Consider the following 72,089-nt stretch of genomic DNA (forward strand, 5'->3'; position numbering starts at 1 on the left):
AATATGACAGTTGCAAAGTTAGACACATTAAATATGCACAAAAATCAAACATAATCAGCAGACTCCATAATCAATTAAAAACATTTTCCCCTCAATCGTATGTGTAGTCGTGTCCAAAAATTACCTACAAAGGATAAACAGTCGCACATCTAGTGTGCTCCACAATTCTGATTGGCATATTAAAATGCAACTTAGAATTGTTCTAATAACGCTCTGTATACGTTGTCCAATTCAAGACGAGATTAAGGACGTCAGAAATTTCCTTCCTGAGTTGAAAACAGAAAAACTGTCACAAGATTCTGAGTAAGGAAGTTTGAGTTTTATTCTGAATCCAGGACCGACGTAAGTAAAGTGTGGTACTGTCTTCAGTTGCATGTAATTAGCGCATGGATATTCAATGGCGTATTTACCAATTCAATCCGGTGATCACTGTTTTTCTCCAACCTGCAAACTATCCGATTATATTGCAGTTGGACCTCAGGACATCCATCATGTTCTGGTAATACTCGTGGATATCAGAATCGAGATAGAATACACATATACATAAGGTATATTATAAGTGTGTGTATATATATACATGCGTGTATGAGGGGGTGCTATGGTGAATTATGTATAATGTAGACCCTTACGGTAAAATGTTGGGTTTTTTAAAGGCAATAACTTGATACGCACCCACTTGTTGTATCATTTTAAGTGTTTGATATGTTTAATATGTTAATTGTCTATTATGACGTAATTTGTTTTGTTCAATTGGGTAGTATGTTATCGTTATGGACTAACCTTAAAACATTTGATTGTGGGGTTGTGAGGTGAGAGATATTATGAATGTTGGTGGATAATGGAAGTGATTTTTGGAAATGTGAATGTGTTAATTTGTGTAGTCAAGAAGTATTATGATCTTAATACAATTTTGTTTGTAATAAGAAGTTTAATTGTGAGTGCAAGTGTTATATATTAACATTAACTGACATCTAAATATATTGTTGGTGTGCGAGAGTTAGCAAGGTTTACGTTAACATATTCTTATTTGATTTCCCACTACCTGAGGGCTTCAAAGTAGGCTGATAAGTCTCAGGCTCGCCGTTGAGGAACAAACGTAAGTTGATCCATTGAGAATAATCCGGGGAACGTGACAAACTGATGATAACTATAATTTGAAAATGGTCCTAGCATATTTAGGGGCAGGGTTTGTAAAGGTACAGGAATTTTAAATATACTCAATTCCGGTCCAAGAGAAAAACTCAGGAAGTGCCCGCCCGTGGGTTCTGGACCGTAAAAAACCTTCTTATGTGTAAAGTATTTCAAATCGGTTCAGGAACCTTTATTTTTCGTATCAATTTAAATACTTTCCAGGAATCTTTTTTTTTTTTTTGGAGGAATTTAAATACTGTCCAGGAAACCATTTTTCGGATCAGTTTAAATATTTTCCAAATTCCGTATTGAAATGAAACAAAACGTAACTTAGACCGAATTTAAATTCTGCGAGAAAAAAGGGTTTTGATCCTGTTACGGAACCGAATAGAAACCATTAGAATGTATGGGTTCTTGGACCTTCAACAACCCAATAGGGGGCTCAAGCCAATTACGTTCCAAAATGTCTCACTGTGGAAATTAATCGACAAATCTGGCGAGGAAAACGAGAATTTAATTTATATTACAACTTGTGCCTTCAGTCCAATAGCGACCACGATGATGAACGATGTTTGGGTGGCATTCATGAAAGGACACTCGGCTCAGGCCGAGATCAGACCTACGTGACTGAACACAGCACTATTCGGCAACAGGGGTCCGGGTTCGGATCCCGACCTGTGCATGCGTGTTCTTCGTGAATGTCCCTTCATCAATTTCATCATATCATCAGTCATCCTCATCTTCGCGATTAACCAAAAGTGGCGGAAAAGCGATGTAAAGTAAACTAAATCAATCTATCAATGCCCAGGGCGAGATTTAAAACCGGAAGTAGTAGCAGATATCTTGAGTCGGCTAACTCAAAGCTCTTGCAACAAAGGTCGGTGAATGTAGAGCAAGGATTTAAGGTTAAATTGTGTGAATATGTTACCTCTCGCACTTAATAAAAATGAGTAATTTTATGTTCTGAAAAAACTTTTGGTTTACATATTTACAAGAAGCAAAATACGCACAGTCATATAAGTAGTTTATTTCCTCCGATTTGTTAGTGTGTACACCTGATCACCTTAACTAATTTACTTTGGTAATCCTCAGTTGATAACAGAGACGCGTCAGCCCAACTAGGAATATTTTTTTGTGTAGATGGCAACACTACATATTATAACTCATTGTTCTAGCAATTCTCTCATTTCAAGATTGTTTCAATATGTGATGTGACTTATTACTATTTCTTTGCATGTATGTACGTGTTTTGGTGGGAAAAGAATTAGTTTGGTCATAAATATTTTTGTACGATAATATATAATATAATATAATATAAATAATACTACATGTAACGTAATACTTTTCTCCTTTTTCTACTATACCTGCCGGAAAATTAGTTTGGTATTGACGCTTGGGAAGCACGTGGAGAAAGCGGGTCTACTTTACTGCGGCAGGGTGGGTTGCTGGCATGCGAGCCAATCAAAATCGTCCCAGTGCTTCACCCAAGCTCTGGTTACCTACCAACAGAAAACGTTTATCACGGTGTTGCCGCTTATCGGGCGATTCTTCCTGCGATCAGTTTTCATGTTGTTGGGATAGGACGTGTTGTTTGTTGCGTTGCTGTGATATTTTAACCGGTCCGTTTGTTTATTGTTTACTGAATTTAGAGTATTCTTTGTTGTATATAGCGTGTTGTTTTAGTGTGTTATTTTTTGTGCATAATTTTCTGCTTGAGTATGTCGTGTGCTTGTGTGAATAATGTCAAGCACAGGAGGCAATACTCGAGGAATTCCTCTCAAAGGCCAAACGCGGGAGATGGTTTGTTCTGTGCGCAAATATTTTGAGCAAGAGAGAAACAATGGGGGGTCCAATCATTTCTGTAAATAAAGTTCTGGACAGGACTGTTGCTGCTGTCGGCGTGTCTAAGAACACTATTGTTACCATAGGGAAAGAAGAATATAATGTGGTAGAAATAAATCAATGCGAGGCTTCAAAACTGGAAACCCCAGGAAAGAAGAGGAATATCAGTAAATGCGTAACAAATATAGATACCTTTCAGCAAGACGCTATTCGTCGCCATATTTACTCTTATTATAGGAGGAAAGTTCATCCCACTGTTGGGAAACTGCGCGTTTCGTTGAAAGATTCGTGACTTTTTCAAGGTGGGAAAACATCTCTAAGAACAGTCATAAAATCTCTGGAATTCTCATACAAAAACAAATAATGGACGCAAAATAAAGTAAAGTATGGAGGCATATGGGGATGTGGAGGTAGGGCTCGACCTCGACCATATTATGGAGGTGATGTGGCTCACCAACCGCCTTTACCCCAGGTTTGCCCCAGGTAGTCATTTGGGCTGAGTCGACTCCGGAGCCGCTAGGGATATTTGATTGATTGATTGATTCATTCATTTGTTGTTTTAAGTCCACTTTATGCACGGGAAGGCTAATCGGGACTGGACCTACAGTTTAAAGTGGGATCCGAACCACTGTGCCATGTGCCTCCACCGGGTATCGAACCCCTTGATTACAAGGCGACGACGTTACCACTACGCCATCGGGGAGGCCTGCTAAGGATATTTGATAGAGTTCCCGAAACCACCGCGGGTCTCAGACGCCTCACCAACTGGACTTTGTGCATTTCAGTTGCGGTATAATTGAAAGATGGGCAGACTTTAACGGCAACTTCGGAAAGAAATGATTATTGAAAGTGTATATATTCAATATTTTCAGAATGGATTGAAAAGGTAACCTGTAAACAATGCTCGTTTCGTTAATTCGTTCATGTTGTAAGGGAGATGGAAATGAAGAGAGAAAACAATAACACATTCATCATTGTTGTCATCATTGTTATTCCGTTTTCCTCGAAAAACAATAACACATTTCATCATTGTTGTTCTTTTTCATAACACGTTTTCCTCGATACAGCGTCAGAAGGCTGCACTGCGTACCGTACCGCATGATATGGCAACACCGTGACGCTTGTTCCTTCAGCTCTCAATACCAAACTAATTTTGCGGCAGGTATAGGCCTATATATTTCTCAAATTTGAAAAATAATTTTGTTTCATCATAGTCATATTTGCTTTTAGATAATTACTTATGTAACGTTAAATTTGAATCTGTATGTTATTAAATTTATTGTACGAGTATACAGTTAGTAGACATTTTACTGATAGGAACTGATAACAATGGAATTACTTTTAACTTGAAAAGAACTATTGATGTTGCCAATAACCCCGTGTTACTTTTGAAGAGTGACTCGTAGATTGTATTATAAAAAAACTGGTAAATGTTCACTTTCCGAAATAATTTATTTCATCGTGTACAATTCACTTTTGCTTCTGCTGGATTCAATTATATTCTGCACCTTCAATTTGAATCCGATGATATACAGGGTGGAACCGAACTCTACCGACAAACTTTAACAGGTTGTTCAGGGATGTTGGCTGAATGTTTTGATGTGAGGAACGCATGGTCGCCGGTACAGTGGGATCCATGAGTATTATCGTGCAAATTGTTTATGACTAATTTCATTAATTTTTCTCTTACATCCTATGTGCTTTTAAGCGATGGATTTTTATATATGCTGGTGCAGAAGTTGTCAACAGCTTGTATTGAGTTTGCTTTTAATTCTTGAAGCTCTTATTGGGTCAAATAAAGTGCACGAATTTTCATGGATCCCACTGTACCTTATTACAGAGTAATGTGATGTTGATGTGTTATATTTGTACTATGTCCTTTGGACCGTGATAGATGGGTTCTGATAAATTACGAGTAAATTTTGATAGAAAAATTAATCAACTACTCATCACCTCCTATAATATTAATAGCAATGCAAAATATACAAAAAATTACAAGGGTAGAGAAACAAACCAAGGACAAAGCTCGTATTTGTTTGTAAAATAACTGTAATGTACGTAGAGTACATTGTGTACTCTTCAATACGTACTGTTTCTTTAAAGCAGTGATTTAAAATGTCGACCACCATAATGATGACAAACTATACAGCAACGCTGAATGGACTGTTGCACACATTCTAACATCCCCGGATATTGACCCACATCTTCAACGGCTGCGAAAATCCTAACAACCAGGTCCATGGGAGTGTCGACTGAAGTCTCGTACACTAAGCTTTTCACATGAAGAAGAAGTTCATTGTCGTCATATCTGGTGATCGAGCTGTCCATAAACAGGACCACCGAGACCAATCCATCTTTGACCAAACTTTGTGTCAAGGTGTTCTCTAACAGGTACTGCAAGGTGTGCCGGCGCCTCGTCATGTTGAAGTCTCATGCACCTGCGAATTGCCAGCGGCACGTCGTCCAGCAACAGTGGGAGGACACATTCGACTGTAAACGTACACAAAAGTAGTAGAGATTGAACAAACGAAAGAAATACAATTACTCTGAAATAAGGTATAATGGGTTCCTCACATTAGAACACTCACCCAACAGCCATGAACAACCTGTGAAAGTTCGTCGGTATAGTTCGGTTCCACCCTGTATATCATCGGATTTAAATTGAAGGTGCAACATTCTACTCTTTGTTATGTGGTCACTCTTTTAAGGTCTAAACGGCTGCTCAATTGGTCATCCACTAACAATAAACAACACAATATCTAGGAAGCAAGAATGTGGAAGCGTTGTCCTGCGCGTTGTTGAACGTGGCAGCGGCGGACGGTCGAGTGGTCGTCACAACAACAGGCCATGGATCTCCAGTTGCACTCCGACTATTTTCACGAAAGACTGGGCGAGCTCTAAAGGACCTTTGACCGAGTGTCCGAGGGAAATTGCCTCTCACCTCTGGGACCGCACCGAGTCTTTATCTGTGACGCTGCAAAGCTTTGGCTGGACCTCTGCCAGCCGCTTTCTCGTTATGACGAAACAATTGGTCCTTTCTACATTGTTAAGGGTTGGAGAATCAATTATAATTATCGGGCTGTGTAAGGAAATATTCCGATAGGGACAGTGGTAACGTCTAATATAAAACTTCCATTTATCAAGCCAAGGAGGAAAAAGCTTCCAAACGATGTAGTCATGTTTTAATTTTTATTTACATGAATCAAATGAAAACCTTAAAATTCCCACAAAAATTACTGGACAGACTGTATACAGCTCAGATTTACATGAGGTATCAACAGTAGCGTAACTAACACGGTATGCGCCCCCCACTCAACTTTCAGTTGTGCGCCCTACTCGTTAAAAAATAATATTTATCTTCACAAATATTAATTCACGCCTACATTTAGGCTATATTAGGTATACAAATATGAAAATACATACATGAATTTGAATCAATGTAAAAACTGGTACGAAAAGTTATGGCAACAGACAAACTAAAAAATTAGATATTGTAATCACTAGGCCTCGGAAGTTGAGGAAAAATCCTTTTTTTAACTAGTGTCCAAAGACGAGGCCCAACATAATACTATATGCTCATTTTGGGTCATTATAGGCCAGAAAAAGGTGGGTTTTTGTTTGTCCTTTTTCGCTTTTTTCGGCGTTTTCTAGCTTATTGGTCCTTATTTAGCCTATTTTTAGGTCTTAACGGCTTTTTTTGCAACTTCACCTTCTTTCGACTAGGTTTTTACTGACCACTGTCAATTCGAATCATCATCAGTTCATCACCTCTTCAACATCCTTTCTGTAGTAAAGAATATATATATTTGAAGCATGACTGAAACGAGAGAAAAATATTTTTGGACGACTGAAGCAGGTACGGTACAAGGTCCTTTAACTGTAACTTGTCCGGAAGGTGTAAGTGGTAACTTTATCTTGTTTTGAAGCTTTCAGCACGGTGTATACGACCAGACAGCACGCTCCTGAAAAGATCTCAAGTCAGATAAGGAGGTGTCGAGTATATTCATTAAATATGTAATTAAAACTGAAGTTATTAATTAATTTGGATCATATTTATACCTCCCGTTTTCCGTTTTTAGGTCTTTTTTCTATATTTTTAGGTATTTTTATAAGTCTTTTTTGGCAACTTATAGGTCTTCAACTTCCGAGCCATAGTAATCACATATTACAGTACACTGTTCCTACAAAAATTAAATGTTACTGTTAAATGGCCATTACTAGTTTTCTGTGTTTTTTATGGAAGCAAGTTCTTGTGCTAGTTTGGTCGAGACCAATTTTCGAGCTAGCTCGTTTTCCATTCTTAAGAACGCCAGTCCACTCAATCTTACTCTTGTCATTCTGCTTCTCAAGTAATGTTTGATCAATTTTAGCTTGGAAAATGACTTCTCAGCTGATGAAGATCTCACATGTAGGGTGAAATACAGCATATATACGTTAGGCATGCTACTTGCCAGCCAGCGTTTTGTTTTCTATCAAGAGGAATTCTGTAACTTCGCTCATGTTCGACATGTTTTTTCTTTTGGTTACATTCTGAAAATAAACAATTTCTGTAGCTGTAGTGCAAGACACATCTTCATGGGGCTTAAAAACTAAAAAGGCGAGGCTTTCTTTGATTTGCTTCATGTTCTGAAATCTATTGTTTATTTGATTGACATGAATATCTGAAGCACTGTAGAAAATCTTTACTTCAAAACAATCCAATGGGTTGAGAAAGTTACTGATTTGATGTAGATAACATGGTAGAAATTGTAAGTAGGGGTGGGGAGCGGTGAAAGTCAGCGTTGCCAATGCATTGTTTTCCTTGTCGTCTACCCTTCGGCGACGTAAACTATTCAGTTATTATTTCTAATCAGGTAATCCACTTTCTACTTTTCTAGTGATAAATTTTCTGTTTTGTAGTTGTAGGGGCATACAAAGTTAGTCTTTTTTTAATTTATCATTCTTATTGCGCCCCCGGAGCTTTTATTTATGAGACCATATGGCTGCAATACTGATCAAGTGAGCTTCAAAACGCCATTTTTGTTATTTTAAAGATGGCGCCTTCTATACACAATTGAACCAGTGAAGAGGAAGTTTATGGTTTCTTGCCCTCTGTCAGCCTAAAACTTACAGAAATTCCTCGGCAAATGAAAATTCTGTATCTCTGTTCACGCTTATCACACCAGGAAGTTTACTAATGGAAGGAAATGTTTGATATTGGCTCGTTCTCAAGTGACATTTGTCACTTCAGTCTGAAATCTTCCTTATGCTAATTGTGCCTTGTTCTATTGTGATTATGGTTTTTCAAAAAATAAAGATTTTAACTTTTGTTTGTTTACTTTGATGGCTATAGAATACAAGAATTTACTAGTAATGCCATTCATACCAACACGCTCTTCTCCAGAAATGAGTCATCCAATTTATATATTTACGTATAACTGGTTACGCATATAGTAGTAGGTATGCACGAGTACGCATAGTATTATTTATATTCCTTGTTTTTCTTTTATGACTTTGTGCATTACAATACATTGCATTTGCTGTACAAAAGCTGTTTATCTGTTTTTATCACAGTACACTCAACTGTGGCCAGGATAGTCATAATCTCATCTAAAAGTTTTGTAAATGAACCTCAATTTACTTCAGTTCAAAATAGAACTGAAAGTTAACACATAAACTAATTTTAACTTTACCAGTAACCGCAACCTGATAAGAGATGTATTTCTATATTATGCTTGAAGCTGATTTCAGCATGGTCAAAGCTTTGACAACTGTATCACAAATTGAATAAAAACAAAGTGAACATTCACAATTGAGTATCGAATCGTAGCTTTACGTACATCATGCATCAGAGACACATTGGAAAAAGTTTATTTGATAGACGGAAATCAATAAAACAAGAAAGGTAGCAACTAGAGGCTTACATTTTCCATTCTCAAATTCAGTTACTGAAGTAGACATGTAAACGTGAAGGGAGGAAATCATATTTGCTCATTGATAATATCAACAGAAGTAAACAAATAAAGGCTTACGTAATCAAATTGCTGCTGGCACTTTATCTCCATTGATTCATTGTTTTCATGTTGTTTCTCTCTCTCTCTCTCTCTCTGTATACCTCTCGTTTCTTTTCATTAAACTTTTCATTAATCCCTCAGGGAATTTATTTCAAAGTTTTCCTCTCCTCCATCTTCCTTGTTTCTCTTCTCTTCATTCAACTCCTCTCTTTCAAACTTTCTTCGTGTGTCTTGTTTAACAAAGATGCGTTGGTGTGCAGAAAATTTTTGCAAGATGGGGGGAATACCAGTGTTTCGAACTTCCTTGGGAAAAACATACTGATTGTTTACTGCTGATGACAATGTCATATGTGACAAGGATGTTTGTAACTGTCTATTCATACACTTTATCGCAATCGTCAATTTTTCAGCTGTAGTTAATCAATTAGAAAACATTAAGAAAGCCTGCCTATACTATTTTTAAAGTTTTCTAACACACTGCAAAATTGATTGATTGATTGATTTAATTTATTTTACTTCGCGTTTTGTGCCTCTTGGCTAATTTGCGAAGATGGGGATGAGTGATGAAATGATGAAATTGATGAATGGACATTCACAAACAACCAAGCCCGACCGGGATTCGAACCCGGGACCCTTGGCGTCGCAGCGCGATGTGCTAACCACTTTTTTTTTAAAAAAGGAAATACCCCCAATACAGAGGTATCCCCCACCATTCACTCTTTTTCTCACTTTTACACTTTTAAATTCTTACATTTTCTATATTTCTTATCAACTGGACGAACACAAATACCCATGCCTTACCCGGGACTCGAACCCAGAACCCCTGGCGTTGTAGCGCGCTCTGCTAACCACCTACCACTCGGCCACAGGGTCGGGCACACTGCAAAATGAATAGGATCCTGTTTATATTAGCGAGTACACAGAAATAACAAAATATACATTCAGGTGGCATAACATTTATTTAACCAGTTCACAGAAAATTATTACTTACTGCATCATTCATTCTACTAGTATATTTGACCAAATTGGAGTTTATTTGAAGATTCAATTCTTGGCACGCCGGAGGCGTGACTCGAACCCAGGACACCGGGCATCATAAATCGATAAGCTAATCACTTCATAAAGGGGTCCCGCTGAAGCGCTGGAAAAGAGCTTCTTAAAAGCACATGACGCCAGCGACCTTCAGTGGAGTTTTAAAACTCCGCTGACACGGCACTCGGCCGGAAGAATATGAAATAGAGTAAATCAGCTTTGTTCACAAAAAACACCGTTGGCAACTGACGCGGTCTCGTCAACGGTTTTAACTATCAGGAGTTCGAATTCCAGTTAAATAGTTCGCGTGAGAATATCTAGCTCTCAGTTGCTTTCAGTTTTACCTTAGATGTAGTAATTGCGAGTGAGCTCCGCAGTTGTTGTTACAAAAGGGAGTAGATGAAGTGGGCCGGTTGAAGAACATCATGTGGGGTTCACCGAAACCTCAAAAACTCACTTTCTCTCCACGTTCCGCGCCTCATTTATTGCGCTAACGATGTTTCACAGCGAAGAAAACAGCACCAAAACATCAAAAATTCACTCTACTCATTTGGGGTTCTGGAACCTCAAAAAACTCATTCTTATTAATTGAGGTTCACCAAAAATCTCAAAAAAAAAAAACTCGTTTTCTCTCCACGTTCCGCGCATTTATTTGTTGCGCTGACACAGCGTAAATAATGCACTCTCTCTTATTTTTGAAGGATGAATGCATTTTATCGTAATTTTCCAACTCCGGGACCAAATGTTTGTATATCGTGACCTTTGCAAACCTCATTCGGGAACGATGTGCCACACACACACACAAGCGCGCGCGCTTGTATTGTGACCACTTTCTCTCCACGTTCCGCGCTTTTATTCGTTGCGTTGACACAGCGTGATGAGCAAATAATGCACTTTCTCATTCTTGAAGGATGAATGCACCTTATCGTAATTTTCCAACTCCGGGACCAAATGTTTGTATATCGTGACCTTTGTAAACCTCATTTAAAATTCAAAAATACCTCAAAAACTCCACGTTCCGCGCTTTTATTCGTTGCGCTGACACAGCGTGATGAGTAAATAATGTACTCTCTTATTCTTGAAGGATGAATGCACCTTATCGTAATTTTCCAACTCCGGGACCAAATGTTTGTATATCGTGACCTTTGTAAACCTCATTTAAAATTCAAAAATACCTCAAAAACTCCACGTTCCGCGCTTTTATTTGTTGCGCTGACACAGCGTGAGGAGTAAATAATGTACTCTCTCTTATTCTTGAAGGATGAATGCACCTTATCGTAATTTTCCAAGTCCGGGACCAAATGTTTGTATATCGTGATTTTTGTAAACCTCATTTGGGGAACGATGTGCCGCACACACACACGCGCGCGCGCGCTTGTATTGTGACGCAAGCAAACAAAAAAAAAAAACTTTGACCGCATTCTTAAATAACTAACAAGGACAATGAATCTTTTTGGCTTCCGCAAACAGATCAACATGGAGACTGCACCGCCAAATTTCAATAACTTCTTACCTTCCGTGTTATCTAAACTCAATGGTTTACTGATCGTTCACCTTAACAGCATATGGACGAAACTGAATGACGATGTGGGCAAGATGTTTTATGTTTTTAATAACAATTTACATTTCTACGAAATTCCGATCGACGGGAAACTTCAAATCACCGTGAATCCGGAAAACGCAGGCGAAATCAAAATTTCTACCGGCAAGAATATTTTTCGAATCAAGCACGACAAGATGCTTTCTAACATTACGTACGATGTTTCTGCAGGAGATTATCTTTACATGGAACTCCTCGGAGATTACGACAAACTCATTCCTGTCTTCGTAGAATTACGAATCGTCTATCCTATTATAAATAACCGTTAACCAAAAATGCCTAACGACATTTTCGGCAACACCAAGCGTGTAGACCACGCAGAAGAGATTCTCATGTTGGACATTCGAGTTAAGAAGTTGAGGACCGATTTGATTGCTTTGCAGGAGACCTTAAACAAAAGTTAAGAGTCGGAAATCGCTACGCTCCAAACGCAATGTCTCGACCCCATTCTGAAAATCGATTCCGAACTGAAGACGCTGATAAAAAATTATGTCGACGTACCTTCTTACGACAGCGTTCAAAATATACAGTTGAGCGTGGATTCGCTTCAAAATGATTTGGCCAAATTACAGCAATTTCAATCGAAAAATGAAGATTTGGAAAAATTGAAACTCGAAATCGAAGAACGAACTTCCGCAATAGAAAAGAATTTCTCTGAACTTCAAACCGTCGTGAACGATATAGACGCAGAACGCTTACATGTCGTCGTTTCCAAATTACAAGAAGAATTCACCAGCACGTTGGAAGAAATTAAATCCAAGTTGCAGACTTTGGAAGATAAAATGACGAACCTACCATCGTCGGACGAACTGCAGGTCATCGGTAAAAGCGTCGCGAACATAAAAATTCAATTGGAGGCGTATCGAGATTTCGAACACATTCAAACCACCATCGCTACGCTTCAGGCGTCCTTGGAATTGATCAACGAAGAAATTAAAAATATTCACGCTGAAGCGAGCGCGTTGACGAGCATTCAAGACACGTTGAGCACGGTTCAGCAGAAGATCGAATATTTAGAAAATTTGAACGTCGAAACGAATCTCGCTCATTTTCATCACGTACTCGACAACATACAGGGTGACTTGGAATCGTTACGGACGAGCGTGCCTTCGAGCGAAGATTTGGAAAAATTGAAAACGGCGGTGACGGCACTATCCGATTCGAGCGACATCAAAAGCTCATTGAGCGATCTCGAGAGTAGGGTGGCCAATCTCCCCACCTCCAAAGAATTGCACGCTTTGAAAAGAAACATATCTCGAATGCTGAAACGACTGGAAACGGAAACGGCGAACGTGGAACAGATTCGAGACGAAATTAGTTCGCTGGTGTCGACGCTGCCCACTTCGCAGAGCGTCGCCGACCTTCACACGCAGTTTACAGAGATGCGAAGCATCGTGAACGATCTTACCGAGAAGAGCTCGAAATTGAATCAAGTCGAGAACCTTCAGAATATTGTCGTCAACATCAGAGATCAAGTTGGAGTGCTGGAATCCACGCAGGAATCGACGCTGGCCTCTTTCGGTGCCAAGTTGCAAGAACTCAACGAAAACTACAAGCAGTTGAACGTGGAAGTGAAAATCAAACCGTCGTTTTCTGCCGTAACGGATACCATAATCGAGCATTTGCTGCCCATCGAAAATAAACTCGGACAAGTTCACAGTAATCTGCTCGGCGTCGACACTAAATTCGCCAAATTGTTCACCTTGCAAGCCATCGAAATCAACAGCGTTCCCAATCAACAGAGAATCTCCACGTTCGTCGAAGGTAACAAACTGTACATGTTGCATCCTTATCATCCGTACTACAAGTTTCTCCTCGATGGCACAATTCAGATAAACGAATTTTCGTACTGGTCTCACGGCAGAAAAGCTAGCGTTCCCACCATGACCTTAATATCGAATCGTGGTGTCCAGAAAGCAGGAAACATTCCTCTGGCACGTTGGAACGAAACGCGCAACATATATGAAATACACGAAGACGAAGATCTTACCGTTTTCGACGTGAGTGCCGGCGACAAGCTGATCATTCAAAACACGAGCGAAGTGCCACCCTCTTTGAATCCCATCACGCTTGTGCTTCTCTTGAAACGTAATCTCTAAAAAAAATGTCTAGGCAAGCCATCGTCGAAGAATTGCATAAACCTGCACGCCGCAACTACGAACGTTTGGCTGTGGTAACCAAGGGCATCGACGACCTCTGGCAAAGTGACCTCGTGGAGATGAGTAGCGGCAATTTGAAAAACGTGCATAAATTGAACAAGGGCAACAAGTACCTTCTCACCGTCATAGACACGTTTTCGAAATTCGCATGGGCTCTACCTTTGAAGGCGAAAACGGGGACATGCGTCACGGAAGCATTCAAGACAATTTTTCGCGAAAGCGGTGGCAGACGACCACGGTTTCTGCAAACGGACAACGGTAAAGAATTTTACAACGCCGTATTCCAAAAGTTTATTCAAAAACATGACATTCGACATTATTCGACCTTCAGTCACATCAAAGCCAGCATCGTGGAAAGATTCAATCGAACCTTGAAAACTCACATGTGGAAACGATTCACGCTTCGGGGAAATTACAAATGGGTCGACATCCTGCCGGAACTCGTCGACACCTATAATGATACGGTACACAGAACGATAGGCATGAAGCCAGCCGACGTTACCAAGTCCGACGAGCAGCGTTTAATTTCTACAGTTTACTGTCCAAAGTACACACCCACGACAAAAAAAGCTAAATACAAAATTGGAGACCAGGTGAGGATCAGCAAATTCAAACGCACCTTCGAGAAGGGATTCACAAAAAATTGGAGCACAGAACTTTTTACCGTGGTTCGAGTTTTACCAGGAAACCGACACACGTATATAATAAAAGATAGTAGCGGTGAGATTTTGAAAGGAAGATTTTACGAAGAGGAACTCTCTAAAACAAAACACCCCGACACGTACCTCATCGAGAAAGTATTGCGTAGGAAAGGTGACAAACTGTTTGTCAAATGGCTGGGACTTCCGGAAAAGAGTTGGATCGACGCGAACGAAGTGATTCTATGAGTACGTGGAACGTGGTGAAGCGTCTACCGGATCCGGAAAGTCAAACGAAGAAAAAAAACGGCGAGTTGCTTCCCGACAGCATCCGCTGTCTGATCGTAGGTCCTTCGGGGTGTGGGAAAACGACACTGCTCGTGGACAATTTTCTCCTCGCACCGAATTGGTTAGATTGGAAGAACAGGCACCTGTACGTGTTCTCGAAAAGTTTGGAGCAATCCAAATACCAGCAACTGATGAAACTGTACGATGGTCTGGACATTGCAACGTTCGCCTCGGAAATAAAACCACTCGACGATTGTCGTGAAAATTCAGTTGTTGTGTTCGACGACGCCATCCTGGCAAATTAAAATGAAATTCGCAACTTTTTCACGCAAGGTCGTCACAAAGGAATGGATTGCTTCTACCTAGCTCAAACGTTTTCCAAAATTCCAAAACAGTTAGTACGCGACAACGCTAATTTCATATGTTTGTTTCGTCAAGATCACACCAACCTCAAGCACGCGTACGATGACTACGTAGGCGGAGACATGAACTACAATCAATTTTCGGAACGCTGCTGCTCTACTTGCTGGAACGGTGACGATTTCGGATTCGCGACGATCGACATGACGAGGAAACCCAACGACGGAAAATACAGAAACAAAATCAACGACTTTCTAAACGTTGCAACGTTGTGAGAAACGACGTGTATAAATAACGTCATGACGAAACGAAAAATCGAAGACGAAAATCTCAAGCTTCGCGATTACCTCGCGAAACGCTTCAAAGGTTGGAAATCCGAGAATCGCGGATTCTACGAAGAGATGAAACGTCAGGATCAACCCGTGATCGATGCCATCAGCGGTCTAGGTAAAGAAATTAAAAGTGTCACGGAACAAAATAAAAATTTGATCAACGAACTCGTACCGCTCGCAGCTGAAAGTTACGCCGTACCCACGCCTATTTCGAGCATTCCTTCGACGCCGTTCGAACTGAAGGATGCACCGGCACGACGTCGAGCCATAGGCAGCACGTCTTCGGATAAAATCGAGTTGGGACCTTTGGCACGAGACTACCTGAGCACGGGGAAATTCGACAAGGATGAAGTGTTCGGATTGTATCCCAGCATGGAAACCAGCGAAGGCGGTGGTGTGGTGTGGAAGATTGGGAAATCGAAGGTGACCTTCGAAGGCAACGACATTAAAGTCAATTTAGGCGACAAGGATAGTTGGAACAGGTATCCGGGTACGGTGGGACTGTGGGAACTCGTCGCCAAAAAGCAGCCGAAAGATTACACCGACGAAGATTACCAAAGTTACAAGGAAATTCTGATCATGACGGATGCCTTGTACCAGAACAACGACGCCTCGCAGAATAGGGTGAAATCGAGCAGCGGCGAGAAGTACAGGAATCTCATCAAACCGATTTGGAACCAGGTCAAAACAGGCAGCGGCGTCAAACGCTACAACACGTTACCCAAAGAATTCGTTTGGGTGGACGACGTTAGGAAACTCGTGGACCGATTGTTGGTGATAGCCGGCGAAGAGAATGCAGGCAACCGTAATTTCTACAACGAGAAGGTTGGCATCGTGGACATGATCAGCACGAAACTTTCCAACTTCATCGTGAACGACGACAAGGGCATAGGTTACCTGATCAAAATCATCAACACGCTGCCTCCGAAATTTTGGAACGTGGCCGAAGGAAAGGGACTCGTGAACGACATCATCAACAAGTTACCTTTCGAGATGCATCTACCTGGCTACCAGTACTGCGGACCGGGTACCAAACTCGAGAAAAGATTGGAGAGAGGAGACAAGGGTGTGAATCCGTTGGACGCGGCATGCAAAGATCACGACATCGCCTACAACACCACGCAGACGGATCTGGACGCACGTCACGAAGCAGACAAAAAATTGGAACATGCAGCTTTCGAAAGGTTCGTGAGCAGAGACGCATCGTTGGGTGAACGGGTCGCCGCACTGGGTACCACCATCGCCATGAAAACGAAACAAAAATTGGGGTGGGGTATATAAATAACATAGAGTAAAAAATAATAATAATAACAACATGTCTCACATAACCAATTTGCCACCCGAGCTACTATCTAAAATATTCAAAAAAGTAGTAAACAGAGATGTTAATAAACTTGTAATCATAGCAAGAACGAGGCCGGAATTTCGCATCCCTTGTGAAATGGTTCTCAAGAACCTTCTTCGGGAGATCAGCGGCCTGAGGTGCGGTGATCTCAATATTCTGCTTTCGGCTGCAGGGGAAAAATTAAACGATAGGTTAGATGAATTGCACGAGGCAAGGCAGGGAAGAAGACAGTACACAGTAGATTGGCGCAAGTCTAAGCAGGAGACGGAAGATATCATTACGCACATCATCGCGTTTTCCGAAGCACGGACTTTCTTCCTCTGTTAAAAAAATAATAATATATATACGTGTCAAAAAAAAAACTTGATATATAAATAACACACATAGTGAAAAAAAATAATCTTCGGTATATATAAATAACACACATCGTGAAAAAAAACAATTAAATTTCTCTCTAACACACTGAAATTTTTTTTTGATATGACAACTGAAAAAATGAGTGATCTCCAAGCATTAAAACAAATGCTAAATTTGTCAGTCGAGTATGTAAAAATTCAGGAATTGGAAGTCGACAAACCTTACACGATAACTTCCGGTTCAATCGTTTCTACCCAGTATGGTCCCAAGGTACGCCTGTTGTTCAACGCACAATACAGTCTATTTTTACCAGATCGATACGCTAACATGTTATCCGACGAGAAGCTATCTATTTTAATCGAGAACAAAACTCGAATCGTGTACAAGGGGACAAAGGAACTTCTTGGCAAGAAAACGAAGCACGTAATAGAATTTGTGTAACGACTGCGAGGCCTTGAAAATATATAAATAACATACCGTAAAAAAACTACACAAAAAAATCTCAGAATATATATATAAATAACATACCGTGAAAATAACACATAGAGCATCAACATGAAGCCCAAGGGTGTCGTGTACCAGATACCATACTCCAATCTTAAAAATCTAGATACCCTCGATGGGTTACTCACCAAGAAACAACGCGAGAAGAAACGTTCTTGCTTGTCGAAAGGACACGGAATGAAATTGCTGCTCAGCACACCTCAATTGAAAAGATTGCAGCGTTCGCGGAAACAGCAAAAAATCGGAGGTTTCATATTCAGCATCCCGGCCATCCTGGCAGCATTGGGGGCCGTTGGAAGTTTGGCCGGCGGAAGTGCCGCCATCGCGAAAACCGTCATCGACTCGAAGAAGAACAAGGCCGAGTTGGAAGAACAGAAACGTCACAACCTGGCCATGGAGAAGAAAGGGGGGAAGGGCGTGATGAAGAAGTTTAAAAAAAACAAACAGAAGCACTCACCAACCGAGACATTGAATCTCTGATCGAACCGTTACAAATCAAACACTTCAGAGGAGTTTTCATGTCCGACTCGTTACCTTCAAGCGTCAAAAGAAGGGAATGCGGAGTAGTCAACTTGGACGGTCAAGAAAATCCAGGCACGCATTGGATACGTTACCACAAAAACGACAATGATAAAGCATTCGTTTTCGATTCTTTCGGAGGTGTTCCACCTACAAATTTAATTCATTATCTGAAAACGAACAAAACCTCTATATATTACAACGACGAACGCATTCAAAATTTCGGAGACGTGAACTGCGGTCATCTCTGCCTCTCCGTGCTCGCGTTTCTCTCTAAAATAAATAACCCTACGATCGAGGATTTCCAGAAAGCATTGTGGAACCTCAAACAGCATCACTAGGATGGGCGTGTTCCATCTCACGAGCGAATCTTCAATCTTAAAACTCACGCTGCACGACGACATCGTCTATCCTAAATCCGTGGCTCTGCGTGCATTCTACAGCATGTACCTCATACCTAACGTCACGCAGCACAACAACAAAATTAGCGTCGGAAGCGAACACATCGTCGTCACGCCAGGACAATACAATCTTTCCACTTTGCAAGCTCAATTACCCAAAGGCACATACCTTTCTCAAAATTCGGTCACGCACAGAGTGGAAATCCTATCCGCGACGGAGACCGTGGACCTGGGCACCATGGGAGAACTTTTAGGTTTCGAGAACGACACCAAACTCGAAGCTGGCATCAAGCACGTAGCAACCAACATTCCTAAATTCTTGGCCATAGAGACTCTGAACGTACACTGTAACGTGGCCGAAGGTATGATCACGAAATCTTCGGACGGATTGTTAGGAAGTCACAAGCAGACGGGAATCATAGCCACTTTCAAACCAAGTTCCGAGTTCATGGAACCGATCATCTACACGCCCTCTTCGCCGATCTATTTTCCAGTATGTCGCAACCGCATAGACGACATAGAGTTGGTGGTGACGAACGAGAAAGGAGACGTGGTGGATTTCGCAGGTGCCACTACGACGGCCATCGTGGAGATCAACATATAATAAATAACCATACATGTAAAATGGAGCAAATCGAAAGTTACGAATTGCAATCTTTCCCTCCCAACCGTCGCACGTTCGCCAATCTGAACGAAGCGAACAGGGAGATCGAATACGACGTGGACGTAGGCGACGGGTTCATTCATCCTCACAGAGCGGACCTCTACCTTCAATTCGACGTGGTGAAGAAGGAAAGCGGAGATGCGTTTCCCGCAGCAGCAAACTTGATACTCGTGGACAACTTCGTGCCTCACCTGTTCTCGCAGGTGGAGGTGAGGAAACACAACACCGTCATCGACAGAATAGATTATCCAGGCATCACGTCGACGGCAGTGGGAACGCTGAAATTATCCAAAACGGACGCAGCGTACTACCAGGCCGGGGGATTCGAAGCCGGGACCAAAATATCGACGAGAAGTCACACGGTGCTCTTTCCCATGCGTCTGCTGCCTGGTTTCTTCTCGGACTACAAGGAGATCATGTGGAAGGGAGGACTGAGGATCACGTTTCGAAGAGCGGCCAACGACAACGACGCACTGATGCGATACGCTACTTTGGGTCCGGACGGCATCACGCCGATAGCCAACACTTTACCCGAAGCGGCGAAATGCGTCATCCGGAGCATGGAATTGAGAATGACGGTGGTGGAATACGAAACGAACTACGCCCTCAAGTACAAAGCGGAGATCTTGAAAAGTCCGCAGGAGCCGATTCACTTTCACGGTTACCAGTGCGTGCAGAAGATGGCGTCGGGAAGTCACATGGAATTCGACGTGACGACGCAGTTCAACAACATACAGTTCGACATGCCAGATTTCGTCGTTGTGCTCTTTCAGACCGGACGCAATAACAATCAGGAAAAAGATTCCAGCAAGTTCGACGACTGCAAGATCAAGAACGTTTATCTGAAGAACGGTAGGAACGAAGTGTTCCCGCGCGAGAATTACAACCTCGACATGACCAAAGACGATTACCTCAAACTTTACGAAGCTTACACGGCTTACAAACGCGTGACCGAGGGAAGCGTGGACGTGTACTACGCGCCCAGCGAATTCAAAACACGCAGGCCGATGTTCGTCATCAACACCACGAAAAGAAAGCAAGTGGTGGTCAACGATCGCACCAACATCAAGGTCGTGTGCGAGTTCCACGATGCCTTGCCCGAGGATACTCTATGCAGCGTCATCCTGATTGCAGAGAAGTCTTTTGTGTATGATGTCAAGAATGAAAGAGTGCGGTCAAGTACAAGAAAAAAAAATCACATAATTCTCAAAAAATTATACTGATCGTAGGTTCAAACATTAGATTAACCTGCAACGCAATGTTTAGGATGTACTGCGAGGAACATCTTCTTACATTTGTGAGAATAATCTGGAATAAAAAAAATAATAAAAAAAAATAATTTTGATGCATTTTAGAAATAAATCACACTTGAACGCACAAAGGAACTTCCCCTTTGGCCCTGCGTGTGCCCCATATTCACCCCGTAGGGCGCGGCAGGGAGTTAGTCCCGCTAAAAATCCCAAACCTCCACCTGTTTTTTTTTTTGTATTTGAAGATAAACACTATTGTTCTAGTATTTTGGCTATATTAAATTAGAACATCTGTTACATGAATTGTTTTTTTTTGTTTTTTTTTTCATACATACTATTTACTACATTTGAGGCACATCTTACTAGTTTCTAGACGATGGTGGCCCCATGGGAGCGTGTGAATCCCACATTTCAGAACGCACCTCTTGTCGTCGCGTGCGTCCAGGGCAACCTTTCTCACCTGGATGGTGGTCAACACATGGTCGACGCTCTGGATGCGCTGCTCCACTCCTGGAATTGACGTCCTAGTTTGAAGAGTTTTGACGTAATCCTCGAACTTGAGGTACTCTTGGACGACCTGCCTGCCCACACCCTTAGCCTTTTTCGTGATGGATCCTTCTGCCCGAATAGCATAGGCTTTGGCGCGAAGAGCGGCAAACTCGAGAATTACATCACCATCCTTCTCGTCTTTGAGTTTGCCAGGCACCTTCTTGTTGCGGGCCAGGATTCCGTACTGGTTCGGCTGGGGATAGCCCGAGGTGTCGAAGAGGTTAACCAAAGATGGAACTGTGGCTATATCCCCGTATGCATCGGGTGAGCGGACGTGGTACACCAAGCTGTCCGTGTCCGTGTAGAGAAGCGAGATGTTGTCGTTATAGTGCTGGCGTAGTATCCCATAATATGTTTGAAACATGTTCAGCTTGCTCAGGTCTAATACTGAGGCACCAACATAAATGGGCTTGTTGAGCCTCACCTCGTTCTTCCTCATATGCACCAGAGCAAGCTGCTTATTGTAAATGGTCCTCGATTTGAATAACGGGTTTGCTACGAGCCTGCGACATTGTGCTTTGTTTGATATTAGCCTCACATCTACACGATTTCGCACATTCTCCATGGTTTTCCCGAACACCGCATTGTTCATTAACTTGAAGAAATCGCGATCGAAATCAGAAGTGGCGACTGTGCGATGTTTGGTGTTGAGCTCGATGTATGGCCTCAACCATGGAGAATGCTCGAACATCAAAACTCGATGTACTGTGCGGACGGTAACCCCTTGCTTCATCAACCACCGGAGGTTTTGGTAGTGCAGGACATAACGCTCTTTGGGCTCGAAGTCCATGACGAGCTTTGCTTGGTTTGAGCCAGGCGGGCATTTGAATTCCGGGACTGGCGGAAGATCGCAGAACAAATCCTGCAGCTTCTCGGAGAACTCAATGTCCACCTCGGCGAAGAACCCATGTTCCGAATCGTCGAAGCTTTCGATGTCGAAGTTGGAAGGGTCAGCCCACTCGAACCCTCTAAAAGGGAGTGGCTGCATCATGGAGTGCCCGTAGAGGTTATTGACGTCCGTGTACATGATGTAGCTGGACGGTTGTGAGGGATCGTAACCGGTGGCCATGTGGTGATTGTTGGCGTGCGAGTGTCGCTGCGACACCTGGACCATTCCACCCCGCACGGCACGTTCTACAAACAGCATCATGTCCACGTCCGAAAGAAGCTCCAGCTCAATCTTCGTCACCAGAAGCATGGCCGACCATGCCAGTCCGGGAAGACTGTAGAAGTATGCAGGGTCCAGCTTATAGATGGTCTTCGCAGTTGCACGAAACGCCTGGATCACGTCGGCGAGGAGCGTCACATCAAGTTTGAGGTAGGCGTCGTGGTAGTCCCCGAGAGTTCGACAACCCAGCTCGCGCCACATGGACTGGGCATGGTCATATTCTTCGTCGGTGATGTTCGAGCCTCGTAGCTGACTGTAGAAGTTTGCTCGAGGAGGTAGCGACGTCTCCGCGAACTTGGTAGGGTCTGTGACGTATTCGTAGGGGTAGACCCCCTTACGCTTGAAGAGACCGGCGTCCAAGTTCGGAAAATTCGCAGAGGTGATGAGTATTTGCTCGTCGCTAAGCTTCCCCGCGAGAGCATCGAGGCTGGCCGGGAGGAACCTCAGGGAGTCGAGGAAGCGAAGCTCGACGGTAGAGCGTGATCCCGGGATTCGCACCCACTTGCTCAAGCTAATGTAACGCTCCTCGTTCTGCGCCAGGACGTTGATTCGCATGTCGTCGTACCCAAAGTGAGGCACCAGATGGTGGAAGTCGTATCCCGAGCCATTGTGAAAAAACACAGGGATGAAACGCGGGTCCCGGGCCATGAGGTTGCATCCGTTGCACCAAGGACCAACGTACCTACCGTCAAAGTGATCGTGGTGTTGGACTTTACGGTTGTTGGCGGTGTACTCCTCGACGCAAACGGGGCAAGCGATGGCCTCGTCGTGTCTACGTTGATCGTCGGGGGACGGTGGGAGCATAGGCTTGGGGGCCAACAGTACCTTCCCTATCTCGCTGGCTTCCACAACCATCCTCTCGAGGAAGTGTTTGGCTGCGTCGGGACCGCGATACACGTAGGGCTCGGGGGCGATGTGCTGGTCTCGTCGCACCACAACGTATGCGAAGCTGGATGCCTCGTGGAGTTGGTAAGGGGTGGTAGAGGAAACTTCGGGACCGGGATCGCAAGTGGACAGGGGTTTGAGGAAGGCCTCGAAATCCGCGATGATGATAGCGGGATGCTCCACCATGGCACCGTGCATGTGGAAACGCTCCACGGTGCCAGGTTTGGGCAAGACTGCCACACCCGGCTCGTTGGCATTGCAATAAAGTTTGTGGCGAGCGAGCTTCTCTGCAGCGATGTTGGGACCTCCGATGCGCTGGTAATCCTGCTGTTCTCGATCATCAAAAGTTGACAAGCACCTGCGACAAACTTCTATGTGGTGTTCGTGTTTGCTTGTTTGGCTCGAAACAAGCCGAGAGAGCGAGCGAATGAGGGTGTAATGGTGATGGGTCTCGTCCTTGATGAGCAGAAGATGAATTTCTCGAGCATCATCGTCGTCTACGTCGCTCACCCGGATGGGGTACACCACATTTTTGTCAGTGAGGCCGTAAACGTTGATGGCCAACCGAGGGTTGTGTGTACGGGCCTCGAACTTGCGAATGTCCGGGACCTCCACCGGGTAGTCGATCCCAGCCATAGCATCTTCCAGTTCCGACTCGTAGGGTAGGTAGTGGGTAACCCGGCGTGGTTGGTTTTTTGGCTCAACTGGGTGCATCGCTGCAAGCACACACCATACGAAGCACTTGGCGTCACTGTTCTGAATGTTCAGGACGGCCTTCTTTGCCGCAATGGTAGGTGGTAAGGGGGCGTAGCTGGAGGCAGAGAGAGGTACAAACTTGCAAAGTTTGATGCACAGTTCGTGAGGCTCCCCACACAGCGAACCCCCCGAGCCCTTAGCTTGATGTTCTTCTTGTTTCGCCTCCAGCTCCTCGGCAAACTTGTTGTAGATGACCTCGAGGTTGTCAACATCCGCCAGATGCAGCGTCTTCGCCTTGCTGTTGTGGCAGAAGCTGTAAATTTCATCAGACGACTTCTTGTACTGGCAACGTAGCGATGCGTAGAATTTAGTGGAGGAGTGCGTAGCCAGTGCATTACAAAAAATAGAAACTATTTCTGCTCGCTTCTCCTCTAAAAAACTACGAACGTCGCATGAGCCCTCTGAAGTGATTACAAAATCCTCCAACGAACGCTCGAAAGCAGAGTGGTTCGCTTTCGCCACAAGCTTGACACGTTTGGTGGATGGTGACGAGTCGGCTTCCACTTTTCTCTTGGTCGAGCTGGTCGACGGTTGTGGAACAGGTGCTCCGACGACGACTTTGCATGATGTTATATGCCTTTTTAAATTATTAATGGTAATATGTTTGTCGCACCTGGGACATGGTTTTGTAGCGGTCACACGCTTACCAGGTGCGCAGGTACGACAGTGCCTTTGGAAATGTTTAGTTGAAACACCAGTTTCACAAGTGGGACAAATTTTTACCGATTGCATCTTGTTGAAAAAAATAATATTTGTGGGGTATGTTATTTATATATATAGTAGAGTGCCACAAAATAAATGCTGTGCAATAAAAAAATCTTCGATGGCTAATTCGCTATAATGAAAATATTTGTGGGGGTATGTTATTTTATATATATAGTAGAGTGCCACAAAATAAATGTTGTGCAATAATTCGCGATGGTGCTGGGTTTGGTGTGAGTGTGCTATTTATGTATATGCTACTTCTTGCTTCTTAATCAATCCTGTAAATAATTGAAAAAAAAATAATTAAGTTTGCGTATAGAAAACACAAAAATATTATGTGTACATAATTCTACCAAACAAACTTTTTTTCTAACCCTCAGCCCTCTTGGCGTATGAAGTATAAATCATAATTTCAGAAAACAGAGTTATTTTAAGGTCGTCATTTTTTAAAATTAAACCATAAGCTTTGTTTATGTTTATAGTATTCGTCAAGCAATAGCAGATAGAGCAAAAATCGTTTTCCTACAACCCATAGTTTATGAATTACAAAACATCTTAGAAATTACATCTTGAAATTTTAATCCAAAATAACTCGAAAACAGCAGGCACTAGTCATCATCCCTCCAATAGGTTGTAGAGTACTTCTAATTTTGTATCGAATGCTGTTAAAATTTTCGAATTAGAGTAAAAACTAAGCCGGCAAATCAAGTTTCTCAAAAAAATAAAAAATTGTCTGTATTTCCGAAACTTGAGGGGGTGGAATCGATTTTATTTGCTAGTCGAATAGTTCTCGTCGAATCCTATCCAACAAACCTAAAATCATCATCCTAGCTCAATTAGGAGCCGAGAAAATCAATATCTTGGAAAACGTCATAAGATTTTTGTCTTAAGAAAATTTTCTTGACAGACCGGAAGTAACATCTTGAGATACCGGAAGTCGACTTTCTTAAAGATTAAGATATTTGTCTTAAGACGTTTTCCAAGACATTGATTTTCTCGGCTCCTATGGGACCTAGAACCATGTAACTTTGATCTATGTATATGCCAGTACTTGCCCGACCCTGTGGCCGAGTGGTTAGCACATCGCGCTGCGACGCCAAAGGTCCCGGGTTCGAATCCCGGTCGGGTATGGTTGTTTGTGAATATCCATTTTCATCCATTTCATCACTCATCCCCAATCTTCGCAAATTAGCCAAGAGGTACAAAACGCGAAGTAAAATAAACTAAATCAATCATTAAGTTCCGTGTTGCAATCATAAAATTAAATTTTAATTAACTTTTTTTTCCTATCCATCTCTCAAATCTATATAGCCTGTTCATATTTGGCATGTCGGCCATTTTGTTTACGTAGCAAAAAATCTCAAGCCATATTTTTTTGCGAATGCTCGTTGTAGCCATATGTATAATTGGATATAATTGCCGGATTTTATTTAATTTTAGGTTTAAAATCAATAAGCGTGCATAAAAAAAAAACTAAATATTTTAAATAAATAAGATTCGAATAACTATGTACTTCCACTAGCCTTTGCGATGGCGCAGCGGTAGGCTTGTATTCAAGGGTTCGATACCCGCACAAGTGGTTCTTGAAACTGTAGGTCCAGTCCCGATTAGCCTTACTGTGCATAAAATAGACTTAAAACATCAAATCAATCAGTACTTCCACTAGCCTCTGCGTTAGCACAGCGATAGCCTTGTAATCAAGGGTTCGATACCCGCATAAGTGGTTCTTGAAACTGTAGGTCCAGTCCCGATTAGCCTTACTGTGCATAAAGTGGACTTAAAACATCAAATCAATCAGTACTTCCACTAGCTTCTGCGTTAGCGCAGCGATAGCCTTGTAATCAAGAGTTCGATACCCGCATAAGTGGTTCTTGAAACTGTAGGTCCAGTCCCGATTAGCCTTACTGTGCATAAAAAAAACTTAAAACATCAAATCAATCAGTACTTCCACTAGATATCAAAAACACGCAACTCTCCTCCATTTTTTCTTGCCTTCCTCTAACTATTTAACACATTTATTTTTTTGAAATATGCCCCGCACACATATTTCCTACCTACCAACAACGGCGCACAGAAAAAAAGATATTCCAGCTACCAAAATGCATGCTTCAAATATATAGAAGCAGAGAGACATGAAACACCTTCTATATTCTCTCTCTTTTTGCATGTTTTGTGAGTATATTTTCTTCCACAAAAGCAATGCCATCCATACTTATAAATCAAAGCCAACTCATGCAAGCTAAGTAACAAAATTACTTACTTTTGGAAAATCCTGCGGAAATGCTCTTTCACTGACGTTCAAAATAAAATAGAACTTTCCACACTAGCGCTTTAAGCTTTTTTACGGTTTTCTAATGACGTCAAAAGTGAAATGTTAGCCAACGCAACGTGGACCAATAGAAATCCGAGACAATCTTCTCTAGAACATTCTTCCCCCACATTTCAGCCACATCATTTTGCGAGTTCGAAAATTCACAAGTTAATGCATCGCATCGTATCACTGCTACCAATGCTGTTAACTGACGTCACTATATCTCAACAGTTGCCAGACCTGATGTTAACAACTGTTGTAACCTAAGCATCATGTGTATGTAGGGAATTCCATCGTTCGGCTATTGAAAAAAACAAACAAGGAAGTATAACTTCCGTCGTCCCAAGGCCTACGTATTGTTGAATTTGTGTCATTGTGTTAACGTTGATAGCACACGCAGAGAGAGAGGGAACAAAATTGTCGTTACAGGCGCGCGCGCGCGTGTGTGTGTGCGGCACATCGTTCCCCAAATGAGGTTTACAAAAATCACGATATACAAACATTTGGTCCCGGACTTGGAAAATTACGATAAGGTGCATTTATCCTTCAAGAATGAGAGAGTACATTATTTACTCCTCACGCTGTGTCAGCGCAACAAATAAAAAATGCGGAACGTGGAGTTTTTGAGGTATTTTTGAATTTTAAATGAGGTTTACAAAGGTCACGATATACAAACATTTGGTCCCGGAGTTGGAAAATTACGATAAGGTGCATTCATCCTTCAAGAATAAGAGAGTACATTATTTACTCATCACGCTGTGTCAGCGCAACGAATAAAAGCGCGGAACGTGGAGTTTTTGAGGTATTTTTGAATTTTAAATGAGGTTTACAAAGGTCACGATATACAAACATTTGGTCCCGGAGTTGGAAAATTACGATAAGGTGCATTCATCCTTCAAGAATATGAAAGTGCATTATTTGCTCATCACGCTGTGTCAGCGCAACGAATAAAAGCGCGGAACGTGGAGAGAAAGTGGTCGCAATACAAGCGCGCACGCTTGTGTGTGTGTGTGGCACATCGTTCCCGAATGAGGTTTGCAAAGGTCACGATATACAAACATTTGGTCCCGGAGTTGGAAAATTACGATAAAATGCATTCATCCTTCAAGGATGAGAGAGAGTGCATTATTTACGCTGTGTCAGCGCAACAAATAAATGCGCGGAACGTGGAGAGAAAACAAGTTTTTTTTTTGAGATTTTTGGTGAACCTCAATTAATAAAAATGAGTTTTTTGAGGTTCCAGAACCCCAAATGAGTAGAGTGAATTTTTGATGTTTTGGTGCTGTTTTCTTCGCTGTGAAACATCGTTAGCGCAATAAATGAGGCGCGGAACGTGGAGAGAAAGTGAGTTTTTGAGGTTTCGGTGAACCCCACATGATGTTCTTCAACCGGCCCACTTCATCTACTAAAGGGAAAGAAGTAACGATTGGAAAGTTATAGTTTAGAACACCGGGACGACGCTAGTTATAGGAGCACGGAGTTGCGCTCCCTCGAACGTTTTATTTCAGGGTAGTACCAGCGGAGAAGAGTATTTCAACAGAACTACAGGTACGAGCATTCCCATGCCATCTGCTCACCTTGCCTGTGCAGTCAGTAGAAGTGTTTAATATTAAATGTTGTGAGTGGTTCATTATTTATCTGAGGTGTCACCCCATTCCCTTTGTGTTCCTCTTGCTTAGCCAGCGAGTTGCTTCAGGCTGTCGTATCCTTAAGTAACGATGTATCGGCCGATTCCAGCGGTATCGGCAAGTATCGGTTAATATTTTAGCTCCGATACTAGCCGATACCATTGTTTTTGAGCAGCTAGAGGCGCGGCCAAAACAAATTGTATTTTTCCATTTCAAAGTTTCATTCACCTTTTCCAACTTACCTCTGGTTTTGAAAAATGAAAAAAAGTTGTACATTTGTTAAATGAATGAACCTGTACTCAAGTTTCCGGGAACAGGAAGTGCGTGACACAAAGATCTGTAGGCAGATAAGACTGGCGGTCAAGTATCTTGCAAATCAAGCGTAACTTGAAATTATCCCCATAGAAGTTCGGTGCTTCTGTTTAGTTCTCTTCGAAGTCTGTCAAGCTTTGTTCTTCAACTAATTTTCTAATATGGCCGCCTTTATAATCAAAATTATACACATATCTACAAGTATGAACAGCGGCAAATTTAAGCAATTTACATAGTTTCAACATTAATCGTTTCATTTGCTTTTAAATATTCTAAAGATTGTTGTAAGTTTCATTTTAATCAAGTTAGTGAAGCTAAGTTAATAATTTCTGAGTTAAATTCCTTATATCTATTTGCTGTTTCATGTTTCTGGCAAACGCCGTTCGTTTCTCTTACATTTTGAAAGCCATTGTTGATTTATTTAAACTCTTGTGGTGTGAGAAGATCACGCGTTTTTCATTGCATTGTTGCCACCACATACCTAAATTCACTGTGCCAGATTACTGTACATTTCTAATATATTACTGTTTGTTTTTATCAAACTTCCTAGTATTAAAAGGTTATTGTGTCTGGTAACACTGTGTAACTGAGGAGGTGTTTTCGCCTTCCAGAAAAACGGTTAGGAGTTGCGCGGAGAGATTTGAAGTAGTAAGAGGTGCTTCGCGTTACGGGAAAGATAGTCTTACGCATCTCGTGCTGTGCAGTTCGAAAGTATTTGAATTGTAATTTTAGTATTACATGATATACGTGCGTGTCTATAATAAACGTAAAGTTGAACATATTCCGGTTTTTCTTTATTTCGAAAGTATATTTCGTACTTGTGGATACCTGCATCAGGAGGACAACCTCGTGGGTTGTCATTGGACTTCACCTGTGGATCCAAGGGGAAGGAACGCAGTAACTTAGCCCGAACCCTGGGATTATCCAGCATGCTCTGCTGAGCTTATAAGGTAAGTGTACTTGTGAAGTGCACCGCTACGCGGGACGTAGCAAAGGTCATCGCCCATGAAAGTGGCGGACGTGTCTCAGACACAGTATATAGCATTTTCCTGGAAATTCAAATACCTGGGCTAAACCCCCTTCTCTTTTCCAACTTTAGACTTTTGTTTGACCCGACTGGGTTTCAGCAGGCGTGTTTCGGCAAAGGAACGCGGCAGGGGAATAAGTTTCTTTGAACGGCAAACAAAGGCAGTTAGTTTCTGGAAAGTGTAGTGATGGGTTTGGATTTCCTCCCACGCAAAGCGATAGAACTATGCATTTAATTTTTCTTACAAATCATTTGCCGAAAGTATATCGAAATCAAAGTCGCTTCGGAATATCACTGTACTGAAATCGATCGCCTGATATAGAAGCAAGAGACTGGTAAGTTTTCATTCCGCTTACATTTCGTTTACTAATTTTTATTTTATTTGTTAAAGGACAAAAAAGAGACGAGATTGGTTTTACATTACAGCTCTAATGTTAGTTTTAGAAGTCGTCTCCGGAGCTGGTAAATCGCCAATTATTCTTGTGTTCACAGATGATTTAATGTTAGTTTGGGAAGAGTGATCCTTTAGTTTTAGAGGAGGTTGAAGAGGCATGATCTCATTTTTCAACATTGAGGGAGAGGGGGACGACGACCACACGACTGCCTTGCTCTTAGGTTTACTTAATATTTCTCTAATATTTGAAACATCTGATCGATTGTTACTTAAAAAGATGTAAAGGTGAGATGCATAGTTCCAACAGAGCATCGTCAAAAATGCAATAATAATTACACAGACACACATATATAATATATATTAAATGTATGTTTTTCTGTATATATATATATATATATATGTGTGTGTGTGTGTGTGTGTGTGTGTGTGTGTGTGTGTGTGTGTGTGTGTGTGTGTGTGTGTGTGTGTGTGTGTATGTATGTCATATATAACTTGGGAGCGGAAGTTGATGAACTGTCACACTTCGTCTAGAACCCACAAAAGGTAATTTTAAAGTGCATTTTCTTTGCATGTTTTGCCAATTTTCAAGTTTTAGGTCATTTTCCCCGATTTTCGGCATTTTCTCATCATTTTTCGCAATATTCGGTGTATTCTTTCGTCATTTTTTGTCATTTCTTTCATTTTGGTAATATTCTTGAGTCTGTTCATTAAGGTGAACATAGGCCTATATCTTGCACGATTGCAATTTACAAGCAAAAGAAATGCTGAACTGTTGACAGTCTTTGTTGTGTCGGGGGAAACCAGCAGATGTCCGTCTGGGGAAAACTGGGAAATTAATGCATTTTACACCAATTTATTCAGTGTATACGACCTTTTCATTAAATTGTTTTAAAATTATTCGGTTGTTTCCATTGGAAATCCTCGTTGCATATTGTAATTGAATGTGCATATGGTATCATTTGGTGCCTTTTTTTAAATGCAAGATTGCATTTTGTTTAATTTCCTTTTCATTTCAATTTTTAACTTGAAACTAACGAATTTAATGGTCATTTTTTGAATTTTATATGTAATTTTTTCTAATTTTTTAGGACATTCTATAGATCATGTACCTATATTTTTTAGGTCATCAACTTCCGCTCCCTAAATATAACGTTTGTTATTTTAAAGTTGGAATTATAAAAGTATTGGTATTGGCATCGGCATCGGTGGGTATCGGTGAGAATATCGACATAGGTTCAAAGTTGTATAGCCTCATCTGACTGCTGAGGAACTGATATTAATAATATGTAATGAACTTTGGCCATAAAGACAAAACCGTAGCCTTGGGGGGGGGGGTCGTCCTTTAACAGCAGCCGCCATCTAAAGGTTAGAAAGTTGGGGGGGGGGGGAGTGGAAGCCCTGAAGATGAACTTCTCAGCAATATACAACTTATTATGCGATACGTTTAATCCTGCTAAGGAAGCAAAATTAATTATTACTATACATTATTGAAATTTGAGATTTGTAGGATTTTGGCTGGGCTTCAGCCCCATGGGAACTCCTGGCTACGTGCCTGTAAAAAAATAATAAAAACGTATTAAAACTGCAATGCAAGTAATTTATAGAATGGGAAATCGACTACATTGCAAGATGTGACATTCAACTTTTAACTTTTCACAACTAGCTCTAGAATATTACAAGCAAGCAAGGTTATAAGTAACCAACGTTTGTTCTACAGAGATAAATAGACGGAAAAAATATACTTCTTAGCTTGTTGCATGTGATTCTGATGTATGTTGCGCTTTTAAGACACATGGAGGCCCACCATGCATCTTTCATATATTAATAGATGAAAAAACGAGTGAGTTAAAGCAATAGATATATCTAATTGTTGTGCTGTTTCTTTCAAATTTGGTATTTTTATTCTGTGTAAATAGCTAACCTGGTTGAAGAATGAGAAAATAGCTCGACCACTTTTATTTACCCTACGAAGGCCAAAAGCACAATGACTCTTTTTGGGATACTGATTTAAATGCTGCTTCAGAAAATGGCCGTCTTACAAAAAGTACTGGTGTGTGCTGTAAATACAAGATCGTCATCAAGATGATCGTCAGGCGATCCTTCTCCTTTCCATTAAAAGGGTCTTAACGTCTTATCTATAATAGACAGTAAGGATGATTTTGTTTAAGTGTTCACAATAGAAGAACGAGGAATAATTTCTGCCTTGGTGTTCCAATTCTGCTCTTCCTAGCTGTCTTATAATCCGAAACATCACACAATAATTGAGATCAATTTCAAGTGTAAAGATATCGTCTTAGAAAGTAAAGTTGACGTAATAAGTTTCCCATGTGTACAGTACTTGCTTGTGGAACCTTCCAACGTATATGGCTATACTTTAGCTGATTTGTCGGGAAATGTGGGAGAGGTTCATGACAAACTTTGAAACCAGCAGTCTTATTAAATATTATAGTTATAATAAAATAATAACAAATAATAACTGTTATTTTTTAGATACCAAAAGTCAACACTATAACATCTTTGTCAAATAATCATTTTTTTTACTTACTTATTTTACGTTAAGATGATATCCACGTGTTTTTATGTGACATATTAACTAATATATTTGCTTGTAACTCCCAACAAAAAAATCTCACCAGCATGATTTTCGCTATCGTTCTAAACATCATGAAATTAGGCAGAAGTGGAAAACGATATTATTAAAGTTTAACATGTTACATCCTTATAGACAGAGAAGAATTTTACATGCAAAAAATTATCCTCATTATATTATGAACATTTTTCAACAATTACACAACTGTAGGTTGTGTTAATGGCATTATAATGGAACGGAACTGGATCTCTTGACGGCCATCTTGATGACGTCATATTTCTACAGCTACCCTTTTTTCTCTTGTAAGTCTGCCATCCCCTTCTGACATCCCACCCGAAATGGTATCCAAAAGATAGTTATTGTGCTTTTTACAATACGAGTAAATGAAGTTATATTTATATCTTGGACTGCAATACAGGTATCTAGGCAATGCTGTGGAATGCAATGACAATTGTGAAATGGAAAGGTTAACTTGCTGGAAAGACATGTGCAAGGAGAGTTGCTATGTCATTTTTCTATTTATATGTGCTTTTCTAATAGTAATATTAATTTATCCTTATACGTTTTCTTGCGATCCTTAAGAAGATATATTGTTTACAAATTCCAAGGTCTGCAAAATAAAAGGAATCCGACGTGAAATAAATTTTGTTTCAGAAAGCAAGCAAGTCTTCATTTCGTTTGACATTTCAATCCCATGCACTTGATTTGAAATGCGTCATAATATTTATTCTTGACCAAGAGACAGGTATTCTTCATTTTCGTGCACAAGTATTGAAAAATCAATGCATTGTGGCTGTATTGTTCGACATAGTTAAAATGCGTGCTTAGTGGAATATAGTTTTCGTATAATAATAGTAATTTCTTTTCTTTTTATAATAACCTAAATTGCTTTACAAAACAAATACAAATCCATAACGTTTGCCCAGCCATGAAGAGCGTAAGTTTTGTAAGCTTATGAGGTAAGTTTGGTCACGATATCTTGAGATGCAATCGACAGAAATGTATCACAATTTTACCTGAGCTCTGAGAAAAGGTGTTTCTAGAGAACAACTATTTACTGTATCAATTTACACGAAATTAATTAATGTATAGTACTCGTAAAATATGAATTTTTTGAAAAAGTTTTCTGACCGGGCAACCCAGAAGCCTGCCCCTCCATGGAAGCTTGGTCACGACTAATGAGTTGGGGATAGAGGGGGAGAGTCGACGGGGTGCTTTCGACATGCATACAATCGGTTTTGGATATAAATGGCAGGGGAAATCTCTGTGAAGTCCAAACCAGGGGTGCCAACAGGGCAGGATTATGGCGTAGGTTGCGCCAACGAGATTTCTGATTTCTCGGGGAATTTTTCCCTTCAAATAATATTAAATTCAACATTTATATATTTTTCCAAAATATTATGTAAAAAATTTACACCTTAAATATTTAATCCAAAAGAAAGTGTTTAAGGGTATTATCGAAAGGGGTTGGGGGGATATTCAACGCTTACATATTAGGCCTAAATTCACACGTGGTTTCTGGGGAGAGATATGATGCTCTTGAAAAAGTGTTAAATCTTAGATTGTCAAGGTATTTTTATAGTGGAGAGTGAGTTCCAACATTAAATTTTTAGACTGTATTTGACGATATGGCATGCACACGTTTTCTACCCCGAAAGTGCCAAAAGAGAAGCTGGAGAAAACTGAATACCTCGAGATCCTAATTAAATTAATATTCTTGAAAGAATGCAAAGAAATGCAATACATTTTCTCACTCACAAACACTATTTATACACATATTTACCAAAGTTAATTCACTACATTTAACCAGTCAATGTGCTAGCATTAAGATTTTTCGAAAATCGAACAATTAAAAAATATGGGCAGTTTAAAATTATATTTAATTCAAATAGACATGAATTATTACGTATTCATGCAAACTATTTTGGAGAGATTATGATGAGCGATTTTAAGGGTGGTCTTGAGTGCTGGGTACCTCTGTTTAGGGAGGAGGGGCAGATCAAGTATAGCGTTCAGTGAAGCTAAGAAAACATATACTTTCGGTAGATACACTGTCGTAATTAAATACTTTGTAGGGATTACGAATATCGTTTTAGGGAGCGAATGATATGATTTGGGGGGGGACCCTTGACATGATTTTGGGAGAGATACACCATTAACCTTGGAGGGTATGGTACCCCTGGTCCAAACTGGGTATTTTTACAATTATAGATGGAAAATTGTTAGAGCAATTTTTTCATCAATAGAAACAGAATCATGACGAAAACTCGCTTAGTGTGGACTATGAAATTACTCGACTTACCGCAATGGAGAAACTATGCTATAAAAAAAGTTCTGTTCTCAAGGAGGGTTTGAGGGCGGCATATTCCCTTTAAAGGGAATAAGTTGTCAACAACGGAGATCAATTGCATAAAATCAATTTAATAAATGATAAATGCCGGACTGTGATAAAGACACACTTTTTTGGTGCTGTCATCCATTTGGAGACACATTTTATGGCGCATCATTAATTAATATATATGAGAACTGATATCGTTTTAAAGATCATACATTAGGTTACAACTTTTATTCGAAACCATTTTTTGTCATTTAATTTGTTCATAAGTTACAAGGCAAACACTTGAGAAAGTACTGGAGAAAATTCACTTTTTGAAGATTATTTTTTACATTACGGCAAAACCATCAACATTATCGAAACATTAGAGAAAATCCTTTATGTAGCTCATCTAATGAGAATTTAGACTTAAAAAAATTACCTGCCTACGATGATTGGTTCCGGGGATATAGCTCAATAACTGAGAGTCTGCGAAATTGATGTTCGGGGAGCGCTGGTAGGGGGGGGGGGGAGTACTGCGAGGATTGACGGGGACTTTTGGGATTTGCACTACTAGTAGTGTCCTAACAACTGACCAAAATTCACCTTTAACGGAATTATTCCCGACCTGAAACCTTTATTTGACTGGGCTATTGGCACTTTAAGAGGAACTAGTTGGAAAAAATGAATTACACATATTGTATCAGTACATTTTTTGGGTGTCGGTATTTTATAAACTTTGACACCTGTTCTGAAGTGAAATGGATTGAGATATAGTAAAAATAGAAAGCAGTTATTTAATTCTTTTTTTTTTCAGAACCTGATAATGTCTATTTGTTGGCATACACTGACCAGTTATTGTCACATTTTTGCCCAGTTATTGGCACTCCATATTTGCAATGTGCTAAGCCTCTAACATTCACAGTTATTGTAGGCTACGTAGTAGCTAAGCCTATAGTGTAGTTATAAAGCAATTCAAATAGGAATATGTATAATGAAAATTATGAAAGAACTCAGAAAATTCAATCAGTGAAATGGATTAAATACCGAAAGTCTGTACCAATAGTTGTCAGTCTTAATGCTGGTACTTGGCACTGGTGGCAACTACTGGTTAACATAAACCTATCAATGTCAGAACGCTCGCATCGTCATTCTTATGTTTTAAATAGCACCATGGTAGTGTTAAATACGTGAAAGGCCTAATTCTTCCAAATTGCGAGTTATAGGCCCTTGTGCCAAGTAAATGGGCATCATGCACATTAGCAATACCAATTATTGACACCCTCGCTAACCGTTAAACAAGAACCATGTGCAATAATTCCATTACAACAATAAATAACAAGAGAAACATGAAAACATATTCCTTAACCAACCTGCTTAGAGAAATCTTGAAAATCACAGAAGCCTTCCAGATATACGCGATTTTTCCACAAGAAATAACAAACGAAATAGACGCCGCTTGCAAATGTCATCAACAGAAGACAAGGCAACAAGGCGGGAACAAGACCAATGTTGCCAGTTTCACACAGATCTTTATTTCTACAAATATTGCTCAACGTGCCAAAATAAAACTGGGCAGTGCCAATTGCAGGAAAGCTTACCCTAGATCCGGGCATTTTAGGAACTGAAAAGAAAACATTCTACAAAGTAGCAATCAATCTTAAAATATTTTACATTAAATCCTAGAGTTTGGATCTGAGTCTGCGCCGGGACATTCTTTGGATGTACGCAACGGTACAAGACTTTTGTAAAATGTCCGTGTTCAGGATAATGTAGTTGATCGGCATGGGAGTAATTGATAACGCACAAAAGTATGAAACCGAGAAAAACGCAAGTGAAAGTACTTCCATTACGTTGTGGCTTATGGGTTACCCAGATATTCCCGTGTGTTTCTGGCCATTAGCGGCTCCTGAAGAAATTTCATTCACTACTGTACAGCAACTGGAGACTCTGCAGCAACTGAATCCACTGTTAACTCAATTTTGAAAGGAGTGTGGGTTATCAAGTTTTACTCCAGATTCACTCAATTATATTTCATTTCGAATTAATAATTACACAGGACACTGAGGCAAAGGAACATACGAATATTTTAGCGTTGAAGTTGGCAACAAATCAGCAGATAAGGAAAATATTGCATGCAGAAATATATATATTTTTTTTAAATGAAAATAATAAAAAATAAACTTTTTGGAACGTAAAACGATTATCATAGTGTGGCTAAAGTTCTACTTTGACATATGGTGACAATAGCCCTTCCTCCATAAGTACGCAGTCATTGCCCACATTCTTGTGCCATTTGGTCAGTTGCTTAAAATTTTAAGGCCGAAGGCTACAAGCGGGGCGAACGGATATGTGCGAATTGCATTGATTTTAAATATTTGCAAGCAATTTTTGACTGAGATACTAATATCAATTTACAATGACGCCTGTGGAACACATGCGAAGGAATAAGGGGACAGATATCAATACAATGGTATTTAGTTGCATTTTTGCTAGAGTATGAAATCGTGCTGCTTCTGTGGGTTTAATGTTTGTAGTAAATGAGTGTAATGCAGTGGCGGCCGGCGGCAAGTATGATGGGTAGTGCCAACGTGATCAAGAAATCGAAAAAAAAAACAACTCCGCAATGCCCCCGCTCCCTCCTTGAGGTTGCCCTACTGGCCAAGATGTTTATCCTCGTTTGGTAACGTGGAAAACAGTGTGGGTTTAAGTAATAACACACTAATACGATTGATCTTCACTCACAAACCTATCTTTATACACTACAGGACACTTCACTAAAAACACAATTACAAGAGGAAGGGAAAACAAATCTTTTCACCTTCTCCTCCCCCATGCACACGTATTCCAACTGGATGTTGAAAATATTCTAGACATTTGATGTAAAAAGAAATTGTCGAAATGCCAAAGAAAACTTGCATAACCATCGTGATCCCAGCATGTTGCACCCAAGGTCACGTAAAGAACGAAAACGGGGAACTATACGCGTGACATTGAACTTCGACCAGGCACCAGACCCATACGGAAATTCCAGATAGTGGCGCATTCGACTGAAGCATGACGTCACGGACACGATAAGGGAGTCCGCCGTATATAAGCGCGTGCTGTGCACCGAGGAACCGCAGTGCATCATCACCATGGCCAGGGGCAAACCTATTGACAACACCGTGAGGAGAAGAGTGGTGGAGTTGCAACGGGATGGACTCAGTGAACGGGAAATAGGGCGTCAACTGAACTTACCCAAGTCAACCGTCCACTGCATCATCAACCACCACCAAAATACGGGTACTACAGAGCCAGGTAAGGCCCCCGGTCGAAAACGCCTGCTGAGCGTGCGTGACCTACGGATATTTAGGCGCTATATCCAGACCAACAATCATGTTTCTGTGGCCGAATTACGACTGTGGACTCGAGAACGCTTTCACATTGAAGCGTCAACCAGAACCATTCGCCGTTACCTACAGCGATGCGGTTACCTAGTGTACAAGGCGAAACGTAAACCCTTCCTTTCCATGTTGAACAAAGACAATCGACTACGGTGGGCACGAATGTACCGGGGATGGACATTTCGGCAGTGGAACAGGGTTTTGTGGACGGACGAATCCATTTTCAATGTTGTGTACGGGAAAATACGGAAAACAGTCATTTGTCGGAAGGAGGAACAGAATGAAGCAAAATGTTATGCACGTTGGGTACAGAAACCTGCGTCAGTGATGGTATGGGGATGCATGACGGCATCTGGGGTTGGCCCACTACACGTCTGTGAGGGCATTGTGAATGCACACGCCTATACACGCATACTGGAGCGGCATCTTCCCACAGTGCGAAGGCACCTGTTCCACAGGCGGCGTCTCATCTTTCAACATGACAATGCCAGGCCTCATACAGCGCGGCTGACAAGAGAATGGTTGACTCGCCATCACGTGCGAACTCTGCCATGGCCACCATCGAATTCCGACCTCTCGCCCATTGAGAATGTGTGGCATGTTCTTAAGCGACGTGTGCAACAGAGGGGACCCACTACAGTGGCTGCTCTTATCGCCTGCCTGCAGGAGGAATGGCACCGCATCGATGTGGAATACCTTGAACGACTCGTCCGCAGCATGCCCCGACGCATTGCCACAGTTATTCGTCGACGAGGCGGCGTCACACCATGGTAAACAGGATCCCCTCTAACAGTGGTCGAACTTCAATGTCACGTGTAGATGGACGAAAATGTTTTATTTTGTGTGGACACCATACATTGCTGCGTTCCAGCGGAAATTTATGTTTTCCTTTGTTCCATGTAGCCTGCTGAATAAAATATGTTCAGCATATGCATGTGTTCTCCTTCTCTCACAACGCACTCCTATATTTGTGACTGGTCGAACTTCATTGTCACTAAGGTTGTACAAATCCGTCGTATTTAGCGACTTATCTCTGAAGATGGCAACTGTGTCAACACTGCAAAAGTTATCTCGCTGTGCCAAAGCGAAAACGGGCACGGGTGGTGTCTTATGGGCTAACCCCGTTTGCTAACACCACCCCCTGCCACCTTCTTCCCGGCTCATGGTGGAAATGTTACTCGCTGAGACTTCTCACGTGTTTCAACTTGGTTAGGCCAGCTCTTGGGTGGCATGGACCGCTGCCTCGCCGAGGGTACGAAACAGCTGGCGATGCAGTGAGGAGGTTGGGGCTGTTCATGGGCGGTCGTCACATCAGATTGACAGATTGAAAGATTCGAATCTCCTTGTCTGTAAACTATCAATGTATTAATTTAACAATACTTTGGCTAGGTATGCATTTCTTCTGAGGGTAGTGCCATGGCACGTCGGCTCTCCCCCTTGAGCCGCCGCTGGTGTAATGTGTGTGTGGGTTACATCTATTTCATTCACCACGCCTACCTGAACATGTATTTGTTACTGGAACTGTTAAAGAAATGCACGTTAAAGATCAGTCATCATTAGAACCATATCGTACCCAAGGCGTTGGGTGAAAGTGACAAGTCTGCTATTATCCTGAACATGACAGGGAGCAGAGAAAGGAATGCGCAATAAGGATTTTGACTCAAAGGTGAGGTGACTGACTGGAGAGTTGGAGAGTGGATAGTTGGCGAGTGAACGGGATTGTGATAGGATCGGGGATGAAGAGCGCAAAGGGTGTGAGAAGAGAGTTCTGACAGGGTGGTTAGATGTGTGACGGTCAGAATTGAGATGATTGAGAGGACGATCTGTGGAAATATCTACATCCGGACGTGAGACAATAAGATTGCGAATTAAAATGTTTCATTTCGAGGAAGTTTTCAGAAGCTATACGCCTTGCTATTAACTGGTGGCACTTGCAATAGGAAACAAGAAACTGGAGATTCACACATACTCTATGTGATCAGAAGTATCCGGACACCCACCTGAAAATAAAGTACAAGTTTGGGCAACCCTCCATCGGGAACACTGGCAGTCAATACGTTGTTGGCCCACCCTTAGCCAATAGCGTTCACTCTCACAGGCATATTTTCAATCAGGTACCGGAAGGTTTCCTGAGGAATGGCAACCCATTCCTCGAAGAGCGCCAAAATGAGAAGAGGTATTGATGTGGATCGGTGTGGTCTAGCACGAAGTAGGCATTCCAAAACATCCCAGGGATGTTTTGTGGGTTTCAAATCAGGACTCTGCGCAGGCTAGTCCATTAGTGGGACGTTGTTGTCGTCAAACCACTCCCCCATAAGCCCTGCAATATGGACGGGTGCTCGGTCGTGTTGAAAGACACAATGGTCATCCCCGAACTGGTCTTCGACGGTAGGCACCATGAAAGCTGTTAAAATGTCAAAGTCAGCTTGTGCCTTGACATTGCCATGTAAAGCAACAAGGGGGCCAAGCCTCCTCCAGGAGAAACATGACCACACTGTAACCCCGCCACCTCCGAATTTCACTGTCGGCACTATACAGGCTGGTAGATGTCGTTCACCAGGCATTCGCCACACCCACACCCCACCATCGGAATTCCACATTGTGTACTGTGATTCATCACTCCACACAACGGTTTTCCACTGTTCTATGGTCCAGTTTCGACGCTCCTTGCATCTTACGAGGCAGCGTTTGGCATTTGTCTGTGTGATATTTGACTTATGTGCAGATGCTCGGCAATGGAAACCAAGTTGCCGCACCTTGCACCAAACAGGCATGGTGCTTCGAGTAGATCCTGATGCAGTTTGGAATTCCTGTGTGATGGTGGCGATGGATGCTTGACGATAATGCTGTACGACCCTCTTCAACACTCGATGGTCTCTGGAGGTCAACATGGGAGGTTGGCCTGCACGCTTTTAAGTTGTACACATCCCTTCACTATAACATCGGAAACAGTCGACCGAGGGATGTTTAGGAGGGTGGAAATCTCACACACAGACTTCCTACACAAGTGGCACCCAACCAACTGACCACGTTGAAAGTCTATGAGTTTCTCAGACCATCCCATACTGCTGTCTCACACTGTCTGCAGACTACTAAGTTCGCTGACTATGTGTTCCACGCGGTAGATGGCAGTACAGTGTCGCCCTCTATGATAAACACACGTTTTGCAGTGTGTCTTTTGTGTACTTTTGATAACATAGAGTATTAATCGATCCTTCCTTCATCGCTCGTCTAAGAAAAACTGCAAATCTAGCAGAAAAAAAATGAAAGAAGAATAAAAGCACCACAAATCATGTGTGCCTTGTGTGCAAAGATGTGTACAAGCAGTGAAAAAAACAAAACAAAAAAACTGGGTTCAGTGCTTACAGTGTTCTCTCTGGTTCCATGTGAAGTGTGTTGCGAATGGCCATGGCCATGGCCTCTTGTGATGATAGTTCCTAAATAATTTAGTCCGTTTGCCCCTTACGTTCGGGGCACACGGATACCGTAACACCATGTGATTGATTGGGCTATTCTTCAGATATGTCTTAATTTTAATACGAGTACTATATTGTATTAGGCGTTTTAATGCGTTTTACCGTTAGAATACGTAACTCAGAAGCTGGGCTTTGAGCTGTAAAAGAATTCACCTGATTAATTAGGTAGAGTCTTAATACTAAGTGGGAGAACCTCTTGACACAATTAGACACATAAGTAATGATTAACAATAACAAGATTTATTATAAGAAGATTCATTGATTGAGTTGGTGTTTTAAGTCCACTTTATGCACAGTAACGCTAATCGGGACTGGACCTACAGTTTAAAGTGGGATCCAAACCACTATGTGACTCCAATTTGCATCTAACCCGGGATCCCTTGATTACAAGGCGACGTTATTATAAGACAAGTAGTTGTTGATGTATGAGGATATTCCCTACCCAAGTGTTAGAGGTAAGGCTGCTGCTTCGAGGGAAATGCACAATTAGCGATACACCTTCTAAGTGTCTGAAAACAGCCTGGACTTGACTGTGTGGATAACCATCGTGGGTGGGAGACTGGACAGCGCCTCCGGCCGCACTTCAGATCTGCAGCTCGACTTTTACACCTCGAGTTCTACGACTATAGCTCTTCTCTACTCTTACGGCGACCGGTCCTAGTTCTTACAAGCGAAGTGGGGAGCGAGGATCACACCGCTGAACAACCAGACAACAGCAGGGCGCCGAGAGTTACGACGCGGCAAGAAGAAGTACTACATGAACCTCGTTCTACTGGCTGCTGCGTTTCTTACCGTGCTGGATTGGTCGCTTCCCCGATCCCCACTTCTCTTGCCAGCATGAGGATCGGCTACCGTAACAGTAGAAAAGATATTTAGGTATTATATACCTCGGGTGTGGCCGAAGCAACCACAGGCAGGGTTTCTTCGTGTCGTTCTCAGGAAGTGTAGAAGGTCAGGGATGCGTGCGAGTCATCGGTTTGTCCTCATGTGGTGTCCTCACATGTAGGGAAGCTCATCGCAATCGGTTCCAAGTAACCAACGCAGTAACCAAAGATTTTCTGTTGTTGCTGATCTTACTTCTCTCACGAGTATAGAGTGTATATGGACTGACGAAGATAAGATAAGTAAGATCCTTGAGTGCTTCCTGTTGTGAACCGCACGCAAATGCAAGTTTGCAGAAGATCATGAACGTGCGGGAACTTGCAAGTTACAATGCCAACCGTTACTTTCATTTTCCAATGAAAAGTTACAAAGTTATTTTGAAAAAGAGGTGCTTAGGGTGTCCGTTTGCCCCATCCTTACCCAATATTAAATTCTAAAAAATGTGTGTGTGTGTGTTTAATACAGGGTGGTCCATATTAATAGGACATATTTTATTTTGTATTTTCATACAGTAGGTATATTCTAATATTTTCCTAATGCATAGTATTTGGAAGCCTGAGCTTGGGAGTTTATATGAATTCAATTTTCATTTTATGTTCTAATGAATTATGGTGCTTACATAAATGTGGACGTAACAAGATGGTGCTACCAGTCGCACACGATTAGTGTCAGTGATATCATTTTCGAGACAATTTTTCTGGTCGTATCATTTCCAGATTCGGCGATGTCAATGGGCCTTCCAAATCACCAGATGTAGCCTCACAGGACTACTTCCTGTACAGTTATCTAATAGAAAGGGTGTATACCACAAACTGAAGACAAATATCCGGCGGGAAATAGAGGCCATTCCGGCCTATTTGCTACGCCATAGTATGGACAGTATAACTTCAAGAGCCCAAGTACGTTCTTCTCAAGTTGGTGCCCATGTAAGGGAAGTTATATTCAAACGATGAACAGTACTTTAAACTCCTGTATCTTGGTTATGTATTGCATACAGTGCTTAATATATGCGCTTCTTCCATTCCTAGAAATGTACATTTGAAATGTGTCCCATCGATATGGACCATCCTGTGTTTTATTTTACATATTGTCTCTAATTAAGTAGCTATGTTTTGAAAGAAATCGATTACATTTCCACTCTCTGATGCTTGGGAAAGTCACTGTAAATTACATAGGAATGTTGCGTGAGGAAAGCCGACACTCCTTTAAAATCTTACTCCATAGAAGAGTTGGTCTCCCTCTCTCAAATTTAACGCACGTAAGGCATCCCATAATCCTCTCCACTACACGAAACGGTCAGTGCCTGACGAGGCGCGTGGCGTGAAGAGCACCGCATAATTTGCAAGCGCTTTGTGAGTTCCTGTCCTCGAGATTCTTGCGAACAATCGGGCGGGATTCCACGGAGGCCAGGACTGAGAGATTCCACGTCACCTCCACGGATGACGACAAGCGCCACTCCGTACACTGAATGCTCTCGCAAATGAACTGGCAGACTCTGTGTAAGTCCCTCATCCTCTCTATCTCAACGGAATATGAGGAGACACAAATGCAGAATATTATACAGGGTTATTGCAAATGATCTTCCCGATTTCAGACACATGTAAATCACGTTTCATTAAACTCAGAGACAAAACGATAATATCAATGTAAAGAGTAACTGATAACGTTTAATTTCATTACCTCATATGTGTTCAAGAACCCAAGAATGTTCTCAAGTTGGTGCTCATGTAAGGGCACTGTAGCCTGTAGTCGAGTTCCTGCCAAACACGCTGTAGCATATCACGATCAATTTCTGCAATGGAATCTGTGATGCGTGTTTGGAGATCAAGCATGGTCTGTGGAAATGGTTGCTGGTACACTCTATCTTTAACAAACCCCCACACTAATAACAGACTGGCAGTGGCGGCGATTGGGTTCCAAAACTAGGGGGCAAGGTGCCAAAACGGGGGGGGAGGGGCAAGAACAGTTCATTTTCCCTAGAGTAAAAGTGGCAAAGAGTGGGGGGTGGGCAACCGGCCTCTTTTTAATGAGTTCACTGGCAAAAAATTAAGCACATTACGTTGAAAGACATCATGGCGGAGTGGTGAGCACATCGCGCTACAACGCCAGGGGTACCGGGTTCGAATTCCTGCCTGTAAACCAATCAACAAATCAATCCTCATTATGAGCTTCAGAGACCAGATAATTCGCTCAAGAAACATCGGCCCACGAATGTACTACGATTGATTGATTGAATCAGTTTACGAGGTTCATAGCTTAAAGAGAAGGTGTAGTGTTGCCTAAATTGCAGGCGTGTCAAAACGCATTGTCTACGCATCTAACAGAATTGGAGACATCTCAGTCAACCACCAACAGCATCCAGAATTTCAATGCAAGGAATGCACTCAGAGCCGCCGCCACGACCTCAACCGCTTGAAATCAGGCACGAATGTATCACGTCACTGTCAATTTGCTCTGGTTCGGGTTAACTACCACCTTCACGTCGTAAGCGACATAAGCGACGGAGCACGGCGGCCTATTTCAGCTTGTCAGCGGGAGCGTGGTGTTTCTAGCTCGTTGTTCTGGTGAGTACTGTGTGAATTAAGCTTTTTGCTTTTTTTGGGGGGGGAGGATACCCAGTCAGTGGCGTACTTGTGATTTCAATTTGGGAGGTAGGTTTATCTTGGGGGTATGCAAATTTGTATATAAGTTACCAGTCAGTATACTAAACTGTTGCCTTGCGAAAGATTTACCAAGTGCTAAAATAAAATAATGAAAACTTACTTTTCAGCATAATACTGTATTCGATTGTACTATTATCGATGATTATTTATTTCCTATGAACTTGGAAGGCAAGGGTTATTATTATTATATTTATTTATTACAATTATTATTAGTATATTTCGATCATAGTGCTTTGAAGGACAGTGCCAAAGAAGATTTATGCACACTACTACTCATAATAATATGTATAAAATATTAATGAGGAATTTACTTTTCGTCAACTGAATGTAACATTTTTCTTTAATTATTCAATAAATATTCAATTCTTTAGCCCATTTGATATTAATTCTCTTGTTGTTATACAAATTATGGCGATCTTAAGTACACGGAAGCTAGATAATAGATATATCAGTTGATATATATATATTTTTATACCATATTTCTTAAGAATTCATGTAATAATAATAATGCAATATTAATAAATTTACATATTTTAATTAATATTTAATTTAATTATATCTTAATTATTTTAATTTAAATATTTATATTATTATTATTGTTGTTGAGACACTTGGTTCGCAACCCTCCCCCCAAATATATTACTAGATACGTGCCTGTCTTAGAGCATTGGTTCTAACCTAACTCATTAAATCTTATGATAACATTTACACCTAATTTAGAAACACGTAAAAAATTTACATTCTAAGAACTCACACACAGAAAGAGCTATCGAACTAATAACACCGAGAACTTCACCAAATTTCTATTTCCAAGTTCAAAGTGAATGTCTATTTATCTAACCTACCTACAGGTTGCTTGTGAACACTTTAATACATTTAAAATATGAGCACTATGTGGAAAACAACCTGCTGTTGACTCGGCTGGGGGAGGTTGGTCAGTTGCAAAATGATGTCTTTTAATCCACAAAGCTGCATACTTTTCGGAAGGAAAATCTTTGATGACTGAACCATTAATGAACAAAAATGAAATTTCTATTGCTTTTGTTACATAGTTAAGAAATGGTATATTATATGCTTTCATTTCCATTTTCTTTGAGGGGGGATAAAAATATCCCTGGCAGGGATAAAAATAGTTTTCCTTTGCCGAAGATATTTTTTTAAAAGGGGGCGGGGGTCTCCCGACACCCCCCGTTAATACACACACTGCTGGTGAGATTCTTGTCTCTGCAGTCAGTACTGCAGTCTCTGCCGTACTCCTGCGTCAGAGATTTATATAAAAATTAAATAAATAAAATAATAATAATAAACCTGGATGCAGAATCAAGTGAAAAGAACGGAAATATGATCAAACCAATCTTTATTAGAATGCAAAATATTGAAGACAAATATACCTTTTCGCATTCAAATAAAAGTTAATCCTTGGTTCTATTCGATTGCATGGTGAGATTGCAATAGGGGTCTATTGAAATATTTTACAGAAAAACAAAATATAATTACTTACCTTAAACATAAAATTTATGTTTAATTTAATTTATTTAATAACTCTGGTTTTCCTAAGCGTATTGTAATAAAACGTATATCATGCATAGAGCTTTTAATTGACTGATTGTTGTTTTAAGTCCACTATATAAAGATTAAGGCTAATCGGGACTGAACCTACAGTTTAAAGTGGGATCGACATAGGGCTTTTGAAACTGAATGAAACTAATGATGTGAATGATATTAACTGACAATTCTGAAAACATAAAATAGGTGCAATATAATGAAGATAAGCAAAGAATGGAAGAAGGTGTTAGAAAGAGTGGAAAGGACAAGAGAGAAAGAGGAGAGAAGGAGGAAGAAGAATGAAGGAAAAAGAGATGGAAGAAAATATGTTTAGCCTTGTAGGTGAAAGTACAGTTGACAAGAGAAAGCCACCTGCTAAAATGTTCGAGAACAACTTTTTAATAGTCTGGAGGGGAGTAATGTTTGTGTATATATATCGTCCTTTTATGTACCTTGTTACATTTGTACTTGGTACAGAGTCTGAAGAAGACCTTGCTAGAAGGTTGAAACATTACGTTTAGTTTATGTTTTATAATAAAATAAATTTCTGCCTTGGTCAGCATATTGAATTTTTCATATCATGGAAACAAGGCTTAATGGTGTTATAACTGACAATTCTTTAACTCGTAATTTATATTGGAAGAAATGCAAGATCAGATAAAGTATTTTCGATCCGCACTACAACAATGACAAAGGCCGCCACATTGGAATATTTACATAGAGTAAAGGGGGGCGAATCCGGACAGTTAAGACATTTTGTATTCTAACCATCTTATTTCAGAGGAGAGAGCCACTATGTTCTGGTCAAATATTCTTTTTAGTTTAGTCTACAGATAACACATGATAATAAAGCGCTAGCCTGTTGCTCTGAATGATGGCATTCTGGAAGGGAGAAGATAACATTTTGCTGAAAATTGCCAAAGAGGTGGGTGAATCCGCACACTAAGTGAGGCGAATCTGGACAAAGCAGAAAATATGCTTAATATCAAAATATTGTTAGATAAACATGAGACACATTAATTGCGACAAGAACACTTATTGTATGTGTGCTTTTTTTATACAAATAGCTGCTAAGTAACGAGAAATATTAATGTATTATTATATAGGTACATTTCCAACTCTAAACATGTACATCAATAGGATGATTATCTTACCTGATTCTAAATAAAAGACAACATTATAACTTTCCTGAGTAAAGACATGAAACACTAGATTTGTAATAATGGCTATTGTTCGGTTAAATGTGAATCATATAGTCTAGTAAGTTACAGCATGAGTACAACACATTAGAGGCTACACTACATAATTTCTTGCAATAAAAATACGGTCTAAATGCACTTCCCACAGATGAATGTACGATTATCACCACCAACATATCTTACATGGTACCATATTTGGCACTTCGTGCATTCTACCCAAGAACCATATTTATGAGAGTCACGAGCATAATAAATTTTACCGCAGAATCCACAATTATCACAGGCACTTGTTTTGGTCGATGAAGTAGCATTTTCTTCCGTAAAAGACAATTTATTTCCACAGGTAAATCGTTCCCCTGGTGATATTTTCTTTCCCTGACGTTTGTGTTTGATCTGGGGTGATGGCAGCAATTTTTTTATTGCTGATATTAAGGTTATAAATCTTGGACTACTGCTGTTGAAGTTATGACAGCCTCAGATGAAAGGAAAACAGCAGTCATAATTTATTTATTAAATCCTTCTGCTCTTGAAGTGGATAAACCTAATGGTTTTCTCAGAGACAAGTTGTGCCTCTTGATGAAGGATGAGAACCATGCAGACCGGGCTAATCGTTTGTTTGTGTTAAAAGGATGCGGAATATTTTGTTCAGAAACAAAATCAAAGGCCAACTTCTGCAGATCGCGGCGGGTAAGGCAAATCCTCTCTTTTGTAAAGTGGTAATTCTTTCTGCAAGCATTTTTTCTACTGCACCGCTAATCAATCACACTTTGTCCTCCAGCCTTTCTAATTGGAAGCTTTTGTTTGATTTTTTTTTCAGGTAGTCAGACAAAGTAGATTTGGGAATATTAAACCTTTCAGCTGCTTCCCGGACTGACATGCCTCCCCTAGATGCAGCCACAGCATTGTGCAGGTCATCTTCCTCGCATGATTTCTGTCGTTTTCTTACGTATTGTCTAACCATCTGAAAAGAAAAAAGTAGTCTAATCGGACGTCACTAAAAGTTTTTCAATGTATTGTATCAAGTTTAACACAAAGTAGAATATGACGTTTACTGTAATCTACCCTTTCACAGAAAATAGCACCTTATGTGACTACAAAATTTACAAGTGTGTACATGTAGGTCCATGGTTCAAATTCTGACCCGGACATACTGACTGCTTTTTTTCGGGGTTTCCTCAGTCTTACCAGGAGAATGCCGGTGTGGTACCTAGATTTCCCTTGCCGCTACGTTCCTCATTCCTTTCCCACGGCTTCCAAGTTAGCCAAAAGCAATAACTAGGGTACATATACAGGTTGTCAATGAACTACACCGACAAACCTCGGGAGCTAATTCCTGACTATGAAACCAAAAAAGAAGTTCTACTACACTGTGGCGTGGTGCTAAGCACAGGGGAGCACTTTACCTTTTTTCAGTATGTACCATCTACAAAAACATATAAACTATTCTTTATTTTGATCTCATAGAATTCATATAACAATGTCCGAAATAGCCCCAATGGAAAATCGATGTCCGGAATCACCTCACACTTAGTATCCAGATTCGCCCCTTCTGAGCAACGTAAACTCCATTAATCACCACAAACGGCGTGGAGGAGTAACCGGGGTCCGACCTTGATGTAAGTGACTAGCATAAATAACTGTTTACTGACACCAAACGGGACTTTGAAAAATTGAAATATGGGCTAACAATACCTTAAGAAAGACTGTTCAGAAATTAGAAGCAGCAAATTTTATGGCATTACTTACCTTCAGACTTCTTTTTCACTCCGCACTGCTGCGTCACTTTGCCTTCCGTGAAGCTCAACTCTACACTGAACGTACAGGCAGGTACGGTGCTTCAACTGGCAAATTCGTGTTGCGCTCCGTATTTCACTTGCCAAGAAATTGTGAAAGAACCTTAGGATGTCCGGATTCGCCTCCTGTCCGGATTCGCCCCCCTTTACTCCACTGGATTTTAAAAAACGATGAAATTCTTTTGATACAAGACATTACGGATTTTGAAATATAGCATGTTGATATTGAAATTAATTAATACTTTAATATAATAATATTGACAAACGATAAATATTATGTTGTAACTTGAATGAACTATAACAATTTAAATTCTACCGCCATCCCGCCTCTTTATGACAATGGCAAGGTATTGTTCAAGTTGCAAATGGACCTGTTATCTTCTGGGGATGTTCCAATTACTTGGAAACGTATCCTTTCCTTAACGTGAAAACGAATTCAAATCAGAAAAGCTACATTGAGCTGTTGGACGATCAGGTGCTGCCTTTTGTGCTATATCTGTAGGTTGGTTGATTTGGTGTTTTAAGTCCATTTTATGCAAAGTAAGGGTAATCGGGACTGGACCTACAGTTGAAAGTAGGATCCGAACCGCTATGTGCCTCCACCGGGCATCCCTTGATTACAAGGCGACGACGCTACAACTGCTCCATCGGGGAAGCCTCTCTACAAGTACTGAAAGTACTATCATTGTATATGCAAAACCAAAATCCTTCAGTTCTTAGAGCAAAGGGAAGAATATGGCATGGCTACTCTTCAAGCATTGAAAATGACAGGTTGATTCTCGGTGGAGGAGGACGATAGTTCAGGACTTAGAGGAAAAACATACAATTGAAAGCATTTTTTAAAAAATCTTTGGTGGACAATATGAATAGCCAGTTTGAAGACTTAGGTTTCAATTCATACGTAGTCCTATTAAATGCACACAAGTAGTATGGCTACAAGGTTGTTGTAATAGGTAATTTCAAAATCAAGTAATGCGTGTAATGTGGTACAATTCGTAGGTGAAGTTTGTGGTTCAGCCCATGTTGGGCGCCAGTTATGACGTTACGCAATGGTAGTTACAAGTAATTTGCTTGATTAACGCCTGATGGCGTTAAGGTGTTTTATGGCATAGATACGCTGTACAAGCAGTTACCGAAAATCTCAATAGATGTCGGTAGAATCGCTGTAGTGTCCATGTTGTTAGGGTTCGTACATTTTTGAGAAAAGTTGGGATGATCGTTGTTATACAATCATGCAACGCAGCACTGTAATTTTTAAAAGCATTCTGAAAACGTGATAAGTATAACGACAAACAAACCAACTCGATCTTTTGAGATTCCTTCTCTTTCCTTTGATCTTTTTTTAACAGGGCGTCTAAACTCTTTAGTCAGGGACAATTTGTCTGGTCCGAGGTTGAGACAATGCTAGGAGGAACAAAGAAAAAGAGAGCTGGCGTAGACGCACAGAAAATAGTGCTAAAGTCCGCACAGGTGTGTTTCCTTATTTTGTTAAAGTGCAACAAAAATAGATTGTTGAAATATAAAGGATTCCTTAGCACACACGACTGTGTAGTAGTATGGCGGTATGATAAGTGCATTGTTATCTCGTTGTTTGAAAAAAATGCGGAAGCAGTTCGGGCGGTGTGCAAGTGGTTCTCGCGTGAAAGGAAGTATGGCAACGGGAAAAAGCTTTGTGCAGTGGTGTAAAAGTTTCGTTTTTTCATAAATCGCATGGTCGACATGGTGTTCCTTATATATACAGCCTGACAAGTTCAGTTTATACTAGAACAAGTTGCTGAAGTATGTAAACTTGGAGGCAGGTCGACGTTCAGATTTCGATACTGAAAAAGTGGGTCGATGACAAGCTGCAATGAAAACAAGAACTGAGGTAAGGTTTTTTACTATAACCTACAGTGTTTGCGAGAAGTTTTACACGCCGCTGATTTGCCATCAACTTCATTCAAGTAAAAGTTTTGTTCTAACTTCGCTTGGACTTGACATTTTGCTTGTTACTATTCCTAGTCAAACATGCAAAGAATGGTGATGATTACGTCACACAATATTGTTTACCTCCACTTAGATAAATCGTGAGTTGAACAACTAACAATTCGTCACGTAATTGCATGGTTGTAAATTGAAGCACGAAATGGACAATCACATATGGGTTACTTGTGCCTTTGTGGCCTGTAATTGAAGAATATTACGTCATATCACGTGGTAGCAAGAAAATATATACGCTGAGAAATAAGACAAATTTTACCGTTGTTTATTGGTTGTGCATTCGTCACATTTAAGAAAATGTTTTTTGTCGGAAAATATAAGTAGACAAACATGAAAAAATGAGTATTCTTTTGTGTTTATCTGATTGGAAATATCAAGATTCAAACTTGCATTATATGTAATGACTATGATAAATAGACCTGAGTGTTTGGGTCTTTCTCACATTTGAACCATAAACAATAATATGTTTCAGGACATTAAACACAACTATAATGTTGGAATTTGTATTGAACGAAAAGGTCGTGGACATAACGTTGTATTCTGATCAATGGGTCTGATCACAGAGTATTCTTTTTCATGTTGACTGATATAATTAGTTTGCAATACACATATATATTTATCGTTATACAAACGAGTTAGAATTTCACAAACAACTTCAATGCATATTATACAGTGTGTCACTTTGTGTATCCTTGTCCATGTGTATATTAACAATATGTTCCCTTACAGGTGGGGGGGATTCTGAAGTGCATATTGTGCATAATAACTAAGCAGTAAATCGTACGAGGTTCGTTCAATTAGTACCAAAAGAACGATTTTTAAAGGAATGAAAAGTTGTTGTTGTTGCTTTTTTATCAGATTATTTATCTTTGGGAATTCTTTGGGTTACTGAGTCGGTGCATCTATGATCCTCCAAACTGCGTAGCCACAGTTGCGTACCGTAGTAAAAGATTATGAGACTCAGGTTTGAGTGGTCATAGTCTTCGACTATGTTTAGTTTTATCAATTAAGATGGGTACGGAAAAGAAGCCAGTTACTCTTGAGACGTTACTCAAGCAAGGTAATGAAAGGCTGGAAGGAATTTGTAAAAGTAATGAAGCACTTAGGTCGGAGCTTACAGAAATAAATGAAAGTACCAATGAGAGTCTTCAGGCTTATAGTGTTAATCAGGATAAAAGTAATAAGATGCTGAAAGATGAGATCAGGGGAGATCTCCTTGAATTAAAAACAGATACGAATAGGAGCATAAAAGAGATAAGGCAACGTAACGATAAGATAAAATTGAGTGTCTCTCAGTACAGGGTCGAATGCATGAGTAAAGCAGAAGGGGTGGAGACAAAGTTCGAGTTTTTGGCAAGTAGATTAGACTCTGAGATACAGGATGTTCATAAGCGAATGAATCAAATAAAAGTAGACAATGTAAAGCAACTAACAGAGTTGAAAGAACATTTAGCAGTAACTGTAAAGGAAAATGTGGGTGTTCAGAAAAGTGATTCTGTCCAGGCGTTTGCTGAATGCCAATCTAAAGAACTTGAGGTAAAATTCAATAAGACAGGAGCTGCTTCACACGAACTTCATAAGACTGAAGTCGCTTCGGAGCATCTTGTGGGTAGGTCTCCGGTTGTTGATACGTTATCTAAAGATGTTCTATCCACTTTAAATACGCTGGAAAATTCTGTGAATAAATTTAATGATGGAAGAAAAGAGAACAAGGAGTGATGAACAAGTTCTTAGGAATGAAGGGAAACATTGTTTAAATATTGGCAGAGTTTAGGGTAAATCAGAGTATCGGAATGTCAATTTAGTGGATTACGTCCACTGCGGACTCTAATTCTGAGGGTACTCAGTTTTCTTGCAGTAGGGATTTAATAAAGCGCGATATGTCCGCTAAGTCTGCACAAATCAAAAGGAGCTTTTTTAAAACTCGCCATAGGAAGTCAAAGATAGATGGTCAGGTGGGGGAAATTGATAGTAAGGGGAAGATATTAATGCCAGTCATGACTTTTCTGAGGGAAGGGGTGTTAAATACGCATCTCAGCAAAACGTCAAAATGCATTAAACCCCAGGACTTGCTTAGTTTTCCCAAATGTAACGGTTTAATAACGGATGTAACTCCATCAGAATTTCTTGAAAAGGTAGAAGAGATGCTGGAGCTATACGGGATTGAACGGGATTAGTACATTAAATATGTCCCTAAATTGCTAATAGATAGTGCCAAATTATGGTTTAATGGGCGAAAAACTGATCTGCTCTCATATAATGGTTTTAAGGTAGAATTCTTATCTCATTATGAGAATTCTCATTGGCGAAGCTCTTGTTTGGCAAAAATTCTAAATGTACGTTATTAGATATCTTATTAATAGTAGTGATGTACTCTGAAGAGAGTGTACTTAATTTTTTTTCTAAGAATTTCAAATTGTTGAGATCAGTGCAACCTCGAGCTGAAGAATCACACATTGTGGCCCAGCTTAGTACACTTTTGCATACAAGCTTAAAGGACACTTCGTCATGCAGGATGTTTCGTAGTTCTCTGATGCTATCCACGCCATCGAGAATTATGAATCTTTGAAGGAAGTCATGGTCAAAAAAGAATCTGTTCCTCTTTCGAAAGCAAAAACCTTCAAGGGAGGGGTGAATAAACTTTTTGTCGCCCTCCAAAGGTCAGATGTTGCATCTAAGGAGGAAACTTATAGTCAAAAGGGTTCACTCACATCTGAGAGAAAAGATCTGGTTTTAATTCATAATCCAAAAGGCGCATTCAAAATTCAGATGCTGGTCCAGAGGGATCGTCGACGGGAAACGAAGTCCAACTCATGTCGTAGGGGGTGATGTGGGTATCTCCAGAACTAATCCTCCTATTAATAAGGTATCTACTAGTTCGTCAAATCTATATAGTGGGAGTCGTGTTAACGTGGATTCCTTTGACCCTGTCTTGGAAAATAAACAACTAATTGGAGATAGCATGTTTGTCAGACTGGCGCAAAAGTTCGGTGGTGTTTCGATTAGTTTTGACGAAAAGAACAACAGGCGAATCGGTTTGTCAGTTAGCGGGCTGAATAGTGAGCAATTAAATGAGAGGCTGAAATCTTGTTCAAAATTAGCTGACTCCATTGTTATAATAATAGGTACGAATGATATACTAAGTTTTAGATCTGGAGAAGACATCCGGAAAAGTCTAGTGGAAACTTTTAACTTGCTTACCCAGCGATCCAGAAATATAACGTAGTTAACTCTTCCTCCAATAACTAAGGTTATGAAGAATAGGAATTCTAGTGTATGGAGAAAAGTGGTTCGCGGTAAATGAGCTCATAGTTTCATTTCATGATGGGTGTAAAGTGAAAGTTCATGACATATCACCATTGTTCTTTGACGACCGCAATAAAAAACGATTGGATTTGTTTAAGAAGTATTTAGGTAATCCTTCTAAGGAAAAACTTGATATGATACATTGGAATAGAAATGGTATGCTTGAAGTCTTGCGTCTCCTTAGGCATAGGGGTGTTTTCGATAAAGTAGGTCAGAGTGAACCTAGCTCCGTTTCGCAGTTTGTTGTCGAGGCTGAGATACATTCCTTGGAAGAACCACCTTGGGAAGTTGGGAATTTTGATCATCCGGAAAACCGTCAGAAGACTCTTACCAACGGGCAGTTGGTGAGAGTGAGGTAGATCGACCTGCCATACTCTTTGTAAATTTCGATGATGGTTTCTGTGAAGGTGACTTGTATGTTACGGAAAATTGTTTAATACCAATTAATGTTAATTATAATAGAAAGGCATCTGCTCTAATTAAGATCACGATTTTGAATAAAGACTGCTCTGTGTAACAGTGGTGCTGAGGTTAGCCTGCTATCGTATGATGCTTGGAAATCTGTGTCATCCATAGTTTCGAGACGTAGACTAGAAACGTCAGTAAATATTAAGTTGGTCAATTATTCAGGGTCGAAATCAAAGTTAGTTGAAGGTGTTACTAAATTGATGATCAATCTAGGGGGCTATGAACATTATGTACAGTTTGTTGTAAAAAGATTAAATGTGTCAGTCATATTAGGGTTGGATGTAATTTATAAATTACAAGGGGAATTAAATTTCAACTCGGACGCTTTCATTTACCAGACTCCTAATGGCAAGGTCTTTTTGAAATTTACTCCACTTGAACATGTCGATGTTCAAGGACAAGGCTTGAATATTAGTAGGTTGTCAGATAACAATGCTGTCGTTAAGGAACCTCTAGATTTCGATCGGAAAGTTTTGGACTCACTCGCTTTAGGGTCAGTTCGTAATTCGCAGTTTATGGAAATGATAAAGATCTTTAAATCTTTGTTCACGGAAAATACGGGATTATGTGAAGAATACATACATAAAATGGAGTTGAATACCGATAGTTCCATAGTCACGAAAAATTATCCCGTGCCTTATGCATACCGGGAAAGCGCTAAAGAACAGTTGGATCAAATGTTGCCATGGGATGTGATCGAGCTATCGGAATCAGAATATCACTTTCCATTACTGGTAGTTCCGAAACCAAATGGAGGAATTCGTTTATGTGTTGATTTAAAAAAGGTCAACAGGCATGTCAAACTTAAACAACTTGTTCCTGTGTGGGTGAATGACCTGCTGTCTTCCTTTCAACGCTGCAAGTATTTTACTTAATTGGATTTAGGGAATGCCTATTGGCAAGTACCATTACATCCAGACAGTCGTAAATTCATAGCATTTTCGTTTGATGGAGTGCTCCACCAATTCAAAAGGGTCATTTTTGGATCGGTGAACGGAATTGCGGTGTTTGTTGACGTCATGAATAGGGTTCTAGGTTCGTTTGTGGATTTTGTAATAGTTTATGTTGTAGATATCATAATTAAGTCAAAAGATTTTGTTTCTCATGTGGAGCATGTTAAGTTAGTACTGGCGAGATTAAGAAAAGCAGGATTTTTATTGAAGTTAGAAAAATGTAAATTTGCTGTACAGCAATTAAAATTCCTCGGGCATGTTATCACTACGCAAGGATATAGCAAAGATCCCTCGTATGTGGAAAGCTAAGTAAATTTACGGAAACCTGAAGACCTGAAGCAGCTCCAAAAAATGTTGGGATGTTTTAACTGGTTAAGTAAATACGTTCAGAATTATGCCCTGGTCGCTCATCCACTGTATGATCTACTCAAGCAAAAGACTAAATGGCGGTGGTGGACGGTAGAAGCCGATCAGGCATTTGAAAGACTCAAAACCCTGGTTGTACAAGAGGTGACACTCTACTATCCAAACTTAGATAAGCAGTTCTGCATCCAAACGGATGCGTCCCTAGTTGTTGTTGTTTTTTTTTTGTCATCAGCTGGAATAGGGAAATATAAAGCCTCTTGGTTTTGAAAGTCGTTTGCCTAAGTCATACGAAAAATAGTATATGTTTATAGAAATTGAGGTGTTAGCCATAATTTACACTATTAACAAGTTCGCCACTTTCCTTAAGGGGAGGCAGTTTGTGGTTGTTTCTGACCATAAGTAACTCACATGGATTGAATCTGCTCATACTTGGAACGTCAGATTAACCCGGTGGTTTATTCAGATTCAGTAGTATTAATTTGTGGTTCAGTATTGTAAGGGTTCGGTTAATGTGTTGACAGACACGCTCAGCAGAAATTTTACAAATGTTCCGGATACACCATTCTTGATAAATTTATCAGCCACTTCAAAGAACGTGCCAAATGTCTTTTCAACGGAAGAATTAGTCACTTTGCAAGCTGAAGATCAAGGTTTAAAGGATATAAGAGTTTATTAAATGGTGATAAACCAATAAATATTCATCGCTCTGGGGCATGGAGACAAATTTATCACTTAGCTGATGACGTTTTGTACATTAGAGATGTCCATGATCGGTGCAAATTTAGGATTTGTGTCCCAATCAAATTGATCGGGAAGGTTTTGATACATTGTCACGATGACCTGGGACATTTTGGGGTAGCCAAGACTTTGGCTCAAATTTATGAAATATTCCACTGGAAGGGCATGAAAACGGACATTAAGCGTTACATTAAATATTTCGAGATATGCGAGCGTACGAAACCGAATAAACATCCGTCGAGGTTTATTGCTAAATCGCATGTTTCTGTCAGACCAGGTCACATGTTGTTTATATATCTACAAGGTCCTTTCGCTTTGGGACCAAAAAAGGAAAGATTTTTGTCCACAATCTTTTTCCCATTGTTAATAGCGATGCCAAGACAATGAAAAATAAGTTGATAAAAATATACTTTATCCCTTTAGGCATTCCAAAACAAATCTTTCCTGACAATGGACCTTAATTTAAGTCAAAAGCGTTTCAAGAGGCAATGAAAACCAGGTCACTTATATTCTAGTTTATCATCCGAGTTCAAACATGGTCGAATGTTATCATTCTGAACTAAACAGGCTAATGAGAGGTCTTTGCTCTTCTAATCATGCTAAGTGGTCTGAAAAATAGAACAAGCATTGCATCTTCTCAATAGTTCTATTTCAGGCCTCCCCGATGGCGCAGTGGTAGCGTCGTCGCTTTGTAATCAAGGGGTCCTGGGTTCGATACCCGGTGGAGGCACATAGTGGTTCGGATCCCACTCAAACTGTAGGTCCAGTCCCGATTAGCCTTACTGTGCATAAAGTGGACTTAAAACACAAAATCAATCAATCAATCAATAGTTCTATTTCTTCGCAGACGGGTTTCTCACCTGCGGAAATAAGACTGAAAGTGTCTACAACTGTAAATGACATATTATCAAAGGACATAGTTACAGACAACTCCTCTTGGGATTGTAAATTACTAATGGCTAATCTTTATAGTCTCAATAAACCTCAGGACAGATTGAAAAGGCTCAATGACAAAAGGATTAACCGTTCTACCATTGAAAAGGGGAATTTAGTTTTTCTGAGAAATCACACTTCTGGCAAACTTGCGGATAAAATTATTAAAAAGTATTGCGATCTGTTTCTTGGTCCGTATCTCTGCCTACGAAATCGTCAAAATTCTACGTTAAATTTGATAGATTGGATGTCAGGGGAAAAGCTAGAAAACCAATCAATAGAGAATTGCAAATTATGAAATTGTTCTCGGGATAAAGTGACATATTGGATAGAAAGGCTTCTTTATAAGGGTTTGGAGGATGTAGATGACATCAGATTTTAATTGTTAAATAAGTGCAAGAATGCCTATGATAAATAGACCAGAGAGTATGTGTCTTTCTCACATTTGAGCCATAAACAATAATATGTTTCAGGACGTTAAACGCAACTATAATGTTGGAATTTGTATTGAACGAAAAGGTCGTGGACATAACGTTGTATTCTGATCATTGGGTCTGATCACAGAGTATTCTTTTTCATGTTGACTGATATAAGTCGTTTTGCAATAAACATATATTTATCGTTATACAAACAAGTTAGAATTTCACAAACAACTTCAATGCATATTATACAGTGTGTCACTTTGTGTATCCTTATCCATGTGTATATTAACAATGTGTTCCGTTACAGGTGGGAGATTCTGAAGTACATATTGTGCGTAATAACTAAGCAGTAAATCGTACGAGGTTCGTTCAATTAGTACCAAAAAGAACGATTTTTAAAAGAATAAAAAGGGTTGTTATTGTTGTTGTTTTTATTAGGTTATTTATCTTTGGGAATTCTTTGGGTTACTGAGTCGGTGCATCTATCATCCTCCAAACTGCGTCGCCACAGTCGCGTACCGTAGTAGTAGCATTTAGATGATTAAGATCGTGTGTTATATAGTGACATGCCAGGTGAACTTTAATGTAAGGGAAAGACGTGAGCGTCAAAAGTTTAAGATTTTCACGTCTACAAAAAAAAAATCCTAAGGGTCCCGGGTTTGATTCCCGTGGAGGCACATTGCACAGTGGTTCGCATCCCATTTTAAACTGTAGCTCCAGTCTCGATTTTGCTATCTGTGCATAATGTTTACTTAATAACTCAATTCAAATAACTCAACAGAGAAAATCGAGAATAAATTTCCATCTCACTCAAGGATTATGTAAATTCTATTGAAATTGTACCAATATCTTCAGGTGATTATGAACGCGGGTTCAGCACAGCTAATCTTTTCTGAACAGAGTAAGATTAAATATTTGCTTCGATCATATGATGCATCACCGTAAATCAATTGCGATGATACCCAGTTGTTGGTGTTTTATTTCTATGGGATATGAGCTCTAATTTCCGTTTTAAACCATCGTTTTTAAAGTCAAACACAAAAATGGTTATCGAAGGTAATGTTAAGTTTTTTCCGACTTCATTACTGCTTTCATCAATTTTTTTTCATTTTTAAAAAAAAATCTGGGGGAAGCTGTAGCCCCTTGAACCCCCTCTGCGTACGCCAGTGATCCTGGTTACGTGCCGAGATTTTATGTTAATCGCTCCATCTTTCTTATCTTACAGAGTAAAGTGGCAGTATGCACCAAAGAAAATAAAAGTCAGTGATCTGAAGCTTTTCGTGGATGATTGCGCATGCTGAACCATGACTAACAGTGGCGTGCACAGAGTTTTACAAAAAAAAGGTGGGTATGTATACTTTTTTTAGTAGTCGGTCCTCACGTCTTCATTTTGCCATCTTTGATGTTCCGTTTTATATATATATAAATACTGGGCTAAAAGTTAGGGGGTTATAACCGCCACCAACCCACCATTGGGTACGCCAATGATGACTAATTTGTCGAGAATATGTCATCTCATCGACGGTGACTTGTTGGTTCGTCAGAATCATGTCTCGAGCTTGTTGAGTGGTGGAGGTTGATGAGCGTGCTGCTCCCGTTTCGTGCTTGACGCTTGTTCAGCCATTTTTGAATCTCTCGATCCACTCATACACACTTCTACGCGGTAGAGCACTGTCCCCGCATTGTACTGAAAGCCTGCGAAGAATTTCAGCCCCTGAAACAACTTCGGACCAGAGAAACGGATCGCTCATTTCTGTTCTTCCTTTGGTGCACACTGCCACCAGAACGGCAATGTTAACTCTGTTACAAAAGATAGAAAAATGGAGCGATTTAGATAGAACCTCGGCCACGTAACCAGAAGAGTACCATCTTTCAGCACGTGAGCGCTGAAGGCAGTGTGGCCAACCTAAAGAAAGTTATGGTAATAGTGCGGATAATGTTTTACTTCCCCTCGTATATTGAACGGTACAAAAAGTGCGTACCAGCACAGATTGGATTGTCTCCTAGCCGCTGCCCCAAAAAGCAATAAAATATGATTCATTCAACCACCTCGACATAGCATAAAGTAGGAAATAGCTACACTGTTTTGTGTAAGAAACAGAAATAGCAGCAATAAACATTTAACGGATTCATGCTTTTGTGTTGTCGTTAATTAGACAGCTTCAGTGAGGTGGTGTTGGGTTATGGAGCTGCAAGAATCACAATAGAGGTTTAATATTTCATTAGCAATGTTATGATGTGGGTTGTGGAGAACAACGCCATCCTCCCCCGTCCCATTATGGAGTTTGCTTGATTAAAGTAATGGTTTCTGCATTAGATTGAGGCGGATCGGGGAATGTAAAACGTTCAACCGACAATACGAAGTGGCAGTAAAATCTTGATGACATAGGCGCCCACGGGTATGGCCAAAGCGTCAGTTAACCCCCTCATAAGGAAAAACTGCGTACATATAATTTTTCATTTTCTTCTATCTTATTTCAAGCTTTCCGTCTTATTTTCTCTTTGTTATTGTTTACGCCTTCTATACTGAATCAATTCATTATTTATGTCATACATTCTCTTTTCTGTTTCAATTGATTCTTCATTATCCCCCTCTCTTTTCTCTCTCTCTCTCTCTCTCTCTCTTCCCCTTTTTTCTCTTCCTCTGTTTTTATCTTTTCTCTCTCTCTTTCTTCCTATCCATCTCTCTTTTTCTTTCTCTCCATCTCTCTCTTTCTTCCACTCCCCTTTCTCTCTTTCTTCCTCTCCACCTCTCTTTCTTTCTTGCTCTACTTCTCCTTTCTCTTCCTCTCCCTCTCTCTCCCTTTCTTCCTCTCCCTCTCTCTCTTTCTTCCTCTCCCTCTCTCTCTTTCTTCCTCTCCCTCTCTCTTTTTCATCCTCTCCCCCTCTCTTTCTTCTTCTCCCTCTCTTTTTCTTCCTCTCCCACTCTCTCTTTCTTCCTCTACATCTCTCTCTTTCTTCCTCTCTCTCTCTTCCTCACCCTCTCTCTTTCTTCCTCTCTCTCTTCCTCTCCCTCTCTTTCTCTTCCTCTACCTCTCTCTTTTTCTTCCTCTCCATCTCTCTTTTTCTTCCTCTCCTTCTCTCTCTCTCTGTGTGTGTAGTGTGTGTGCAAGACGTCCGCAGAATTGTTTCTCAAGGGGGAAGGATCATAGAAATGTTTTTTTTAAAATTATTATTATTACTATTATTATTGCTATTATTATTGCTTTTATTGTTGCTATTATTTTTTATTACAATACTACTACTACTACTACTTGCTTCTTTTAATTACATTCATCTGTAATTTCCTTATTCTGTACATATACTGACAAATATCTGTCTTTATACGTAGTTAGATTATCAGTGTAAAATAGAATGTAAGCTTACATGTAACACTACTGCAAAAAATAATAATAATGATAATAATTGCTGTAACGTACGGCCTGTAAGTCACAGAAAACAACATTTTTTGTTATAACATTTCGCTACAATTTCACGATTCGAATTACATTAACTCTTTCCCTGCGGGCGCCCTTGTGTGTGCATGTCACATCTTTGTGCTCTCTCTCTCTCTCTCTCTCTCTCTCTCTCTCTCTCTCTCTCTCGCCACTCTCTCTTTCTATTTCGCTTCATTATTTCTGTCTTTATTTCTCTTCTGTCTCAGTCTATCTTTCTCTCTCTTTGTGTGTCTGCCTACCTTCTTTATTTCTCTCCCATTCTCTTATTTCCATCTTGCATGGCAGTCTGTCTTTTTCGAATTGTAAATGCCTGCCTCGTTCTTGGTCTCGTGTTCAATTGTGAATGTTTCATTGACCATCTCGCTGCAATTTCGAAGGGCAATTCTTGATGTCGTCTCAGGTCTTGACTTTTTGATCGACTCATTTCGATGCTACGACCCCTCGAAAGCTGGATATTATCCCGATTATATATATGCAAACCAAACCACCGATTCAGAAGTACCATGAATGAACGGTCGTTGTAATTACAAGTATTATGCACAATATTCACGACTTATCTCAGGAAATCTCATAGCAAAGTAGATTCGATTTACGAGTTATTTTTTCATTATCGTACCGAAGTCTCGAAAGAGATCCAGAATCTCGGACACCAAATCTCAGTCTATCCTAGATTTTCCAGAGGTCTTCTCGTAAGGTCTGTTCTGGTTCTCATCTCGATTATTACAAACCCATCTTGTAATAGTCATAGTACTTATAACTTAAATGATTTGTTAAAATGGAAGGGAAAATCATTTTTGAAACAATTGGCTTCCAATAGCTTTCGATGTACTTTCGTTTTAAGGGAGATGAAGTTTTTATTTTGTAATCACAATTTGGAATTAATCCCTTATCGCTTAGTAATAATTATAATAATAATTATAATTATTTATTAAACCAGGTTTTCTTTAGTTCAAGTTTTCGTTCTAGTTCTTAATAAATATTATTATTTTATTATTTGAAGCAGGGTTACTGTTAAGCTTACAATTTACTTTACACTGATGATCTAACTAGTATATACAGAGACCATTATGTAAACGGAAATTCAACTCTTTGGCGCAACGGAACTCTGAGGGATGGAGAAGACCCTTTGCCAGTGCATTGAGTTCCATCAGCGCTACTTTTCTGGCTTTAGAGACCAGAGTCCATTTCTCGGAACTGTTCGCACCAAAGACAAGAGCGCCACATGTTCCGGAGCCCTTCTTAAGTCAGTTTGCTATGGCGATGCAAACGATACTGATGCTACTGCGATACAAAATCTCGAACATCCGTACATACTTTTTCCTCATATTTCTTTCGTACAAACGAAAAATGATAAAAACGGACTATGTAATTTTAATTAAGTGCAAAATGTAAACGACATGTATAGGGTTGGGCCTCACCTTGTCAGACATTCTCAAACTATTTCTTATTCTATATTTCGCTCATTCCACTCCTTTCCTCATCTGGCCACGCCACGTCACCCCTCCTGTCGTATCGTCGCCTGTTCCTGTTTTTGAACCACATAAATTTAGGAAAAAGTTTTACCTCAGACCAAGTACCAACCTTGTATAATTAGGTACAAAATAATTAAATTAAATTTAAATATAAATTAGGTATAAGAATTTTAATATTTTCGAGCTAGCAATTTGCAAACCAAAAAAACAAAAATGTAAAATATGAAATGGACAAGTACCAATTTCAACAAACTCACGATTGTCATAGCCTATCATTGTTGTAGCTTCTCAGGGTTAGTTGTTACGCCAAAGTACATATGTGCTTAGCGTAAAAGAGCTTCTTGCGGAAGAGACGCCGCTATTGCCTTGCAGGTAGCACGGAGGGGAAGTCCGGATGTTGGGATCGTCACAACCCTCCGTCTCCACCTTCACCCCAGGGACTCCTCTTCCGGACGAAGAATGCAAATGAGTGAGGAGAAGGAAGACGACGCAACAGATGGAACAAGCGTAAGATACAAAGATGCAAAAGAAGGGGAGATCCAAATTAGGGGTATTCATCTCCAGGGAACATAAGGACGGCAGTAAAGAACCTATTCAACGAGTCCAATTGAATAGGAACCCTTCCGTTTACATGGGGCGAAGGGAGACTTCAGGAAGACTGGATAAATTTTGTAACGCTCCTCAAACAAATGCTGGCTTTGTGTTAAGAATAGCACAGATGCTTAAAATCCAAGTATTTGCCTTTGCATGATCCACAACTTCTTGGCTAAAAACGTGGCTACATGTAGATGCGCAAAACCAGGAATGACCATTTTCTAAAGAAATTGTTTTAGATTTTCGAAAGTAAAATTTTTCGATTTTTCGTTTCTTGCTATTTCGAAAAAAACTTTGATTTTTCCTATTTTTCGTTTTTCTATTTTTTTTTCTCGTTGTCGATAAATTTTCAGTTTTTCGTCTCCAGACATTTTGTTTTAGAAACTTTTTTTCATTTCTGTGTATTTTTTCCTTTTCCAAGTTTATCTTCTTTTGTCTTTCGAGATTTTAATTATCTAGAGCCTCCACGGTGGTGTAGTTGTAAATTTTCCCCCTTGTAATCAATTCGATACGCAGTAGAGGCACATTATGGTTCGCATCTCACTTTAAACTGTAGTTCCAGTCCAAATTAGCCTATCTGGGCATATAAGGGACTAAAAACGAAACTGAAGTAATGATTAGAAGGCATTAATGAAGGAAAACTCACAACAGTATCCACGCGCAGGCAGGGACTCGAACCCGGGATCTTCGGTGGTGAGCTCGATAGTCGACCACTCAACGTTCTGGTCCACTGAGGCGACTAAAGTTAACAAAGTGTTGTCCTAACGAATTCAACCTTAGAGTTATAGGATATTGGAGAAAAGTCACATGAGACACAAACTGCGATTTTCTGTTTATTTCATCTAAGTCACAGTTATTCAATTGAAGAAACCATTATCTGTATAATTTTATATGGTGCATGTGTAAATATTCTAAACATATAATATCCAACATGTATATCATATCTGTAATGTTTTATATTTAAGTAATAATGAAAAATAACTGTCTGCAGAAAAAATCCATTGTTTGACCTAAGTGCTTTTCCCGAACAGCCTATACTTCTAAGTCAACAGGTGGTCGTTTTAACCTTCAATTAATGGTTTCGGACTGAGAGAGAATTGCCATCGCCGCAAAGCATGAAATTTCCCGATTCACATCTGATGAGACGGACATTATTCGACGCCTCCCACATGTGGATAACCGTCTTACACATCGTTGGCAGTGTGTTCTGGACGCTCTGGAGAACTACTTTGAGAGTTTTTTGGTTTTGTATTTACAATGTAGCCTCGTGACTGATACACGCATGTATAATGAAACCTTTTTTAATGATTTTTTTACACTTCCCTATTACCCCCTGGTACACATGACCTGCCTTGTTCAAAGGTCGTTCAATTCCAGAAAGAGTCTTCTTCCATTTGTATTTTCGAATTTTTGTTCCGGCCCTACATTCTCGAGAAAAAAATATAGTTTTCATTATTTATGGCCCAGTCCTCGTAATTCGGTTGTGAGAAGCACACTATCATCTTCAATTGTAGACTGAAAACAAAAACCGAGCTAAGTGCCAAAATCTAAGTTCCGAGAAAAACAGAAAAAACATTGTCTTGGAAGATATCCTACAAGGTTAACATTACCGTTCTAGGCTTACCTCATTAGACGGGGCTTGTTTTGGAGGAAACGCAGCACACAATAACCTCCAAGACGTCCAAGTGACCACAAAACCAGTCACATGTCGCTTGGCACATAGCCCGTATTTTGATACACAGCAGGTGGCACTTAGACCAAGGCGCATTCTTATGGCTAAAGTTTGAACTACTTGCAGACTGCATAGGGGAGGCCGGGGTAATTAGAACATGGGGTTATTGGAACATGTTAATGTAGAATAATTTAAAACGAAAAGACTGGTGTAATAACATTTCATACCTATGTACCTACACCAAACCTACATGCAGAAAATTTGTTATTGGAATAACTACACAAAAGTAAGTTTTATTTGACTTTTATTATACACCTGCAAAAATGATGTGACGCATGCTTGGTATTTCTCTGCTTCTGCATATACTGGATGTGAATGAAAGAACCCTTTCAAAATTTTCTTCACCCCTATAATAAAACATAAGGGCACACATCATTTCATGTGAGTTTGGTTGTCTATGGGCAATTTGCCTGGTTTTTATAAGCAAAGTTCTTATTACCCCAAAAATTTCTGCAAATGGGTTATTAGAACATTGCGTAATTTGCTTGATTTCGCTTCGGTATACTAGATTGTACATGTAACTATTAGAAGTTTTTTCTTTACTACATTATAGAATGGCCTGTAACCTTTCAAATAAATCATAGAACACTGATTTTCATTCACACATATTTAGAGACCTGCACAAGACCCGGAAAGAACCCGTCTGCAAGGAGGCGCGCCTACAATAATATGCAACACGAACGTCAAGCCCAGGTGTTCGAAATCGCGCAAGCGAGCTTCACGTCACAGTTGTGCACAGGCATCGATGCCTGCCAGGCTTTTCTATTACCCGGGTCTTAAGAAGACCCGTGAGACTCGATGTAGTTCTTGCAGGTAGACGGCGAGCACTACTGTCAGTGTTGCCAACGGCCATTATATTTCACTACGCATGAAAATATTTGAATTTCTGCTAGGCGCAGGTGCCTTGAGGTTGTATAACCATTGGCGTAGCAAGGGGTGAGCGAAGTGGGCGACCACCCTGGACCTCGCGTATATAGGGGCCTCGCGTCCTATGAGGTTGATACGAAAAACGTAATAAATGGAAGTGAGAAAGATAGAAAAGGCTAATTTTTTTGGGCAATAAAATTAAAACATTTTTTTTATCTGGCTTTATATTCTAGTTTAACGTTATAATTTGAATGAATACGTCAAATCAGAGGCGGGCGGGAGCTCTAAGCCTAAGGGGTCCCAAAAAAGTCAAAACAATTCTCATTTCTCATGTGAAACATTAACGCAAAAATTGCTTGGACAATTTTATCCAATTATTATTTTCTTGAATAGAAAGCGCTTTGTCTTGGCTTTTCTTCTGTCTCGTGACCTTGCATAGCCTACACGATTTTAATATGTTAATGATAAAGCACCTCAAACTGCCACGGAGCAAAGTATGGGGCATTTAAATGCTTCCGGTGTTTTAAACTGAAGAAGGGTATGGATAATATTAGTAGTTCTTCCTTCCTTCCTACAGATGCAGCTATTGCCCTCTGTAACGGGCACGAAGATGATTTATCTTCAGAATATCCTGATAAAGTTTTACGTTTCAGGAATGTGCTTAAATCTGAAATCAAGTGCTTTGGCAAAGTTTCTTCTCCTTGATAGCTCTACACTAGCTACCAGTGTTCTCTGTATCCTGTACCGCCTTCTGTTTTTTTCCTACTCTTCAAGTAACAACCACGAAAACGGAACTTTCTCAAAATTGAAACTTAGGAAAAACTTCTGGAAGGTAGTGTCGAATGGCATGATTCAGCCCAAATTTACCGGACTCAGTAATCTCATTCTTGAACGAGAAAGGACAAGATCTAATGTAAAAGTATCATTCGCTGCCCAGAAGCCAGCTTTCTGTTAAGCAAGGTGGTTTGATTTAAATCAAAATTTAAATTGGGGAATTCTATTTTTTTAAAAAATCACTTATTGAAATCACTTTAAATAAAATTACAGAATAATGTACACAAGAAATTTGTAGATATCAGAATTGGCAAAATTACACCAGAGAGAAAATCTGTTTGATTGATTGATACATTTATTTGGTCAATTTATGCACAATAACGCTAATCGGGACTGGACCTACAGTTTAAAGTGGGATCCGAACCACCATGTGCCTCCACCGGGTATCGAACCCGGTACCCCTTGATTACAAGGCGACGACACTACCACTGCGCTATAGGGGAGCACCCCCCCCCTCAAAAGTATAATGTAGAACAACCACCAGTAACACAAAGTCCAAAATATTTACGATGGCACTTTTTTACAAAACTTGGTTCGTACTCCTTTACAGGTGTCAGCAGTGGCGGTAATTAGGGGAGGGGCCGAGAGAGTGCAGTTGCTTCCCCCCGACTTTTTGAAACTTTTGCACCACGCTAACCTCATGTATAAAGGGAAATTAAACTGTCCTTGCCCCCCCCCCCTTTGCACCTTGACCCCTTAGTTTTGGAACCCAATCGCCGCCACTGGGTGTGAGCGATACAAATGTTTTCTAGCAAGGAATAAATGTCTGCAATTTCAAATTGATAAAAGTGATGAACATTTTAAGTGCTCCTAGAACAGTTTAGAATCTAAAAGTTGGCAACGGTGACTGCGTGACTCATGTATCTGGAGACGGTGCAAAACCGGAATGAGCGTTCGCTGAAGATAAGCGAGCTTCGTCTTGCAAGGCCTTCCAGTTACCCGTGGGCTTTCGATGCTTGATGGGTCAAAACTCAGGTATATAGTTTTACTCGCCCGCCCGACCAGCCAGGCGGGCCTAGTAAGCGATTCTGACCGATATGCAGCCCTCTGCACATATTTGCTTCACAGCTGGGAAATTGAACTTTATGAAAAAAAGACGTTAACTTGGGATTTTATTTAAACAAGCATTGATAACTCCAGAAGAAGTAGAGCTATTGTGTTCAAATTTGCAGGGTAAATGGGACATTTATATATGATGTTCGTATTACCCCAACAGCAATCTAAAGCTATTCAGTTGAAATTTCTAACTTATGTTCCATTAACCCCAAATGGGGTAATTGGAACAATTTTATGGTGTCATGACAATTTTTTTTTTTGGACGAGTATTTGCAATGCAGGTATGGTCATTATTTTTTTCAAAAATATGCAAAAGATGTCCTTTTAAATGGTAAAAATTTTAAAAAAATCCATCAGTAACTTTCTGAGTAATTTATAGTGGAACTTCTACAGGCTGTTTCCTGTTCTAATTACCCCGGTCTCCCCTATCACATAGCCCGGTTTTTACCGCACTGGCATAGGCCCATAGCCCATATTTTAGCAATAAAATGGAAATCGATTGTTGTGGCACTTAGCCCGGTTTTTATTTTCAGTCTACAATTGCTGTCAGAAAATAAATAACTTTTTAATTAGAGAGAGACAGAGAGAGACAGAGTAGAAATCCCAGAAATATACATGTAATAGGTCCATGGTACAAAAATATGTTATTGACCGGGACAGTCCCGTTTCAGAGGTGTGTCCCGGTCGTCCCGTTCATATTACATGTATTAAAAAAGTCATTATTTGCAGGGGTGTAGTGGTGGCAGGGCGGGTCAGGGTGCCGCCCCGGTACTTTTTTTTAACCACTGGGACCGGCCTGATTCTTTATTTTTGTAACAACTACTTTTTTCCCTTAAAAGTCTTCCTTAAAATATATGTAGGCCTATATCGAAAACATATTTAACTGATATAATAAAAGACATCTACTCTGTTATGAATAGCCAGTAAAGCAACCGTTATTTAGGAAAAGAATCAATCAGCTGGCTGCATTGTGTCGACAATGGAAGTTAAGAACGACGTCGCTCTCAACAATGGATTTTAGTTGCGATAAAACGGTGAAGCATAAAAAATGAAGAATTTGTGGCTGAGTCACTTGCGTCTGTTCTTTTGTTTTCAGCATTTGCATTGTGAGTTTCGAGGTGATTAAAACGTCTTTTCAGTCACGCTCTGATTTTCTACTCAAAATGAAAAGAAGGTGTGAGAACACGGTTACAATTATTTCCAAAAAGTTCAGTCAATACCATGCAGCACAGCTGAGTGTGAACGTGTGTTCAGTGCAATGAACATAATTGTAAATAAACTTAGAAAAAAACTACTGATACAGAATGTTTCGTGTGCGATGTTTAAAAAACTCAATGGACCACCTCTTTATAAATGGAACGCCCACCCCCACATTACTTCTTGGTTACTGCAGTTCAGCTAATGACACCAGAACACGACTGTGAGGAGGAGGATTAGAGGGAAATATGGAAACTCTTCTGATAGGTGACTGAAGATTCCATTTGTTACGCATTTCTAATTAAAAAATGGTCTAAAATATTTTCACATATTGCATATATTCAATATATTGGGTAAACTTTCGAACTCTAAAGTGTACACAACTTCTCTGTTACAGTTTCTGAAAAATGTACTGAAAGCGATTTTTTTTACAATAACACGTATATTAAATAACAAAATTTGAGGTTTACATGTAAAGCTTTAAATATATTGTTCTAATTTTTCGCTGCTACAATTATTACTTTAACCTTTGATTTATCCTCTTTTTCGTAGTTTTTTAATTATTAATATGCGAGTTGCATATCAAAATGTTCTTGTTTTTTTATAAACCAAATTGTAATTCGGCATTTGCTGCATTATGGGAGAAATTGGTAGGCTACGATAATATTTATTCAATTTATGGAATACTGTGCAATGAATATGTCTCGAAACAGGCGAGTTAGTGTCACAAAGATGTCTATTATGAGAAAACACCGAAGGGAAGGGACCGCCCTAGTACTATTTATTTTATCACTACACAGCTTACTATAATAGTCTATGAATTATCTTGAAAACCAAGTTTAAATTTGAGACACATTTTATGCTAAAAAGTTGCATTGTTTTGTATGTGTTCCGTTATTTGTAGAGCAAAATAAGCATGTAGTTTCTTTACGGAATCGCAAAAAGAATTTAAAGTTCCTGCGTCTTGACACAGGATATGTATAGTGTAAGGTTTTCTGGGAGATTTATATACGCTTGATGAAGAATAAAGCTGCTCTCAAGGAGATTGGTTCTTCTGCTAAATACTTCTGGCATTACTTAACTTCAGTATAGGACTAACTCCAAAGGTTAATCAGAAAGGACGAGAAACGCTTTGCAAATCATACCGAGATCATAATAATTAATTCATTTTGATCATCTTTCATTTATTGTTTATGATGTATCATTTATGCGATCCATTCTTTAATAAGTAATAACAATAATTTTATAATTAGCCCTAATCGATTTCTCAGGAAAGGGGCGGGAGACTTATCTCCTTTGGATTTCCCGTTTCTGGGTCAAAATATTATGGTCACCCTAGGTATTAGACAAGAAAGGTTTTCAATATATTCGTCATATGACAGGGTGGTCGATTGGTGGTCACTTTGGATTAGTCTTTACCAATAATAATAAAATGTTTGTTTTCTCAAATCGTGGCGACAACTAAACCCCCGTCGCACTTTGAACAAATCCCGAAGCAGCTATTGCCACTGACAGTAATTAATGCTCCTTAACAAACCAGTTCAACAGATTTTGTTGCCTGCGTAGCTCCATCTTTCTTCAGTTTCATTGTTGCTCAAGCTTCCTTGGTAACTTGAACAACAATGGCCTAATAATACAGACTATCTTTACTCATTCTTCTGAATTCCACTTCAACTTCTGCACGTGACGTGCCAAATGAATTCCTTCATTGTTGCGGAGCTGTTGCTTGTGTGTTG

The sequence above is a fragment of the Lepisma saccharinum genome, chromosome 24 (genome assembly GCF_977018435.1).
Source record: "Lepisma saccharinum chromosome 24, izLepSacc3.1, whole genome shotgun sequence".
Classification (NCBI taxonomy): Eukaryota; Metazoa; Arthropoda; class Insecta; order Zygentoma; family Lepismatidae; genus Lepisma; species Lepisma saccharinum.